This window comes from Choloepus didactylus, chromosome 6 (genome assembly GCF_015220235.1).
Source record: "Choloepus didactylus isolate mChoDid1 chromosome 6, mChoDid1.pri, whole genome shotgun sequence".
Classification (NCBI taxonomy): domain Eukaryota; kingdom Metazoa; phylum Chordata; class Mammalia; order Pilosa; family Megalonychidae; genus Choloepus; species Choloepus didactylus.
In genome coordinates, this window is record NC_051312.1 from 143288138 (window position 1) to 143360226 (window position 72089).

At 36.0% G+C, this 72089-nt stretch overlaps 3 protein-coding genes and 4 pseudogenes across 3 annotated transcripts; 2 read left to right on the forward strand and 5 right to left on the reverse strand.

The window, feature by feature from the left end:
- Positions 1 to 1113: 1113 nt before the first annotated feature.
- Positions 1114 to 1813, forward strand: LOC119538866 (annotated as a pseudogene).
- Positions 1814 to 16120: 14307 nt separating this feature from the next.
- LOC119536233 (olfactory receptor 8B3-like) lies at positions 16121 to 17179 on the reverse strand. Its single transcript, XM_037838947.1, has one exon. The coding sequence runs from the start codon at positions 17066 to 17068 to the stop codon at positions 16121 to 16123; it is 948 nt and encodes a 315-aa protein (XP_037694875.1). The 5' UTR covers positions 17069 to 17179.
- Positions 17180 to 23561: 6382 nt separating this feature from the next.
- On the reverse strand, positions 23562 to 24516 carry LOC119537397 (annotated as a pseudogene).
- Positions 24517 to 29234: 4718 nt separating this feature from the next.
- Positions 29235 to 29758, forward strand: LOC119537398 (annotated as a pseudogene).
- Positions 29759 to 40066: 10308 nt separating this feature from the next.
- LOC119537587 (olfactory receptor 143-like) lies at positions 40067 to 41047 on the reverse strand. The gene has a single exon (XM_037840106.1). The coding sequence runs from the start codon at positions 41021 to 41023 to the stop codon at positions 40067 to 40069; it is 957 nt and encodes a 318-aa protein (XP_037696034.1). The 5' UTR covers positions 41024 to 41047.
- Positions 41048 to 52731: 11684 nt separating this feature from the next.
- On the reverse strand, positions 52732 to 53662 carry LOC119537399 (annotated as a pseudogene).
- An 8495-nt stretch (positions 53663 to 62157) lies between these two features.
- LOC119536198 (olfactory receptor 8B3) lies at positions 62158 to 63135 on the reverse strand. Its single transcript, XM_037838902.1, has one exon. It carries the CDS (start codon positions 63109 to 63111, stop codon positions 62158 to 62160), a length of 954 nt encoding a protein of 317 aa, XP_037694830.1. The 5' UTR covers positions 63112 to 63135.
- Positions 63136 to 72089: the final 8954 nt, after the last annotated feature.

Here is a 72089-nt window from a genome sequence, read left to right on the forward strand (position 1 = left end):
TGGGTGTTCCAGAAGAAGAGAAGGGAAAGGGGTCAGAAAGAATAATGGAGAAAATAATCACTGAAAATTTCCCATCTCTTATGAAAGACATGGAATTACAGATCCGAGAAGCACAGTGTACCCCAAACAGAATAAACCTGAATACATCTACTCCAAGACTCTTACTAATCAGATTGTCAAATGTCAACGATAAAGAGAAAATCCTGAAAGCAGCAAGAAAAAAATAACACATCACATACATGGGAAGCTCAAGAACATAATTTGCAGATTTCTCAGCAGAAACCAGGGAGGTGAGAAGGCAATGGTATGATATATTAAAGACACTGAAAGAGAAAAACTGCCAACCAAAAATTCTATATCCAGCAAAACTGTCCTTGAAAAATGAGGGAGAATTTAAAACATTTTCAAACAAACACACACTGAGAGAGTTTGTGGAAAAAGAAACCTCCTTTACAAGAAATACTAAATGGAGCGCTACAGACTGATAGGAAAAGAGAAGAGAAAGAGGTTTGGAGAAGACTATAAAAAATTAAGAATATCAAGAAAGGTAAAAGGAAAGAGGAAAAAATTAAGCTGTGACATATAAAATCCAAAAGACAAAATGGTAGTAGAAAGTACTGCCTTTAGAGTAATAACATTGAATGTTAATGGTTTAAACTTTCAAAGAAAAAGAAATAGGCATATACTGACTCCTCAGCCTACCTAATTGGTGGCAGAGGTGACGACAGCAGCACTGGTTGCCCCTGCCTCTCTACCACCTCCAGCATTGGCAGGGAGGGGACAGTAGTTTGTAGATGCCCACCATTGCCTCGTAGAAGATACCACATTGGGTGAACAAAGATTGAAGGTTTTATTGATGCCTCTGTAAACTATATGGAATGGTGGTACAGTTATAATCATGAAGGATTTCAAATTATGAGGTGAATGGGAATGGAATATTGGACAAAAATAAATTTTATATTCTCTGCATCACATTTGCTCCCCAGTTGAGGCAAAGTCTCACTATGTGGGGAAACTTCATGTGAAAACAATGCAGCAATTAATGGGCAAATATGATCAGATTTTTCCACCAAATTCTAAGCCTGATCAAGAGAATCCCTTGCTGTCAACCTAATGAAGCATTCAAAGTAAAGATATGACTATTTTTAAGATGAACTTGAAGATTATATCAAAGTGGAGAAAGCTAAAGATGTAGAGCCAAAGACTTTGTTTGAGAAAGAGAGAGGACTATTTAGAAACCTATGGGTACAAAGAATAGGTTAACTCAAGACTGAGATGCAGAATGTTTGAAACTGTCCAGACTTACCTCAGTGGCTACCAGCTCATGACAGTGGACTCATACCAGACTCTCTCAGCTACTGTCAACTCCCCAGGGACTACTCAGAAAAACCAGTACCCCTGAACATTAGTCAGCAAGAATATAATTGGTTCCCCTACAGTGGAGAATCTGGAGTTTACAAGCACTTCTTAGAAAACAGTACCAGTTCCCATCAAGCCAGTCACAAACAGAAACATCAGAAGAGAAAAAGACACCAGGAGGAAGACAGAGAAAAACCAGAGGAGGAGTAGCCCAAGCATAAAAGGAAAACAGTCATGAGGAAATTGATTGAGACAAACATAAGAACATCCAAAGAAAGAAAGCAGAGATGGAAACAGGCAGTGTCAGTATAGAAAACTTAACTGAAAGGAGAAAACAACCAGAGATGCAGCCTCTAAGAAAGAGGAATGTAAGTGCAGAAAAGAGAAAAAGGAACACGGCCAAGAAATGACAGAGGGGGTAATACTTTGGGATCAGTCTGTCCTTAAATTTTGAAGCTACTTATTTGGTTCTCCCAAAGTTGAATTGAAAAAAGTTCTTGAGGGAGTTGGTTTCATGAAGTTTATATTCATATCACTTCACTTTCATGACCAGGTAATTCAACCTCTAACAAAGCCAAATAAACAGAAAGTATTTAGTATGCTTGCTCCCCAAAATGTAAAATATTTTTCTTCATTTTCTGTATGCATTATTTTACAATTTTCATACATGTAAAGTAATTTCCCTTAATGAGAGTGGCTCTGCTTTTATTCATCAAATTGCCATGATAATGGAATAGTTTTTCCCTTGGGGGGTCATTTATTATAAATTGGAGTATTAATAGGCTTTGAAGGCTCTGTTTCCTGATTGGGTTTGTTTTGGTTTTGGTGGATTATTTTCATGTTTGTTGGTTTTCTCTAGGAAACAATTTAGATTGATTTTTTCTCTTTGTTATATCTAACTTGCAGTATATATTTTAGGTTGGAAAGTGGAAAATGAGATACATTGTAATATTAAGTTTAGCTTACATACTTTTAAAAGTTATCAAAGGGTTCTGAAACAAAATCAGTTTATATTCTGGAAATGTTATAAAAAGTCCTAATTTCTTCCAAAACACACACACACACAAACACAGACTGTCAAAAAAGATTACAAAACAGGACCCAACTATATGCTGTCTACAAGAGACTTGTCTAAGACACAAGAACAAAAATAGGTTAAAAATGAAATGTTGGAAAAAGATATTTCATGCGAACAAAAAACCAGAAAAGATCAGGGGTAGATAAACTAATGTCAGACACATTAGACTTCAAATGTTAAACAATTAAAAGACACAAAGAAGGGCACAGAATATTAATAAAAGGAACAAGTCATCAGGAAGACATAACAATCATCAAGATTTATGCACCAAGCCAGGGCATCCAAAAATACATCAGGCACACATTGACAACACTGAAGGGAGAAGTAGACACCTTTATAATAATACTTAGAGACTTCAGTACACTGCTCTCATCAATGGATAGAACATCTAGACCAAGGATCAAAAAGGAAGCAGAGATGTTGAATACTGAAATAAATGAACAAGAGTTAATAGACATTTAGAGAACACTACACCATACAACAGCAAAAGACACATTTTTCTCAAGTGCACATGGAACACTGTCTAAGATAGAGCACATTCTGGGTCACAAATCAATACTCAATAAATTTGAAAATATTGATATTACACAAAACACTTTCTCAGATCATAATGGAATGAAGTTGGAAATCAATTACAAGTGGAAGGTCAGAAATTTCAGAAATATATGGAGCCTGAGCAAAACAATCTTAAACAAGCAGTGGGTCAAGAAAGAAATTACATGAGAAATTAGTAAATATCTTAGGCAAATCACAATGAAAACAACATACCAAAACTTATGGGAAGCAGCAAAGGTGGTGCTGAGAGGGAGACTGATTGCTCTAAATGCCTATATTAAAAATGAAAGAGCAAAAATCAAGGAATTAATTGCTCACCTCAAGGAACTAGAGAAAGAACAACAAACTAAGCCAAAAGCAAACAGAAAGAAAAATAAATAAAAAGATTAGAGCAGAAATAAACAAAATTGAGAACATGAAAACAATAGAGAGAATGAACAAAACCAGAAGCTGGTTCTATGACATAATCAATAAAATTGATAGATGCTTAGTCAGCTTAACAAAAGAGAGAGAGAGAGAGAGAGAGAGAAGGGGAGTGAGGGAGAGACAGAGAGAAAGAAAGAAAGCGAGAGAGGATGAAAATAAATACTATCAGAAATGGGAAACAGGACGTAAACACTGACCCTACAGAAATAAAGGAGACAATGAGAGGATACTGTGTGCAACTATATGCTGACAAACAAACTAGACAACTTAGATGAAATGAACAACTTCCTAGAAAAGCATGAACAACAGACATTGACCCAAGAAGAAACAGATGACATCAACAACTAATCACAACTAAAGCAATTGAATCAGTCATCAAAAAGCTGCCAAAAAAGAAAAGTCCAGGAACAGATGGATTCATATGTGGATTCTACCAAGCATTCAGGAAAGAATTAGTACCATTCCTAGTCAAACTCTTCAAAAAAACTTAAAAATTCAAGAGGAGGGAAAGCTACCTAACTCATTCTATGAAGCAAGCATCACCCTAATACCAAAGCCAGACAAAGATATTACAAGACAAGAAAATTATAGATCAATCTCTTTAATGAATATAGATGCAAAAATCCTCAACAATACACTTGCAAATCAAATCCAGAACCACATTAACATAATTATACACCATGACCAAGTGGGATTTATTCCAGGTATGCAAAGTTGGTTCAATACAATAATATCAATTAATGTAATATACTACATCAATAAATCAAATCAGAAAAACCACATGATTATCTTGATCAATGTAGAAAAGGCATTTTACAAAATCCAACATCTTTCTTGATGAAAACACCCAAAAGGGTAGGAATAGAAGGTACCTTTTTCAGTATGATAAGGGCAATATATGAAAAACCCACAGCTAACATCATACTCAATGGGGAAAGACTGAAAACTTGCACTCTAAGATCAGGATGTCCAGTGTCACCACTGGTATTCAACACTGTGGAAGAAGTTCTAGCTAGAGCAATTAGGCAAGAAAAAGAAATAAAAAGTATTCAAATTGGAGAGGAAGAAGTAAAACTTTCACTGTTTGCAGATGACATGATCCTCTACGTAGAAAATCCAGAAAAATCTACAGCAAAGCTACTAGAACTAATCAATTAAGACAGCAAAGTGGCAGACTACAAGATCAACACACAAAAATCAGTAGTGTTCCTGTACAGCAGTAATGAGCAACAGGAGGAGGAAATCAAGAAAGGAATTCCATTTACAAAAGCAACTAAAAGAATCAAGTATTTAAGAATAAATTTATCCAAGGCCTCAAAAGACCTATATGCAGAAAACCACAACAAATTGCAAAAAGAAATCAAACAGGACCTAAAAAAAAAAAAAATGGAAGAACATAATATGTTCATGGATTAGAGGAGTAAATATAGTTAAGAAGTCAATTCTACCTGATTTATAGATTCAATGCAATACCAATTAAAACCCCAAAAACTTACAATGCAGAAACTGAATAACCAGCAACCAAATTTATTTGGAAGAGGAACGTAACCCTAATAGACAAAAATACCTTAAGAGGAATGAAGTCAGAGGTCTCATACTACCTGACTTTGAAGCATATTACAAAGCTACAGCAATCAAAACAGCATGGTACTGGCATAAAGACAGATATACTGAGCAATGGAATCAAATTGAGAATTCAGAAAAAGATCCTCTCATCCGTGGTTAATTGATCTTTGATAATGCTGTCAAGCTATCACAACTGGGACAGAGCAGTCTCTTCAATAAGTGGTGTTTGGAGAACTGCATATCCATATCAAAAAGAAGGAAGCAGGACTTCTATCTCACACCTTACACAAAAATTAACTTGAAATGGATCAAAGACCTAAACATTGGAGCTAAAACCATAAAATTTTAGAAGAAAATATATAGAAATATCTTAAGGATCTTGCAATAGAAAGTGGTTTCCTAGACCTTACACCCAAAGCATGAGCAATGGAAGATAAAATAGATAAATGGGATCTAGGTAATTATATTAAACATACATTAAGAGGTAAGTAGATATATTATAAACCCCTTGATGATAATAAAAGGGCAAGTTCCTTACATATAATAAAAAGGAAAGTGTGGTAGAATAAAGATAGTTGTCCTGGTTTGGAAATAAAGGTTCACCATGTACTCATTTATAAAATTTATATATACAGAAACAGATATACAAATTCATATATATCTCTACTTACGTAGATGTTTACAGAGATCCTAGAAGCAATACCACTGCAATAGGAATAAGTATACCTAGTATAGAAACCATGGCTTCAAAATACAATTTTCCAATAAAAATAACAAGGAGTGCTTGAAGAAATGACTGAATTCAGGGCAAGGATGATGCTGAAATAGCTTGTGTTGCCAGAAAGTAAGGAAATACTCAAGCAATGATAAGACTTGCCAAAAGGAAATTAGCCCCCATCAGAGGGGTTTCTAATGGCTAAATTTGAAAGAATTTGAGCAATAAAAGAAATAGTGACATTAATAGATTACAACTCATAATGTAAAACATTACCTTAGAAAAAAATACATATATGACAAAAATAGATAGATAGATATGTAAATAGCAGTTAGATAGGATGGTCAGTTTGTCAGTAAGCAGATTGATAGAGAGATAGAGATATAATTGATAGATGATATATAAGGCAGAAGGGTAAGTCTTCCTTGCACTATAATTCAAATTAATATACGTAGAAGAAGTGATAAAAATTTTAAAAATCATCTTTTAACAAACACTTTATTAATAATTCTTTCATGCCAGTATCATCAGTGGATGCTAAAATTCAAGAGCAAACAATGATGAAATCAACAGACAGTAAAAAGGGAAATGTTAGGGTGTATATATGGTAAAAGGATAAAATTTTAAAAAATAAAATCAATGGAACTGTACTATACAAAGAGAACTCTAAGATAAATGATGGACTGTAGCTGATAACACAAATATAAAAATTTGCTAACACCAATTGTAACAAATGTCAAAGCCAATGCAAGGGGTTATTAATAGGGAAGTATATGGGAACCCTTTATTTTATGCATGATTGTTCTGAAAACCCACAACTTCTCTAAAAAATAAAGTTATCTATGGCAATAAACTGTGGAGTCAATATCATGCAGAAAAGAAGACTGATAAACTAACTCTACCAAAATAAAGAAAACTAAAAAGACATAACAACTAAATGCAAAGTGTGATCCTGGAGTGTATCATGGATTTTAAAAAAAAAAGACATAATTATAACAGCTGTTTATATTTTAATAAGGGCTGAATATCAAACAACATTAAATTTTTGGTCTTGATAATGCAACTGTAGTTATAACATGAAATGCTGGGAAAGCACAGAGACACTCTACATTATGTTTGCAAAATATTTTGTAAATAAAAAGTTAAAATAAAAAAGCTAAAATAAAAATTATGAATGGTATGATTTTGTAGAGACCACCAAAATATTAAACTCTAACATTACATTTATTATTGTTGTACTTCTATTTATTATATTTTACTAAATATTATTTGTGGTAGTAAATATTTTACTATTGTTATTGAAACAAGATAATCCAATTCAACAACTATTTGGTGTCCACCCAGAGAGGCCGATATTCTAAATCTTTAAGCAGGAGAAACATTGGAGAAATATGGACCTACAGCCTCTATCCTAAAGATGTTCATTTTCTTCTTGAGACAGAGTTTAAGCAATTTCACAAATGTCTCTATGAACATACTTTATTATCATTAATATACACCACTTTTTATTAAAAACCTCATTGATAACAGAAATAGCTAAAATGTTTCATCTGACTTAATATGCAGTATTTTTCTTTAAATGACAAATGAAATTCACAAAAAAGAAATGTCTGCTCTTTTACAAAATATTTTATGCCATTTATACAGTAATGAATGCAATTTTGGTAATGTAAATCATCATCTGCCTTTATTATAGCATGATATGTTATTTGTCCTGAGGTACATATTACTCCTCTAATCACCCTCTATTAATGCAATTGTGGAAATAAATCAGTCAGTGTATTAAAACACATTAACAAATCAAAAGAGAAAAATCAAACGATCATCTCAATAGATGCTGAAAAAACATTCGACAAAATCCAACATCCCTTTTTGATAAAAACACTTCAAAAGGTAGGAATTGAAGGAAACGTCCTCAATATGATAATGAGCATGTATGAAAAACCCACAGCCAGCATAGCACTCAATGGTGAGAGACTGAAAGCCTTCCCTCTAAGATCAGGAACAAGACAAGGATGCCTGCTGTCACCACTGTTATTCAACATTGTGCTGGAAGTGCTAGCCAGGGCAATCCGGCAAGACAAAGAAATAAAAGGCATCCAAATTGGAAAAGAAGAAGTAAAAGTGTCATTGTTTGCAGATGATATGATCTTATATCTGGAAAACCCTGAGAAATCGACGATACAGCTACTAGAGCAAAGCAGCAGGATACAAGATTAATGCACATAAGTCAGTAATGTTCCTATATGCTAAAAATGAACAAACTGATGAGACACTCAAGAAAAAGATACCATTTTCAATAGCAACTAAAAAATTAAGTACATAGGAATAAACTTAATCAAGGATGTAAAAGGCCTATACAAAGAAAACTACATAAATCTACTAAAAGAAATAGAATGGGAACTTAAAAAATAGGAAAATATTCCATGTTCATGTATAAGAAGGCTAAATGTCATTAAGACCTGAATTCTACCCCAAATCATCTACAGATTCAATGCAATCCCAATCAAATTCCAAGAAGCTACTTTGCAGACTTGGAAAAGCTAGTTATCAAATTTATTTGGAAAGGTAGGATGCCTCGAATTGCTAAAGACATTCTAAAAAAAGAGAAATGAAGGGGGAGGATTTATACTCCCTGACTTAGCAGCTTATCATAAAGCCACAGTAGTCAAAACAGCATGGTACTGGCACAAAGACAGACATATAGATCAATGGAATTGAACTGAGAATTCAAAGATAGATCCCCAGATTTACAGCCGACTGATCTTTGATAAGGTCCCCAAAGCCACTGAACTGGGTCATAGCAATCTTTTCAACAAATGGAGCTGGGAGTGTTGGATATCCATATCCAAAAGAATGAAGGAGGACCCCTACCTCACATCCTACACAAAAATTAACTCAAAGTGGATCAAAGATCTCAATAAAAAAGACAGTATCATAAAACTCCTAGAATATAATATAGGGAAACATCTTCAAGACCTTGTATTAGGTGGCCACTTCCTAGACTTTACACCCAAAGCACAAGCAACAAAAGAAAAAAATAGATAAATTGGAACTCCTCAAGCCTAGAAGTTTCTGTACCTCAAAGGAATTTATTAAAAAGGTGAGTAGGCAGCCAATTCAATGAGAAAAAATTTTTGGAAACCATGTATCTGACAAAAGACTGATATCTTGCATATATAAAGAAATCCTACAACTCAATGACAATAGTACAGACAACCCAATTAGAAAATGGGCAAAAGATATTGAAAAGACAGCTCTCTGAAGAGGAAATACAAATGGCCAAGAAACACATGAAAAAATGTTCAGCTTCACTAGCTATTAGAGAGATGCAGATTAAGACCACAGTGAGATACCACCTCACACCAATTAGAATGGTTGCCACTAAGCAAACAGGAAACTACAAATGCTGGAGAGGATGTGGAGAAATCAGAACTCTTATTAATTTTTGGTGGGACTGGTTAATGTTTCACCCACTCTAGAAGTCAGTCTGGCAGTTCCTTAGAAAACTTGAATATAGAGTTACCCTTCGATCCAGTGATTGCACTTCTCAATATATATCTGGAAGATCTGAAAGCAGTGACACGAACAGATATCTGCAAGCCAATGTTCATAGCAGCATTATTCACAATTGCTAAGAGATGGAAACAACCCAAATGTCCTTCAACAGATGAGTGGATAAATAAAATGTGCTATATACACATGATGGAATACTATGCGACTGTAAGAAGGAACGATGTTGTGAATCATATGACAACATGGATGAATCTTGAAGACATTAAGCTGAGTGAAATAAGCCAGGCACAAAAAAAGAAATATTAAATGCTACCACTAATGTGAACATTGAAAACTGTAAAACAAATGGTTTATAATGTAGAATGTAGAGGAACTAGCAATAGAGAGCAATTAAGGAAAGGGTAATGATAACCCAATAAGAACAGATAAGCTATCATGGGTAAATTTAACATTCTGGGAATGCTCAGGAATGACTATGGTAGGAACAAGTTCACAGGAATACAGCTATATTAGGTTATTTTCTTGGGGTAGAGTAGGAACATGTTGGAAGGAAAGTAGTTAGCTTAGTTGTCTTTTTCTTACTCCCTTGTTATGGTTTGTTTGAAATGTTCTTTTTTCATTGTATGTTTTTTTTTAGTTTTTTTAATATAGTTGATATAAAAAAAGTTAATAAAAAAACAATGAAAAAATATGGAGAGACCCCTTGAGCATCTGGTGGAAAATGCAGGGGTGTTGGGCTTTCCCACCTCAATTGGTTGCTGATGTGCTCACAGACATAGGGAACTGGTGGTTTGATGGGTTGAGCCCTCTACCATAGGACTTGCCCTTGGGAAGACTGTTGCTGCAAAGGAGAGGCTAGGCCTCCCTATAATTGTGCCTAAGAGCCCCTTCCTCAATGCCTCTTTGTTGCTTAGTTGTGGCCCTCTCTCTCTAGCTGAGCCAACTTGGCAGGTGAAATCACTGCCCTTTTCCCTACGTGGGATCTGACACCAGGGGATTGACTCTCCCTGGCAATGAGGAATATGATTCCTGGGGAGGAATCTAGACCCAGCATCGTGGATGGAGAACATCTTCTTGACCAAAATGTGTATGTGAAAGGAAATGAAATAAGCTTCAGTGGCAGTGAGATTCCAAAAGGAAGCGAGAATTTAATCTGGTGGTACTCTTATGCACAATATAGACAACCCTTTTTAGGTTTTAATGAATTGGAATAGCTAGCAGTAAATTCCTGGAACTATCAAACTATAACCCAAACCCATGAATCTTGAAGACGATTGTATAAAAATGTAGCTCATAAGGTATGACAATGCGATTGGGGAAGCCATATGGACCACACCCCCCTTTGTCTAGATTATGGATGGATCAGTAGAAAAATGGGGGGGGAGGGAAGAACCCCATTTTCTTTTTTACTTTAATTGTTCTTTGTCACTTTAATTTTTATTCTTATTATTTTTGTGTGTGTGGTAAGGAAAATGTCAAAAATTAATTTGGGTGATGAATGCACTATATTATGGTACTGTAAACAATTGAATGTATGCTTTGTTTTGTATGACTATATCTCAATAAAATGGTATGTGAATATATCTCAATAAAAATTAATTTTAAAAAAACAGCATGGTATTGTCACAAGGATAGATCAAAAGACCAATGGAATTGAATTGAGAGTTCAGGGATAGACACTCAAATATATAGCCAATTATTTTTTAACAAGGCTTCCAAGCCTATTCAATTGGGAATGCACAGTCTTGAAAAAAGAATTGTGCTGGGAAAACTGGACAGCAATATGGAAAAATATGAAAGAGGACTCCTGTCTCACACCATATACAAAAATTAACTAAAAATGGATCAAAGACCTAAACAGAAGAACCAGGACTATGAAAGTCCTAGAAGGATATATATGGAAGTATCTTTCGGATTTTGTGTTACACAGTGTTTCCTTAGACATATATCGAAACCACAACCAACGAAAGAAAAGATAGATAAATGGGATCTTCTCAAAATTGAAAACTTTTGTGAACCTAAAGACTTTATAATGAAAGTGAAAACACAGTCTACACAATGGGAGACAATATTTGGAAACCACATATCCGATAAGGTTTAATATCCAGAATATATGAAGAAATCCTACAACTCAACAATAAAAAGCCAAACAACCCAATTTTTAAAATGTGCAAAACACCTGAATAGTCATTTCTCCAAAGAGGATAACAAATGACCAAAAAAGCATAGGAAAAGATGCTCAGAAATATTAGCTATTAAATGCAAATCAAAACCATAATGAGATACCATTTCACCCCCACTAGAATGGCTATTATTTAAAAAAAAAAAAACCCAGAAACTTACAAGTATTGGAGAGGATGTGAAGAAACATGAACATTCATTCATTGCTGGAGGCAATGTGAAATGGTGCAGTTGCTGTGGAAGACAGCTTTGCAGTTCCTCAGAAAGCTAAGTATAGAATTACCATATGGCCCAGAAATCTCACTAGGTAAATATTCCAAAAAATTAAAAGCAAAGACTCAAACCAATATTGCACATTGACTTTCATAGTGGCATTATTCACAACTGCCAAAAGATGGAAGCAATCCATGTACCCATCAACACATGAAATAGTAAAAAAAAATGTGGTCTATATATACAATAGAAAATTATTCACCATTAAAAAGGAATGAAGTTCTGATTCATGCAACAACATGAAAGAATTTTAAGACATCACGTTGAGGTGAAATAACCCAGACACAAAAGGCAAAATATTGTATGATATCACTGACATGAAATAATTAGAATACACAATCTCAGAGTCAGACACTGGAATATAAGTTACTGAGGGCTGGGTTGGGGGTAGGAAATGGGGAGTTAATGCTTAAATTGCACAGAATTTCTATTTGGGTTGATTGTAAAACTTTAGAAATGGATGATGACAATGGTAGCACAACATTGTTCATACAACCAACAGCACTAAATTATATACGTGAACGTGGTTAAAAGGGGAAATTTTACTTTGTATATAAGTTACTAGAATAAAAATTAAAGGAAGCAGGAGAGGACTATACAACACGTTAAACCATATTGTAAATGGTGGGTATAGTTAATAGCACAATTATAAAAATGTTCTTTGATGAATTTTAGCACATGCACTACTCTAAATAAATAAATAAAGTGACAGGCATAAGGCTGAACAAAAACAAAAAGAAAAACCTGGAAATTATTACTGTTATCCATTCCACTTGAAGGAAAACACTTTCCAATCTCTCTAATTGATGAAAATAGGAAAGACTTTTCCATCTCAAAGTCTTAAATCCTCTATGAAACTACTTGAGGTAAAATAGAAAATGAAACTGAGTTCACATATTTATAATTAAAGATTTTAATAAAATAATACATACCAAAATTTACTGAGTACATTTAAATGTTTACAAGGAAAAATCAAATCAATAAACACCTAGAAAAAATGAAGTAGTGAAATATATGATTTAAATTACATAGTCAAAAACAACTTGAAAAAAATATCAAAAGAAAGCATAAAAATAAGATAAAATAAAAAACATAATTAGGAATGGAGAAACAGTAGATGCATTCAACAAAGTAATATTTAATATACAATTCACCATGAAAATGTAAAGCCACCAATTAAAGAAAAAAAAAGAGAGAATAAATATATAATAATAAATGAGAGGAAAACAAAATAAAACCGAGCAAAAACAAAATAGTCTTCTTTGAAGAACTCTATGCAAATAAATTTGAAAACAGAGATGAAAAATTACTTAGGAAAATAAGAATGAATAATTTCTTAGGGAAATTTTTATTAGAAATAGAAACAGACCAATTTTCAAGGTTATTCTACAAAAACTTCATTTTGAAGTTAGTCCCAAATCTGTAAATTTCTTCACAGCTTAAAAGTGAAGTAAAACATTCTAATTCCTTTTAAATGTGTAAACTGTTGAACTGTAATGCAGTAGCCTTGATATTTAATGATTACTGAACTATAAAGCTTTTATCTTGTGACCATGCAATTGTGAGGACTTTGTGACTGACACTGCCTGGATCTAGTTTATGGGCAGATGAATAATAAAATAAATACTATATATATATAAATAATAGGGAGGATACGGGGTATGGGTTGTTTCTGGCACTCTTAAATTTTTGCTTATTTTTATTTTGAGTAATGAAAATGTTCTAAAATTGAATGTGGTGATGAATGCACAACTATAGGAAGATATTGTGAGCCACTGATTGTATACATTGGATGGATTATATGGTGTGTGAACATAATCTCAATAAAATTGCATTAAAAAAAAAACAAGGTGAGGAACAACTCAAAAGTACTCTGGTACAACTGAAGGGTAGGCATCCATGACAGGACAACATCATGCACCAGTCAGGAATGGGTGGAAGGGCTGAGATCACAGCACAGAACTGTAAGTAAAGCTCCTGACACTGCAGAGCTGGCACCCCTTCCCCACCGGCATTGCAGGCTGAGTTGCAAAAATTCATTGTGGGAAAAATAAGCATTCAATGCCAGTATCAAGGGAATATAGCTCAACCAAGCCCCAATTCTGTTTTCAATTAACAAATCTGAACAACTGAATACATGCTATGAGCACACATAAACCCAGAGTGAGCAGGAAAGGAACCCAGGAGTTTATCCTGGCAGAAAGGAGATGGGGCTGATGGAAAAAATATACATAAATAAATAAAACAGAGGCTTTTGGAGTCTGCTGAGCTCAGAATACTGGAAAAGGACTGTGTTTCAAGAAAAAGGGGACACAGAACTGGGTACCAACTGTGCTTTTTGCCTGATGGACTGGAGGGCTAAGGACTGGCTTTGAAAAGGCTACATTTTGCTGTTTTCCTTCTTTCCTATCTCTTTTAAGTAGGTCATTACAGTAAGCCTCAGGAAATTTCAGTTGTCAGTAATGACCCAGGCAACAGTGGAGTAATGATAGACAGTCAAAGGAAAAATCTTACATGTAGGAGACACTTTGCTGATTTTAAGACACAATTTTTTCACATGTTAATATCTCTGAAGTTGGGATGCATCTTACAACTGATAGGATCTTAAAATGATAATTGTCAGCTTTTTTTTTGTACATAACATAATGATACATTGTTTCAATCAATGGTACATTAGATTGATAAAATCAGTGATATAGAAAAAATAAGAGAGATAAACAGGTAGGGGATGTGTGGAGGTCTCCAGTTTAAGTATGATACATTTTCTGTTTTTTTATTTATAATTATATATATTAGACATGAAGGGCCAAAACTATTTAATGAGATAACAATTTTAAGAACAATAGTGATAAATATAATGGACAAAGCACATTGATGGAAAAACTCATTAAATCTGAATACAATCTGAAGTTTAGTAAATAGTGCTATATCAATGGTAATTTCTCAGTTTTGGTAATTGTACTATGGTTCTGTAATACATTAACATTAGGGCAAGGTGGATAAAGAGTATTCAGAAACTCTCTGTTCTATCCTTATAATATTTCTGTAGATTTAATATTATTTCAAAATAAAAAGTTTGATTAAAAAAAGAGTATCCTTGACACCTAAACCTCATAACAAAGTACAAAAAACACATAACTATGGATCATTATCATTTATGAATATCACAAAATAGTAAGAAATTAATACAACATGACAGCATAAGATTCAATTCAAGGAATACAAGATTGACTCCATATTAGGAAATCTATTAATGTACATCATAAAAATAGATCTAAGGAAAAACCATGAATATCTTCACAGGTACTAAAAAGGCTTTCAGCAAAATTCAAACCCATTCTTGATTAAAAAAAATTTAAGAATAGAAATTGATGTCAGCAAGGCATAATTTCTTAATATGTGAAATAAATAAACATTCATACTGAACATAGTATCTACCTTTATGGGATGAAATTTGGAATATTTCTGTTAATTCAGGAAGAAGGCAAGACTGAACTCTAACTCCATTAGTATTTACTGTACTAGAAGTATAAGCCAATGCAATAAAGAACAGCAACTAGACACTGTCAATGGGAATGTAAAATGGAGCGCCCATTTTGGAAAACATGTTGTTAGTGCCATAAAAACCCAAATATAGAATTTCCATATGACCCAGATTTTTCACTTCTAGGGATATACTCAAGAATATTGAAAGCAAATGTTGACTCCAAAACTGGCATCCAAACATTAAAATCCCCATTACTAAAAAGAGCCAAAATAGTGGAAACAAGAAATTGGCCATCAACTAATGAATTAATAACCAAAATGTTGTACGACCATGGAAACATATTATGTGTTCAGCCATCTAAAGGAATGAAGTACTGTCACATGCTATAAAACACATGAACTTGAAAACGTTATGTGAAGTAAAAAAAACAACATGCAAAACACCACAGAATGTATGATTCCATTCATATGAATGGAGTATGAAATATGAAATACGAAATTTAGAAAATAGGCACTGGCATTTAAGGGGACATTCTCCTGCTAACTGAAGGGAGGAAAGCTGGGAGTGGTGACATATCATTGGTTCATGCTTCCAATGGCACATTCCAACTGTTACATGCAGGTAGCCACCCTAGTGTTTCTTTATCCAATCATTGCAGTACCATTCACCTTATTACTGGACAAAAAACAAGTAAGTTCAAACTGACGACAAGAAAAACATATAAAAATATACTTCCATAAAGTTATTCTCAACAAATCAATATGGGAGAAGAAATCGTACAAATGGTGATGAAATAAGAACACCTATTCTTACAAAGTGGAAATAAATAACAAAAGGAAAACACAAATTTCCTTCATATTGATAACAAAGAAGCAGGGTAAGATAGCAGTCGACAGGTATATTGCAAATAATCACACTGAACCTCCTTGTCCTGAATTCCCTGCAAAGGAAATCCAATTACTAATTAAAACTGTCTCCTATTCAGGGTCTTTCTCAGGGCAAGTTTAACATCTTTGTTCCTAAAGCTGTAGATTAAGGGATTCAACATGGGAACCACATTAGTGTAAAAGACAGAAGAAGTCTTTCCCATATTCATAGACCCTGCAGAAGATGGATGGAGATACACAAATGCACTTGATCCAAAGAAGAGAGAAACAGCCATTAGGTGGGAACTGCAGGTGTGGAAGGCTTTTGAGCTACCCTCACTGGAATTAATGTGGAGGATGCTGGAAAGAATGAAACCATAAGAGATAAAGATGGTGAGACTGGTCACAATGATGTTGACGCCACCCACAATGAAGACCACTAGCTCATTGACATAGGTGCTTGTGCAGGAGAGCTGCAGCACAGGGACAACATCGCAGAAATAATGGTTGATGGTGTTGGCATCACAGAAGGTCAATCTCAGCATGCATCCAGTGTGGGCCATAGCACCAGAAAATGCCATCAAGTATGAACCAAAAATAAGATTAAAGCATACTTTACGGGACATGGCAATGTTGTACAAGAGTGGATTACAGATGGCCACATAGCGATCATAGGCCATTGATGTCAGCACATAACACTCAGAGATGGCAAAAAAGCAGAAAAAGTAGACCTGTGCCATACACCCCTGGTAATAGATAATATTCTTCTTTAATAAGAAGTTGATCAGCATTTTGGGTGTAAATACAGAAGAATAACAGAGGTCTATGAAGGACAAGTTAAAAAGGAAAAAGTACATGGGGCTGTGAAAGTGAGAATTCAGCCCAATTAGAGTTACTAAGCTCAGGTTTCCCAGCACAGTGATGAAATACATGCCTAGAAAGAGGAAGAATAGAGGGAGTTGGAGACCAGGGTGGTCTGTTAAACCCATCAGAATGAATTGAGTCACAAAAGAGCCATTTCCAGGAGCCATTCTGCTCTGTGGCATCTGTGTGGACAAAAGAAAAGGCTTACATTAGAGACAACCCAGCCCTTCCCATAAAATCTCCTCCCACATGAGTGGGCTCTACAGTGAGAACGTCTGAGGCTCACCCAGAAGGAACCCAAAGAACCTGACATTTCACCTAATAAAAAATGACACAGTTTCCCCAGTATTACAGTCCTTAAATCTAAATATGGTGCAGAACACCTACAACTCATCTCACAGATTGAAGGCCAGTGCTCCATATTAAAATATAACTACTGGAGAAACAAAGTGAAAAGAGAGAATAAAGATAGAACAGGACAGAATCCATATCCCTCATCTAAATATCTCTTTATTCACATGAACCCTCCCCTCCCTTCAGCAGTAAAACTGGAGGAAAGGCCCTGGCAACCTGGGGCTGTCTCTCATGAAGATTAAACACAGTTGTCTGACCCATGAACAAGGTTTCAAGATCAAAACTGAGGGACCAGTCTTGAAGTCCAATAGCTGTCACAAGTTACAGAGTACAAGCCACTTATAGAGAAGTGAGAGGTGTCTCCCTGGAGTTGGAACCTAAACACTGAGATACGGAAACCTGAGGGCCTGTGACACTGAACATTCCTTGCTCACCCCTCAAAGAGATTCTTCCACCTGATTCACTTGAGTGTCAGGACCATAAAATATAGGGTTAAAGCAGCATTTTGTAATCCCTGGATTAACATCTCAAAATAAAGAAGATGTGTAAAAATGGAATTCAAACTCACCCTCTTTAGGTGAGAAAACCTCTGAGCTTCTTGATCCCTATTTTTAACCCCTGTGTTCATCAAAGAACAATTTCAAACTTTGAGATTCCTGGCTTCTTTGATTCTAAGAGAATGCAGGGCAACCTTAATTTCCAATATACCCTGGAAATCATTTGGAGCTACAGATAACTTCTGATTTCATCTATGAAACCCATCAACCATCAGAGAAAATTGAACATTCTTTACCAAAAATGTAGAGAATTTAATATTGGTTTCGTAATAGAATGCACTTGGTTATAAACAGGTTTGAAGTTTGCTTAGTCTGTTCTCCAGGGACTGCATCTCCTTCATTGGATTCTTGTGAATGTAAACTGATCTAATATAGTGCAAATCTTAGAATAGTATCCAAATATAGTAAATAGGCAATAAATGTCAGCTATCATGATTGACATTCCCAAGCTTCCAGTAAATGCTCAATCATAACATTCATCAACCATTATTCTTTTCCTTTTAGTTATTCTTTTTCTTTTCCTTTCTTTTCCTTTTTCCTTTTACAAGTGCACTATACTCTGGAGGGGGCATCACAGTGTACTTATATAGAGAGGGTTTGCTTGCTATTCAGAAAACATCTGTATGCTTTCCTATAAAGCATACACTCTGTAGGGACAGAGACCATTTCTGTCTTGTTTACTACTTTGTTCCTGGTGCTAAGGTCAGCACCAAGTACATAGTAGGTACTCAATGCATCTTTCTCAAAATTAAGTTGTTCTCTGGCTGAAAACCTTCAGAATATTTTCCACATTCCTCACATACTAAGCAGCGGAGGGTATTACCACAATGACCTCCATCCACTCCCACATGCACCACTTGAATTCAGGAACTTTTGGGGACTCAGCTGACCTGTATTACTGAACTGTAGTGGCTTCTAAACTTTATTCTACAATTTCCCAAATACTCAGTCTAATTCAGCCATCCACCCTGCTGCTAGAAGAATCTCTGAAAACACAGCTTATCTCTCCCTTGCTTCAGAACTTTCACTGTTTCTTCCTTGGCCACTGGGAAATAGAATTTACAATAAAGTATAAGCTCCTAAAGCTATTATTCCACCTTGATTAACCTGAAGGAGAAACTGAGTCACAACAGTATTTGATTAGAAGGCATAAAATGATATTCACATTGGTTTAATGATTTTGAACACATTGGTATTGGGTAAACACTGAACATTCTCAGTTAGTAATATAAAGGTGATGCTGGAGAATTTTTACATTGCAGAGGAAATACAATAGGTTAATGAAAAATGAACATAATCAGGTGAAAAAGATTATATTTAAAATTTAAGTTTCAGTCGATACAAACCATCTTTCTCAATAATAAATTATAGTTTTTCTCTTCAGTGTGCATCAAAACAGAGCAAAAACTTCCCCCAATATATTGATGTGTTAAGATAATACATATATTTTTTATTTAGTGTCACTGTAATGCACTTGTGACCCATGTTAAAATACAGAAAACATCTGCTTCAAGTTGCAGAATGCTCAGTTAAGAGCCTAATTAAAATAGGGGTTTATTTTCCTCACCTAACCATAAATCTGGAGGTAGAATGTCATGGTGTTCGCTCAGCAAATCAATGCCCTCATCAGTCTGTTGACCTTATTCCTCAGGCTTGTCACCTCATGCTCACAAAATGTTTGCCATAGCTCCAAGAATCACATCTTCACACAGCTATATTCAAAGAAAAGAGCAAGAGAATAGCAAAAAAGAATTCCCCTCACATACCTCTCCCTGTATATGATGAAGTAAATTTTCTTCAGAAGCCAATACATGACTTCCCTTTATGTTTCTTCCATCAGAATTATGTCAGGAGGCCAACATTAGCTGCAAGTAAAACTTGAACAATCAGTATCTCCCACATTTAGCCTCTATCCTGAAAAGAGGATTCTGACATAAGGGAGCACTGTGAGGCATCAGCACTGTCTGCCACATTAAAGAAGCTAGAGAAATACGTTTGCATAGGAAACTGTGTTTACTCACTTTAGGTATATATTTGATTTTTATAAAGTGAATTACCTCTTTTAAGCTTTAAATTAACTAAACTGCTTCAGGATAATCAACTAATCGTATAAATATATATGCATGCACATTTAAATTAAATATGCACATATACATGTAAATATTGATGCACCCACTACTTATTTGTAGTGTGGAGGGGACATCACACTATACTTATGTAGCGAGGGTTTGCTTGCTATTCAGAAAACATCAGACTCTCTTAATTTTCAAACTGCTCAAAACAAGGAATGCCTCCAAACACAAAACAACTTGTGGTACCACAATTATTGTGAACTTTTGGGTGGCCTTGGAGGAATGGCTACCCCAAACAGAATGAGATGTAATAGACTATTTGGGTAATGAATTTATGATGCATAAGAATAAAGCTTAAGCATTCTGAAATTTCAATTTTAGGTGTGACTTGGAAACATCTTTGCTATCTATTACTTGTTTAGAATCTTCTCAATATATAAGATGGGGAAACTGCTAAACTCACAAACATAGATAAGTAAAAGAGAAATTCATGACAGCCTCAGGATAAGGATATTAAGTTAGGAGAAATGAATGGTATGAATTCATGAAGTTAGAATCACCCTGGTAACTCCATAACTGCTTGGGGGGGGGGCAGTTAAAAAAAAAGACACTAGACTTCCTTCACTGGTATCCTTGCACCAAGAGATTCTGACTGAAGACAGTAAAGCCTCAAATAAGAGTTAGGATGTACTAAGAGCTGTCTAGGCTGATGGTGGTTCTTGTTTAGAACTAGAAAGAAGATGTAGAAACACAAAGGGGGTCTGTGAATCCATGATTTATGTAACTAGCCCATTCAGTTTCCATTCCCCGTCCAAAATCAAGTTAATCTTGATTTAATGCATATTTTTTCTTACCTCAAAACTTGCTGAATTTTGAATCTGATGAATGCATCAAAAACCTGGAAATGTGTGAGTAAATCTAAAGAAGAATGACATTTGTGGACAGTGTAACTCAGAAATATGTCCTACTATGTCCCATAATCTGGCTGTACATATGAGGTACAAAAGCTGGAGTATAGCCTATTGTGGATATTGGCTGTCTTATCAAACATGCACTTATTGGAGAAATTTTCTGCCCCAAAGAGTTTCCTAGATAAAACATTCTCTACGTGGTCTACAACATAAATCATGGCCTAGCAGACAAAGTCCTCAGGCAAGGGTCTTCTTACAAATTGCAATTGCTCTAAAAATAAGAATTGCCTTCAGCATCAAGACACCTACAGTATGAAATGTAAATCTGCATGAAATTCCTGTATAAATAAAGGAATATAATTACATGGTCTAACTAGGTCTCTATCACACCAAAACATGAATCTTCACATTTATAAATGAGCATGTACAGTTTGCTAAAAAAGGCATTTCATTGGTTTCCACTGGAAATACCAATAACGATATTGATAAGATGAGACTGTTACTATATTCCATGGCACTCACGAGTTGAGGGGAATGGGCTGTAGTGTTAACTCTTCCCCAGAATATAAAGAACTTGCCACATTCCTCCAGATGAGGAATACAGCATTGTGCCTCTTCAATGTCTGCAGAGAATCCCAAATAACACAAGTACTTATTTACTTATCTAGAGACATTTTTATCAATAAGTAAGTACTTTTATCAAAAGAGATAGCAAGGAAAAAATGAAATAAAAAGAAAATCCAGCCTAGGTGAACTTTTTATATACATTGAAATTAAGTGAAAACCAAGGAGGTTGATAGTGGTGTAAAGAAATGAGGAATGAATGGGCATTTAAACCCAAAGAGAAGGAATTAATGATGGCAAACATCCAGAACACAAACATGCAAAACTTTAAAAAGAAAACTCACAATTATTAATGATAAATGGTTTTGGATAAATTGTAAAAGAATAATTATTGTAGATACCTTAGAAAGCATCTGAATTGTCACTTGACATACGATGAATTGACCTGCAAAGACTGCTATCACAAATACCACACAACTGTTTGGCTAATACAACAAGAATTTATTGCCTCATTGCTTAGGAAGCTAGAAGTCCAAAATCAAGGCCATGCTTTCTCCTGGAGTCTGTAGTGTTCTGGTCATAGCTTGATGGCCATCTGGGGTTCCTGAACTTACATGTACCACTGACACATGCTTTCTATCTTATATTATGACATGACCTAGTTTCTGTCTTTGATTGACTTCTGGCTTATTCTGAGCGAATCTAAATTTCCTCTGCTTACAAGGACACCATATGGGGTAGCACAGGGAAATCAAAAGAAACAGAAGTGATTTCAATGTCCCTAGATGCTACAGCTTTGTTGGTTTTAACTTTCCTCAACATCAAATAACCTAAACCATCACTTTATAGAGAGAAATCCTGTGAAGTCCATGGCATTTCTAGGTTTCCCATGAATGGAGAGGGCAAAAGGAGGTACAGTGTTTCATTTTCCCATCATTATACATTCTAAACTCTAACTGTAGCTTTGTTCAACACTCACCATTCAACTCCTGAACTTGCTATCCTCTCTGTACCTGATTCCCTAACAATGTGACTATTCTTCTTCCTATATCTCCCAAAACTAGTAATGATGTATAGTCATTGCAAAGTACACATTTTCTCACTGCTGTATGGATGCTGTAGGATAATGACAAAATGAAACACCAGTGTCAAATTCAGGGAGAAATGTGGTTTCTAAATCCTTATTGAGGGCTTCTCCCCCAAGGACCTCTCATTATTGACCATGTGGTTCTTCGATCCTGGCCTAACAGACATATTGCTGGTCTCTTTTTGCTTCCATTTCCATAATCTCTGAAATAAAAGTTCAGCAAATATAGCAAATTCATTTTGTTTTATTTTGCAAAAGTCAGTTTTGTATTCAGCCAATCACCTCTAAACTATTCTATCCACCAAATCCCTGGTTTCCCTCAAAAGTAAAAAAATGAACAGTTTTCATACAAAAAAAAAAGAGCAAAGCCCATTAGGGAATCCAATGTAGCCTCCTGGGACAAAACATAAATGTTTTCTCATATGTCATATCTACTGGATTACAAACAATTACAGCAAAACAGAATCAAAGTATACAAGAAAGAGCAATAGTCTTAAATTCACAACCTTAGAAATTACTCTACATTTTGCCATTGAGAAACTGTGTGACTTTAAATAAACCATCTATCTTTCTAGGTTGAACTTTCTTATCCCAACAATGAATATATATGGAACATCTGTTATACATTTGTTTAGGTGTAAAGAATAGAAACCCTTTGGAAAGAAGCAACATGCACAGTATTGCACCCAAAAATGAGAGTTATTATGGATAGTCATGATGGAAACTTCTACCTCTGTGATACACTAGCATTTGCAGGAGACATACCCCTACTAAGTGGAGGATGGAAAGACAGGAGTGGAAGCATGTTGTTTGATTCATGCTTCCCACAGCCCTCCAACAACAAAAATGTCCCACTAGTGTTATTTTATTGAATCAGTGCAGAAACATTCATCACATTCCAGGAGAGAAAAAAGAAACATTAAACTGACAATGAAAATAGACCTAAAATAAATTCCTTCCTTAATGCTATTCTCAAAGAGTAAGAGAGGTGAGGAGAAGAAACTACAAATGGTGAGGTGAAGAAGTCCTATTCTAACAAAAGTGAAATAAATTATTGGAAGAAGGCTCAAATTTCTTCACCATGATAATGAAGAAATAGGAAAAGAAAACTGCCACCAAATATATTGCAATTAAAAACACTGAATCTCCTTGTCCTGAATGAACTTGCAGAGAACAATTTTTGTCAGGACAAGTTTAACATCTTTGTTCCTCAAGCTGTGGACTAAGGGGTTATCATTGGAACCACATTGGTATAAAATACAGAAGAGATTTTTCCCTCATTTATAGACCCAGCAGAAGATGGCTGGAGATACATAAATGAATCTGATCCAAAGAACCGAGAAATAGCAATTATGTGTGAACTGCAGGTTCTGAAGGCTTTGGACCTGCCTTCAGAGGAATTGATATGGAGGATGCTGCAGAGAATGAAACCATAAGAGATAAAGATAGTGAGACTGGGCACAATGATATTGATGCCCACCACAATGAACAAAACCAGCTCATTGATACAAGTGCTTATGCAGGAGAGCTGGAGCACAGGGAGGATGTCACAGAAATAATGGTTGATGGTGTTGCAGTCACAGAAGGTCAGTCTCAGGATGCATCCAGTGTGAGCCATAGCACCAGTAAATGTCATCAAGTATGAACCAAATATAAGGTTGCAGCACACTTCAGGGGACAAGACAATGTTATACAAGAGTGGATTACAGATGGCCACATAGTGATCATAGGCCATTGATATCACTACATAGCACTCACAGATTGAGAAAAAGCAGAAGTAGAGCTGAGCCATGCAGCCCTGATAGGAGATAATACTCTTCCTTGATAAGAAGTTAATCAGCATTTTTGGTGTTAAAGCACAGAAGAATAACAGAGGTCTATGAAGGACAAGTTAAAGAGGAAAAAGTACATGGGGGTGTGAAGGTGGGAATTCAACTCAATAAGGGTTATCAAGCCCAGGTTTCCCAGCACAATGATAATATATATTGCTAGAAACAGGAAGAACAGAGGCAATTGGAGGTCTGTGTGGTGTGTTAATCCAACAAGCATGAATTGAAACACTAAAGAGCCATTTCCAGGTGCCATTCTGTTACAGGGAATCTGTGGGGACAGGAGAAAAGTGTCATATTAGAGGGCAACAAATTTTTCCTACCATATCTCCTCCCACATGAGTGGGCTCTACAGTGGGATTGTCTTGGACCGATAGAATCTGCCTTTACCCCTAATAACAAGTAACACATATTTACCCTTATTAGAGTCCTTAAAGCTAATTATAATACAGAACACTGACAACTCACTTCACAGACTGAAGGCCAGTGCTGCCATATAAAAACATGACTCCTGAAAAAAACAAGGGGAAAGACAAAAGAAATTTATAGTGGACAGAATCCTTCTCTCTGATCTCACCATCCTTTCTTTCACATGGACCTGCCCCTCAGCAGCAAAACTGGAAAAAGAGGCCCTGGCAAACTGAAGCTAGCTCTCATGTAATTTAGTCACTGTTGCATGAACCATGAGCATTGTTTCAAGACCAAAACTGAGGGACCAGAGTCCAGCAGAAGTCCAGTATCTGCCCCAAGTCACAGAGTAAAAGCCACTTCTAGAGAAGTAAAAGTTCCCCCAGGGAAAGGGAACCTATACATGAAGATATGGGAACCACGAGGGCTCAAAGCCTTTGGAAATTCTCTGCTGCACCTCAAACAGATTCTTCTACCAGATTCACTTGCATGTCAGGACACTACAATATGGGGTAAAAGCAGCATTTCTAAATTCCTGGGTTTCCATCTCAAAATAAGGGGGACATGTACAAATGGAATACAGAAACTCACCCTCTTTAGGCCAGAACTTCTAACCTTCTGAGGCCTCTTTTTCACCCCTGGTTTCTCGAAGAGCAATTGCAAACTTTAAGATTTTGCTTCCTTTCATTCCAGGAGGATGCAAAACAGACTTACTTTCCAATATGTCCTGGAAATCATTCAGAGCTACAGAAAATTTCTGATTTTATCCTTTAAGCCCCTTGACCATCAGAGAAAAGAATAATCATTCTTTGTCTAAAATGTCAGAGATTTAATGTTGATTTAATAATAGGATGCACTTGGTTAAAAACAGGTTTTAAATTTGTTCAGTCTCCTCTCCAGGGAACAGATTCTGCATGTAATAAAGAAACAGGGGGATTGTATTTACACCCTAGAGGATGCAATCTCTTTATTTCCTTAGGGATGCAGTATTTACCTGCAGGTTTAATTTCAGGGTAGGGATTGTACATCCCCAATGCAGAGCTAAATTGCAACTCCCATTTCCCTACCATCTTCATCTTTGAAGGGAAATCGATGCATTGTCTTGTTTTATTTCGTTCCTTCAACCCATGTATGAAGGAGTATTTCCCTGTTGGCTCTGCCTACAGGCTTCTTTTTCATTATTAGGAATTTATCAGGATTGATATAACTGAACTAAGTTGTCTCTCCTGGGATGTCTGCAACTAAATTTTAATTCTTTGAATTCCTCTACTGTCTTTATTTCTAAACACCTACTGGAAATTTCTACCTGGTCCTTAAATGTAAAATTTCAGTAACTGAAGTCACCAATATCTTCTCACCATAATAGCTAAGAATAAAGGGTCTGGAGTTAGAGGGCATGGTTTGATTCCTACCTCCATAATTACTAACTGTAACACCATGAGGAAGTTACTGAAACTCTCTCTGCTTCAGACAGTTTCTAAGACAGGGGTGGGAATTCTAGCATCTCTTCCATTATGATTATGATGTGTAATTGAGCTAATATAAGTCAAATGCTTAGAACAATGCACAGCATATGGTAAATAGTGAATAAAAATATCCTCTCATGATTTAGGTTCTCCTAGATTCCAGTAGACACTACATCATAACACTCATCAGACATTATTCTTCACTTTTAATTGCTGTGTTCCTCTATAAACTATAAGCTCTGTAAAGACAAAGACCACTTCTGTCTTATTTGCTACTCTGCTATGAGTGCTAAATCCAGTAAATAATTGCATAGTAGTGATTCAATATTTGTGGAAATTAAGCTTTTTTTCTGCTGAAAACCTTCAGAATATTTTTCACGTCTCACACATTAAGCAATATAATCTAACCCCACAATGTCATCCATCTATTCCCACAGGCACCACCCAAATTCAGAAACATTGTAGGATTTACTGACCTGTATAATTGAACTGTAGTGTCTTCTAACCATTATTTGAGATTTTCCTAAATATTTACTCTAATTCAGCCATTCAAATTGCTGCTAGAATAATTTCTGAAAACACAGCTCTGTCTTTCCCTGGCTCTAGACCTTCCAGTTTCTTCATTACCCTCTGACACTGGAGGCTTGGAACAAAGTTCATACTCCCAAACCTGTGATTTCACCTAGATTAAACTTAAAGAAGAAATTGAGTCAGAGTTTTATTCAATGAAAAGCCATGAAAGAAAGATTCTGATTGATTTATGTATTTTGAACATATTAAGTTTATACAAGATCTTAATTATTTCAAAAATATAAAAATGAGAATGTTGGAAAATGTTTTCATTTCAGAAAAAAACATGAGTATAATGAACAATAAACACAAGCAAATGTAAACAGTTTATATTTCACATTTGTTTAAATCTGCACAAACTGTTCTTCTCATCATCATGAGAGATTTTCTCTTCAATGTTTATCAAAACAGAACAAGAAATTTGCAAACACATTTATTTTTTTTAATTTTATGTTCAAGAATTACCCCTAAACCATACTATCACTTATAAAGTTTCTTTCTTCATGTTACCAAATGCTCAATTTAAAGCCCGATTAAATAGAAGCTTATTTTCCTCATATGACAATAAATCTGGAGATAAAGCATCATCGTGTAGGTTCAACAACTCAGCTCTCTCATCAAGGTACCAGGCCCTTCCATGATGTCATCCTCTACCTGATGGCCTTACCATAAGCCTTTCACCAAGGTCACAAAATGTCAGTCATAGCTCCAGAATCACATCTTCACACAACAATATCCAAAGAAGAGGGCAAGAGAATAAGAAAAAAGAGTTTCCCTCACATTTCATCCCTTGTACAAGATGAAACAAATTTCCTACAGAAGGCAATATAGGACTTTCTCTTGTTTCTTCAGTCAGAATAAGGGTAGCTGGCCAACACTTACTGTAAGGAAAACTGGCAAAAAGAGTATCTTCCCCACTTAGTCTCTATCCTAAAAGAGGATTCCAACATAAGGCAGGAATGGAAGGTACCAGCATGGTCTACCACAATAAAGAAGATTGTGAAATATGTTTGTATACACTTCAAATAAGATACAGGAGTTGAAATGACTAATTCAAGATGTTCAAACAAACATCCTAAATCAATTCATATCATATCATATCAATTAGCTGAGGGAAGATATTGCAAAAGAAATGAAGAAAATAAAGAAAACACTTTGTGAAGGAAAGGAGGAACTCAACCATTTGAACAAACAAATGGCAGAATTTATGGGAATGAAAGGCAAAATAGAAGAGGTGAAAAGTACAATGGAGATTTACAACACCAGATTTGAACAGGCAGAAAAAAGGATTTGTGAACTAGAGGATAAGATCTGAAATCCAACACAGAAAGAAACAAATAGGGAAGAGAATGGAAAAATATGAGCAAGGTGTCAGGGAACTGAATAATAGCATGAAGTGCATGAACAGACATGTCATGGGTGTTCCAGAATGAGTAGAGAAGGGAAAAGTCACAGAAAGAATAATGAAGAAAATAATCAATGAAAATTTCTCATCTCATATCAAAGACATAGAATTATAGATCCAAGAAGCACAATGTACAGCAAACAGAATAGACTCAAATAGACCTACTCCAAGAAACTTACTAATCAGATTGTCAAATGTCAAAGGTAAGGAGAGAATCCTGAAAGCAGCAAGATAAAAGTGATCCATTACATACAAGGGAAGCTCAATAAGCTTATATGTGAGTTTCTCAGCAGAAATCATGAAGGAAAGAGGTCAATGGTCTAATATTTTAACAACACTGAATGAGAAAAACTGCCAACCAAGAATTATATATCCAGCAAAACAGATCTTCAAAAATGAGGGAGAATTTAAAATATTTTCAGAAAAACAAACACTGAGAGTGTTTGTGACAAGAGACCTCCTTCACAAGAAATACTAAATGGAGTGCTATACGCTGACAGAAAAAGACAGGAGAAAGAGGAGGATTGGAGAAGAGTGTATATATTAAGAATATCAAGAAGGGTAAAAGGAAAGAGAGGAAATAAATAAGATGTGACATATAAAATCCAAAGGACAAAATGGTAGAAGAAAGTACTGCCTATACAGTAATAACATTGAAAGTTAATTGATTAAACTTCCTAACACAAAGACTTAGACTGGCTCCTAACCCTGTCTACTCAGTGATGGAGGTCAAGACAGCAGCAGTGGTTGTCTCTGCCTCTCAACCACCTCCACCCTAGCTCATTTCCCAGCTGGCAGCATTGGCAGAAGCTGGACAACAGTTTGTAGATGCCCACCCTTGCCTCAGAGAAGACACCATGCTGAGTGAACAAAGATTGAACTTTTTACAAATGCCTTTGTAAATTATGTGGAATACTGCTACAGTTTAAATCTGAAAGGATTTCACATTATAAGGTGAATGGGAGTGCAGTATTGGACAAAAATAGATTTTGCAATCTCTGTGGCACTGTCTCACTATATAGAGAAAGTTCATGCTAAAAAATTGAAGCACTTAATGTGCAACTATGATCAGATTTTTCCACCAAGTTCACAGGCTGATAAAGAGAATCCTTTGTTGTCAACCTAATGAAGCATTCAAAGAAAATAAATAACTCTTTTAAGGATGAACATGAATATATGAAATATATGAAAGTGGAGAAAGCCAGAGACTTAGAGCCAAAGACTTAAGAAAGATGACAGAGGACTATTTAGAAAGCTGTGGGTACAAACAATAGGTTTACTCCAGACCCAGACATAAGAATGTTTGAAAATGTCCATACTTACCAACGATCATACAATATTTCACAAACAGTAGAAACTGCTTACCTCGGTGGCTCCAAACTCACGACAGGAGACTGAGACGAGACTCTCTGAGATACTGTCAACTCCCCAGGGACTACTCAGAAAAAACAGTACCCCTGAACATTAGTCTACAAGAATATAATTGTGGCTCCTACAGTGGAGAATCTGGAGTTTACAAGCACTTCTTAGAAAACTGTACGAGTTCAGTTCATCAAGTCAGTCACACACAGATCCAGAAGAGAAAAAGGCACCAGGAGGAAGACAGAGAAAAACCAGAGGACGAGCAGCCTAACCATAGGTGGTGCTGAGAGGGAAGTTTATTGCTCTAAATGCCTATATTAAAAACAAGAGACACCAAAAATCAAAATTAACTGTTCACCTGGAAGAACTAGAGAAAAGACAGCAAACTAAGCCAAAAAGAAAAGAGAAGGAAAGAAAGAAAAAAGATTAAAGCAGATATAAATGAAATTGAGAAATTCAAAACAATAGAATGAACAAAACCAGAAGCTGGTTCTTTGAGAAAATCAATAAAATTGATGGAACTTTAGCTAGGCTAACAAAAAAAAGGGGGGGGGGATGCAAATAAACAGTACCAGAAATGGGAAATGGGACATAAACACTGACACCACAGGAAAAAAGGGGGATAATGAGAGGATACTATGAGCAACTGTATGCTAACACACTAGACAACACAGACAAAATGCACAACTTCCTAGAAGAGCATGAACAGCCAACAATGACCCAAGAAGAAACAGACAACCTCAACAAATAAATCACAAGTAAAGTGATTGAATCAGTCATCAAAAACCTCACAAAAAAGTGAAGTCCAGGAACAGATGGGTTCACATGTGAATTCTACCAAGCATTCAAGAAAGAATTACTACCATTCCTGCTCGAATTTTTCAAAAAAAAAATTGAAGAGGAGGGAAATCTACCTAAGTCATTCTATGAAGCCAACTTCACTGCAATACGAAAGCCAAACAAAGATACTGCAAGAAAAAAAAATTATAGACCAATATCTTTAATGATTATAGATGCAAAAATCCACAACAAAATACTTGCAAATCAAATCCAGCAGCACATTAAAGGAATTATTTACCATGACCAAGAGAGATTTAATCCAGATATGTAAGGCTGGTTCAACACAAGAAAAGCAACTAATGTAATACACCACATCAATAAATCAAAGCAGAAAAACCAAATGATCATCTCGATCGATGCAGGAAAGGCATTTGACAAAATGCAACACCTTTCTTGATGAAAACACCCAAAAGGATAGGAATAGAAGGGCCCTTTCTCAACATGATAAAGGCAATATGTGAAAAACCCACACTAACATTGTACTTAATGGGGAATGACTGAAAACTTTCATTCTAAGATAAGGAAAAAGACAAGGATGCCCACTGTCACCTCTGTTTTTCAACATTGTGCTGGAAGTTCTAGCAAGAGAAATAAGGCTAGAAAAAGAAATAAAAGGCATCTAAATTGGATAGGAAAAAGTAAAACTTTCACTGTTTGCAGAGGACATGATCCTATATGTAGAAAATCCAGAAAAATCTACCACAAAGCTATTAGAACCAATAAATGAATACAGCAAAGTGGTAGGTTACAAGATCAACACACAAAAATTAGTAGTGTTCTTATACACAAGTAATGAGCAACAGGAAGAGGAAATCAAGAAAAATAAATCATTTACAGTAGCAACAAAAAGAATCAAGTATTTAGGAATAAACCTATCCAAGGCCACAAAAGACCTACACACAAAAAACTAACAAATTGTGAAAAGAAATCAAACAGGATATACAAAAATGGAAGAACACACCATGTTCATGAATTTGAAGACTAAATATAGTTAAGATGTCAATTCTACCTAAACTGATTTATAGATTCAATGCAATACCAATTAAAATCCCAAAAACTTACTATGCAGAATAGAAAAACCAGTAACCAAATTTAGTTGGAAGGGCAAGGTAACCTGAATAGCCAAAAATACCTTAAGAGAAATGAAGTTGGAGTTCTCACAATACCTGAATTTGAAGCATATTACAAACCTACAGTGGACAAAAGTAAATCATACTGGCATGAAGATAGATAAAGAAATAGATCCATTCATCCACAGTCAATTGATCTTTGATAAGGCAGTCAAGCCATCGCAACTGGGACAGAGCAGCCTCTTCAACAAATGGTGTTTGGAAAACCAGATTTCCATATTCAAAGGAAAGAAAGTGGACACCTATTTCACACCTTGTACAAAAATTAAGTTGAAATGGATCAAACACCTAAACATTAGAGCTAAGATCATAAAACTTCTAGAAGAAAATGTAGGGAAATATCTGAAACATCTTTTAATAAGAGGTGGTATCCTAGCCCTTAAACCCAAAATGCAAGCACTGGAAGAAGAAATAGGTAAATGGGATCTCCTAAAAACTAAACACTTTTCTACATGAAAGGACTTTGTCAGAAAAGTAAATAGGCAGCCTATGCAATGGGAGACAGTATTTGGAAACCACATATCAGATAAGGATTTAATATCCAGAATATATAAAGAGATCCTACAACTCAACAACAAAAGACAAACAACCCAAGTGAAAAATGAGCAAAAGAAATAAACAGACACTTTTCTGAAGAGGAAATACAAATGGCTCAAAAACATATGAAAAGATGCTCACCTTCACTGGCTATCAAGGAAATCGAAATCAAAACCACAATGAGATATAATCTCATACCAACTAGAATGTCCATTATCAATAAAAAAGAAAATTACAAGTGCCGGAGAGGATGTGGAGAAAGAGGCACACTTACTCACTGTTGGTGGGAATGTAGAATGGTGCAGACACTCTGGAAGACAGTACGGGGTTTCCTCTGGGAACTAAGTATAGAACTGCCATATTATCCTGCAATTACATTACTCAGTATATACTCAGAGGAATGGAAAGCTAAGACATGAATGGACACTCATAAACTGATGTTTATAATGGCATTATTCACGATCGACAAGAGATGGAACAGCGCAAATGTCCAACAATGGATGAGTAGATAAACAAACTGTGGCATATACATACGATGGAGGATTATGCAGCAATAAGACAGAACAAAGTCATGGAACATATAACACCATGGATGAACCTTGAGGATGCCATGTTGAGCAAAATTAGCCAAAAACAAAAGGACAACAACTGTATCATCTCACTAATATGAAATAACATTAATAAGCAAACTTTGTGAGTTAAAACTGAGAACACAGGTTATCAGGAGATAGAGGATAGAAACAGGGCATCTGATGCAGAAGGAGTATAGAATGTTCAACAGGATTGATTGCATAGATCCAGAAATGGATAGCAAAATATTCTGTGATGGTACCACAATATTGTAAGTACAGTGAAAAAAGTTCTCTGTGAATAAAGTTGAAAGAGGAAAGCTAGGGATATGTATAACACCAGAAGGGAAGACAGAAGATAAAGACTGCAGCTATATAACTTAGTGAAATCTGGAGTGGTCAATGATTGTAATTAAATGTTCAAATATAAAAATTTTTCTACATGTGGGAGAACAAAAGGTCAACTTTGCAAGGTATTGAAAATGAGATGTTATTGGGGGAAAATATAATCAAGGAAAACTAGAATATGTAGTTAACATTATATTGTAATATGCTTCCATTAATGGTAACAAAGGCAATACACCAAAGCTAAATGTTTGTAAGAGGGGCCTATAAGGGAGGGGTATGTGATTCTTGGTAGTGATGGTGTTGTCTGACCTTATTCCTGTATTGTATTCTATTTTTGTTTTTTCTTTTATCTTTTTTATTACACTTTTAAAAAAATTTTTTTGTGTAAAGAATATGTTCAAGTGCTGATTGTGGTGATGCAAGCACAACTTTATAATGATACTGTGAACAACTGATTGTACACCATGGTTGATTGTATGGTATGTGAATATATCCCTATAAAATTGCAGGGAAAAAATAAAGAGAGGGATACAAGTGCTGGAGAAAATGGGGAGAGATGGATAGACCTATTCACTGTCGGTGGGAAGTAGAATGGTGTAGCCTACCTAGAGGAAAGTTGGTGGTTCCACAAGAAGCTAAGTATGTGGGTACCATGAGATCCTGCAACCTCATTATGGGGTATATACTTAGTAGATCTGAGAGCAGGGACATGAATGGATGTTTGCACACTGCTGTTTACGGAGGCAGTATTCACAATTTGCAAGGGAAGGAGGTGGCCTAAGGGTACATCAACTAATGAACAGAATGGTGAACTGTAGTGCATGCAAACAATAGAAAATTGAGCAACTGCAAGAAGGAATGAAGTTGTGAGACATGCAGGTAGCTGAATGGATCTTAAGGAAAGCATTTTGAGTGAAGTACTCCAGCAAGGAAAAGACAAACGTTTTATGCCTCACTAATATGGATCAACTATAATGTGGAAACTCTGAGAATTGAATCTTAGAGCACAGCTTACCAGTGGAACGTTTATTGTAATGGTCCCTAGATTGTAAGCTGGTAGAGCCGTCACATCTATTCCTGAGTTGTAATGGTTATCTCTAAATTCTGAGATGCTGAGCTCTTTGTGTATAACCTGGTCACTCTCTGGAACTTTGGGTATCTGTGTGACACCTGAAACTCAGAGCTGGATTTTGGCAGCTGTGAATGTCAGCATTGCCTCATACAGCAACTGTTAGAAAAGTTGAAAAAGAGTTCAGATTTCAATTGAAGACATGAATATTACTGATATGGTTAGCACAAAAGCAAATTAGACCAAAGCGTCAAGGATGATACTGTGTTTTAAAACTTTCACTTTTGTGTGAGACCAAGGGAAGAGATACTTATTTGGTGCAGGATCTGCATTTTCTGTAGGACACTAAATAATTTAATTGTACAGTCAGTTTTTTTCAAATGTCTGAAGTACATGGAAGTCTGAATAGGAAGTGAGATCTGGTAGGTTTATACAGGTAGGGTGAAATCCCAATACATACCAAAGTAATTTCGGCAAAGAATAAAAATGTATTTGCAGGACCCCCTGAGGAATGGGGAAAAATGTGGAGATGTTGGACTTCACCACCTGGGCTATTACACATATTCTCACCAACATTGAGGACTAACAATTTAGTAGACCAGCCCCTCGATCTGGGGGCTTTCCATTATGCAGCTTGTTAATGCAAAGGAGAGGCTAAGCCTACTTACCATTGTGCCTAAGAGTCTCCCCAAGACAACCCCTTTGTTGCTCAGATGTTGCCTCTCTCTTTCAGCCCACTTTGCAGGTAACCTCACTGCATTCCCCATGAAGTAGGACATGACTCCCAGGGGTGTAAATCCACTTGGAAACACAGGACATGACTTCCACAAATAAGCCTGGACCCAGCATCTTGGGAATGAGAAAATCTTCTTGACCAAAAGGAGGAAGTGTAATGAAACAAAATTAAGTTTCAGTGGTGAAGAGATTTCAAATGGAGTCCAGAAGTCATTCTGGTGGTTATTCTTATGAGCTATATAGATAACCCTTTTTGGTGTTTAGTATGTTGGAATGGCTAGAGGGAAATACCTGAAGCTGTCGAACTGCAACCCAGTAGCCTAGATTCTTGAAGATGATTGTATAACTATGTAGCTTATATGGTGTGACTGTGTGATTGTGAAAATCTTCTGGCTCACATCCCCTTTATCCAGTATATGGACAGATGAGTAGAAAAATGGGCACAAAAATTAAATGAAAAATAGGGTGAGTTGGGGGGTTGGAATGTTTCAGGTGTTACTTTTATTTTTATTTTGGGGGGAGGAAGGAAAATTTTCAAAAATTAATTGTGGTGATGAATGCACAACTATATGATAGTACTGTGAACAAATGATTGTAGGGTATATGAACATATCTCAATAAAATATATCAATATATCTCATTAAAACCGTATTTAAAAAAAAGAATAAAGACTCTGGAGTTAGAAGGCATGTATTTGATTCCTACCTCCATAATTACTAACTCAAACACCATAGGGAAGTTATTTAAGCTTGCTGCCTCAGAGAGTTTGTAAGATATGGGTGGGAATACTAGCATCTCTTTCATTATGTGACTGTGATGTGTAATTGAGCTAATATAGATGAAATGCTTAGAACAATGCACTTAAGAATTCTGACATTTCAATTCTAGGGTTTTTTTTTTTTTTTTTTTTTGAAGTTTCTTTGGTATCTCTTATTAAGATCTTCTCAAAACATCATATGTAATGTTGAAACTGCTGGACTAACTAAGTTAGATTAAGAAAAGGGAAATCCATGATACAGCCTATTGGATAAGAATCTAAAGTTAAGAGAAATTAATAATATGCATGGGATTTTTTTGATCCCCCCTTCTAACTCCACAACTGCTTGTACTGTGAAACAAGAGACACTAGACTCTCTTCCCTGACATCCTTACACCATTGCTGGCTCTCCATCTTAACATGATTCTGACTGCAGACATTAAAGCTTCAAACAAGACTGAGGATGTATCAAAAGCTGGTGAGCCTCACTGTGCTTCTCTCTCAGAACTACAGCAAAGATGGAGAAACAGAAAGGGGCTCTGTCGCTCCTTTATGTGACAACCATTCAATTTCCATCCTTTTCCAAATCCAAGTTAGCCTTGCTTGATTGCACACCTTTCCTTTGCTCAAACTTGCTATAGGATGAAATTTTTGAACATTTCAAAAGCATTAAAATGCTGTTTGAAAATGTAAAAAACAGTAACATTTATGGACATTTCTACTCAGAAATATGCCCTGGTAAATCCCACAGTTTGGCTGTACAAGTATTATTTCACCACAGGTACAAGAAACTGGAGTTTACAGTATTGTAGATATTACCTGTTTTATCAAAGAGGCACTTATGGGAAAATTTTCTGCATCTGTAAAGTTGCTAAATAAATTGTCTATATGGCCTAAATCATGGCAGAGCCAAGTGAGGAGTCTGGGTCCTCAGGGAAGGGCCTTCTTAAAACTCCAATGGCACTAAAATAAGAGTTTCCTTCTGCAAAAAAAAATCTACAGTATGAAGTGTAATCTGTGTAGAGCTTCCCTATAAATAAAGTAATATTATTGCATGGTCTATTTAGGTCCCCATCACACCAAAATATACATCTTATTTACAAATTCACATTTCGCTGATAACATAGCTAGGCAGTTCCCTCTAACCGGGACTTTTGGCTTAGGCAAGATTTGAACTAATTAAAAGAAAGTGATCTAAGGAATATGCTTTATAAAGGGTCCCAAGAAAAATATTTCAAAATCAAATTAAGATCCTGTGATATGAGCACATCCTACAAGTGGATGCAATCGGATATGCATAAAAAGATAGGAGAAAAGAACATATACCACATACACAGCTATCTCATCCCATCTAGGTATTTTCTCCACAAAAATTAGGTGTACATTACTTAAATGATTCTGTGTAAACTTAAAATAGGCCAATCAACTATTTAATGTAAGTATACTTGTAAAAAGCTCATATAACTACAATATTAAGTATCTCACTTTTTAACATTAAAAGGCTGTTTATACAAATATTTCTCCAACTATGTACTCCGTCACCAAAGTTCAACCATATAGTGTGTGAACCTAGTCCACTTTCTGGATTTGGGGCAGGTTGGACTAAATAACTATTTAAAAACTTGCCTATCTGGAATAGTTGCACTCGATTGTTGGGACCTAAATATACCTACTTAATAAAACTGCTAAAACTTTGAATAAAATATTAATATTCTGGCAATAATTTATTTTATGACATTAGTAGAGAGTACCTTGACTTTTTTCATTAGTTATTAAACCATAAATGCATATTTTGTGAAATTTTTAACAGGCATGTTATGTTAGATAGTAAAATTTCAGAAATCATTATTATTTTAATTGTTATAATATAAAATCATTATATTTTAAATGTTATAATGGTATCAGATTGAATTATTCAAAACTGGAAATTATCCACATGTAACTTGAAACAGAATTGTGATTATTTTGCTGTTATTTAGATAATTTTTTTAAATAAAGGATCACCATAATTCTTAATGAAAATTTATGCTTTCTTATAATACAAATTTTTTTTCAGGTTTTGTGCATTTAAACAATGACTACACAAGACTTCTTTACATTGTACTGACATTTTTACACTCACCAAATATAAAAAATATTGAATGCAAAAGTAATAATAGTTCAAAATCATTGTGAAAACCATCCAAAAACTGGTAATTGAAATCATATTTCAATAATGTACAAGCTCTTTTCTTTTGTTGACAAATTAAATGCTTAACAAATTTGGAATTGTTTCACTTTTTAATTTCAAATATTTCAAAATAACAAAGAATCCCTAATTTGCAAATGATTTGCACAATATCAGACCAGTCACACTGCAACTAGCTTAGATGCCACTAAATGGACACTACAGCTGGAAATGGGGAGAAGTGCCTGATATGGGGAGACTGAGATTGGGGCGTCTGCCTGAAGCAGGGACCATAAGGATCCCCAGCCTGGTCCCCATCACTAAGACTACAGCACCTAAGGCTGCACACTGTGCTCCTGAGGCCCTTCAGCAGCCACATGGGCACTTGTCCACAGGGGTGCTTCCCCCTCTGCAAGTGCAGCCTATAGCTGGAGTTCAGGTGGTGAAGCAGCTGTATGATTTGGCTGTGGAATGGGGCAGTGAGTTCATTGTTGACTCATTGTCCTTCCTGCCTTCCAAAGACATTGTGTGCTGTCATAACAGAGCCTCTCCCATCTTGACCTCCCAGAAGCCCTTTCATGAGCTACAATCTTCCAGACCATATGGCTAGAATGCCAGTGGTACCTGGCCAAAACTGATTGGCTCAGAAACAAAGTTAAATGATGTTAAGATTTTATGTAAAAAAAAATATTTTACCTGCCTTGACATGTGCTAATATGGGGATGAATTTAAAAGTCTTCCCAGTTTAAAATTTTTATGGTGTATCTATGATCTAAAAAGGGGATAAAAAAAGATGCATTAGATAATACCCCTGGCTATAAGAAATTTAATAATTTACATATACAAAACTTCAAAACATTCAATGGCTGTAAATAAGCTTATATATTCTAAAGTTTTTGTATGTAGTTTTCTTACTATATTAACTTCAAAAATAAGGTTTGAATTTAAACAATTTCAGTTATAAATATTATAAAATGTGGCTTTAATTTAAAAAATTGAATTGATCAGATTTTGTAGGTCAATACAAGAATATAAATTCAAACTGTGAAATACACCTGTTGAATTCCCAGAACCAACCTAGACTGCTACCTACTCAAAATCTACCAGGGAGTGCTAATTAATATGATACAGTCCTCAGATCACAAACGTACTATGTACATAACTCACATGACATTTTCAGTTATGGAGAAAGAATTTAGACATTGATGACCTATGTTTTTTTTATATCTTTATTGAAATGTGGAATTTTGAAATGTGTGCTTTAGAGCAAGATCCAAACCAATTTTAAGCTATTTAACTAGGCAATTTAATGGGCACAGAGCAAAGAAGGAAAGAAGTAGATAATATGCATTCAGATTCCATTCAAAGAGTAAGAGTTTTTGAAAAAAATATGACAGTGAGAAAAATATTATAATATGTATAAATATCTCATGCTTTGCTCCCAGAGTCACAAGTTTAATCAGATTTAAGAAAAGTTTTTAACATGTATTATTATATTTTAAGGCAATTTTAAACACCAAAGTTTTCAAAACCCATGGTATCTCTGATGAACATAGAAATTGCAGATACTTAACTACGTCCCCTGATATATATATCCTGTGAGGGGCACTGTTCCCTACTCAGGATGAAGCTAGTGGTGGACAGTTCCTGTTCTGCATATCACAGGTGCCTAATTTGGGTGCCTAATTTTCCTAAGTTTTTATTTATCATGAATAACTCTAATATTTCACTTTAAAAAGAAATAATAATATAAATATAATAAGCTTTTTAAAGTCCACATACAACTATGAAAATTGTGACATGACTCACCAGGGAGGTATGTCCACCAGCTCCTAAGTTTCCCCATCACAGAAAATGATCACTATTTTAAGCAAGATTGTGATTAAATCTTACTTTGTGGCTAGTCCTTTATGACCCCCTCTGAAATCAGTCCTCTCTGGGGCATGTGCATATCTCGAGTTTGACAATTGCCTCTCTGCTACACTCACTCTGGCTGAGACATCGTTCCCATGATGACCCTCACCTTCAGGCTCATTCTGAAACAACTCTCCAGAATTTCTCTCCTTCTTTCATGATCTCCTTTTCTTTTCTTTCATTCTTTTACTGGGTTCTGCAACATTAGCTGTGTGATCTTGATCAAGGCACATAATCATTTCCTCAACTAGAGAACAGGATGAGGAGACTTATCTTTCCTGTGTATTTGTAAAGAACGTGGCACAACATTATGGATCACAATTAACTTTTTCTTTAAGAAATAAAATGGGTAAATAAAATGAACATATTAAAGAATAAATGGTCACATTAAAAAATGAGAAAAGACATTAGATGGAAAATTCTTCAAAGAAGACTTTAGAAGGAAAAAAGAAGAGACATAAAAGAAGAATAGGAAGAAGATGAGGAGCGGCTGTAAGAGAAGAAAGAGACAGCTAAATAGAGGCAGGGACTAAGGCAGTACCACTGGTTCTGCTCTCTTTCTTATCCTCTTCAGGGTGTTTTTCAGAGCAAGTTTGATGTCCTTGTTCCTCAGGCTGTAGATGAGGGGGTTCAGCATGGGCACCACATTGGTATAAAGTACTGAGAAAAAATTCTCCTGTCCCAAAGACCCAGCAGATGATGGTTTGACATAAGTGAGCAGCCCAGATCCATAGAAAAGGCCAACAGTTACTAAGTGAGAGCCACAAGTGCTGAAAGCTTTGGACCAGCCCTTGGCTGATGGCATGTGAAGGATATTGAAAAGAATCAGAGCATAAGAGATACAGATAATCAGACTAGATACTATGACAACTGTGTCTACAATAATGGAAGCCAGGAGCTCATTGGCATAGGTGCTGCTGCAGGAAAGCTGGAGAAGGGGAAAGATGTCACACATGTAGTGGTTGATGACACTGGAATCACAAAATGTCAGCCTGATCATGTACCCTGTGTGAGCCATCGCACCAGCAAACCCCATCACGTATGAACCAGACATCAGCAGAGAACACACCTGAGGGGTCATGGTGACACTGTACAGCAGGGGCTTACAGATGGCCACGTAGCGATCATAGGCCATGGCTGTCAGCACATAGCACTCACAGCTGACAAAGAAGCAGAAGAAAAATAGCTGAGCCATGCATCCTGCAAAGGAGATGATGTTCCTCTCTGAATTAAAGCTCATGAGCATTTTGGGGGTAAAGACAGATGAATAGCAGAGATCAATGAAGGAGAGATTGAAGAGGAAAAAGTACATAGGGATGTGAAGGTGGTTATTCAGGCAAATAACATTAATTAGAATTAAATTCCCCACCACAGTGACCACATAGTTCACCAAGAACAGAAAAAACAGGGGCAGCTGGAGCTCAGGTTGGTCTGTTAACCCCATAAGGATAAACTCAGTCACTGCAGAGACATTTTCCACAGCCATTCATGTCACAGCAATGAGCTAGAGGATCAGTGGCAGAGGTGACATTATCAAGGTATCATCAGCCTTTGTCTGCAGATAGAGTTCTGGGTCTGCTGGGTTAGGAGATGAAGGTTGTCTGAAGACACATGGCAAGGCATCCAGGAAACTGATGCCCTGAAGAGATTCCCCAGTCCTGAGAGTCCAGATCGTCCTTCCCTCTTCTCTCTCCTCTGCTCAGCTTGTGGGTTCCTGTGCAGAGGAGAGTGCTGGGAGACCTCCTAATGTCTCAGTGTTTCCTCCCTCTGACTTCGGCTTCTCCCAGGCTCACATCAAGTGCTCCCACAAAATTGTAGAGCTATGTACTTTTGGGTTTGTAAGGAAATTAGTAAGTCAGGGATGATTCCTTTGCCTGGAGACCTCACTGAAGCTGGGCTGATAGGATCCTTTGACCCTACTGTCCTGAGGGGGGAAAAGTCTCTAATGATGAAGGAGGCAATAGCTATCATCATCTTCCTCATTCATCAATAGGCTAGAAGAGGTATTCATGGGAATAAGCCATAATTTCTACTTGAGAATTTGCCCAGAAGGTCCTCTTCACTTGTAAAGAGGAAAACAACATCTATATATGAGCCTTGCAAACAATCAGCTGGTTTCAGTGGGAATGAACTTTAGGTCCTATAGTTCTAGGGAAATTGATCAGAAGTCAGGAGAACTGTCCTCTCCCACATGATTTTTCACCAAGTTTAATAAGCCTCTTGAGGATAGGAATTACTGAGCATGTGTTTACATCCTGTATCACAGACCTACTATTCGAGCCTCTCAGTGAGGTCTCCAGGCAAAGGAATCATCCCTGACTTACATTTATTTCACATGAAGAATTCCTATCTGCAGTACAAATGATATTTGGCCCCTTTGGCCTCCTCTATCAGCTGCATCATAAGCACAGCTCTTATGGAAGAAGTTTCAGGTGCATACTGACTTGCATTTCTAGTACGTTTCTACAAGTCTCAGGGGTTGCATGAATAAAATATTAGATCACTACTTTATCACTATTTATGCTTATGGATTTCAACTCAGAAAAGTGATGGATGCAGAGCTGTCTGGTGGTGCTGTGGGCAACTGATTGTACACTTTGGATCTTGGATAGTTGTATGGCATCTGAACAATCTCAATAAAAAAAATTTTTTTAAATGATGTAATGAAGTTGGTTGTCTGGCCCTCAAGACAGAGTTTAATGCACATTTCTACACTTCCTAACTGTGAGATTTTAGACAAGTTATGAAACTCTTCTCAAGCTTTTATCCTCATCTATAAAATTAAGATAAAAAAGAGCTATATTATAGGGTTGTAATGTGGATTAAATGAGTTAATTCACATAAAGTACTTGGACCATGCTTGGCACCTGAAAAGAGCCTGTTAAGTTCCAGCAGTCCTTACCTTTCTCCTCTTCCACATTTGTATATATACAGAGATTCTGAACTGAGAGATGTTTTGAACATGAAAATTCTTTGTTCTGGTGAGCTGTCTATATTACATGATGCATAATATCCCTGGCCTCTACCCATTATGTACATACCAATACCATCAACTGTATAACCACACTCAATACTGCAAATGAAAATTTCTGGACTGTAGGGCTAGACATTTTTTAATAACTCCTGGGAGTCAAAATTGCTAAGGTTTGAGAGCTTCTGGTCTATACGTATAGGCTGAAACTCTGTCCTGTCTCTTGAACAATTCTATTTTACGTCCTACAGATGCCTCAAACTCACATGCCTCAAACTGATTTGAGCATTTTCTTATAATTCTCAGCATGGCTCCATCTATGAACACCATTGTCTAAGTTCTTCTCACCATCACTGGGGCTACTAATCCAGAAATTAAGATATCACCCTATGTTCCTCCTCCTCACTCACTATCTTCAAGTCTCCACATTTGGATAATCTGAGAATCTGTTTGTTTAAATCTTCCCTTAAACTTTCATTTGTCAGATGTTGGAAGCCAGAATTTCTTCTTTTTGAACATGATTTCTCCTTTTATTTTCCATTCATTATTGTCCTCTCCAGAAGATAATCTTAACTTTTGTCTTCCAGGACTTTTGTTGATTTTTATTCTATTATTCCTACCATTATTAATATTCAAGATTATATTTTTGCCCGTTTATGAATCCCTTTTCTTGAAGTTTTCTTTTCTTTGCATTGTCTGTTTCCTTTAAATTGTATTTATATGATCAGGTTTGTTTATTTTTTGTTAGAGGTTCTCTTAAAGTGTCTCAAAAGATTGCCCACAAATTGACATTTAGGATTAGATGTCAAACAGCTGACTGGCCTCTCCACATGGGTGCTTGTGAATCCTAAGACTCACTAAGATCATGATCTCTAAGTGGTAATGCCATCAAGATTTATCATGGGCTGGTTTGCTGACCCATAGAATTGTGTTCTCATCTGCCTGAAGTAAACAAGCCTGGCTCTTGGATACACTTAGCTGAACTGCTTAGAGGAAGAAGGCTGAGTGTGTCAACATTTCTTATGTACAACTTCACCTAATTTCCCATTTCAAAGAGTTTGTGAACCCTCCCTCAATATGCACATAATCACCTAATTTATACTCTTTGGGTTTTACTCTATAAAATGAAACTATAATCTTTCCATAGCTGCATGCAGTGCTAGAGGAGTTCTGTAAGACTTTCAAGCATTCCTCTTACTTTCTCCCAATCTTCACCACTACTTCAAAAGACTCTTTACCTCAAACATCTGAGCATGCAAGTAATTATATGGCATCAATTAGGAGTTACCTTGATTTATCTCCAATTATTTCATAATGTCACTTTCATGAGTATGCTAAAAGACATGCTGCTCATTTATTTACCCAGCTTACAAAATCGTTTGTTCTGAATCTGCTGTTTTCTTTCTCCTTGTGAGTTACTGCCAGTTTTAATTCCTTTTCTGTGGTGTTAGTGAGTTTAGGGAGGAATAGAACCAAGGTGTTTATGTGAAGTCTGCCATCATCTTAAACCTCAGAACTCTGGCTGCACTTCTCAGGTGATACTGAAGCTCACTAAGACCAGAGACTAGAGATTACAGATCTGAGGTCTACAGAGTTCTATTCTATTCAGAGTAGATTATATATGAAGCTTAAAACACTGCAAAGAGTCTGTCTATTTAATTCAGAATATTTACATTCCGCAGACCACGGCACCCTTTAAAAAGTTAACTGAAGTGGCAGGTTCCTGAATCTTTGGTGAGTTTATATTCCATTCTCTACAGTGCATGTGTCTTGCCATTGCCTCCAACATACTAGTCATAACTTGCTTGTCCTATGTTATTAGCAAGATGATATCAATACAGTAGAACAAGGTTAACCTGGAGGGACACCCAGGTAACTTGTATTTCTTCTGACTATGTAATGACAGAGAACAGCAGTGTTATTATTGCTTTATATAAAGCTGTAAATTCCAGGCATAAATCCCACTTGATTATGTTGTATTATTCTTTTAATGTGCTGTTGTATTCAATTTGCTATTATTTTATAGAGGAGTTTTGCATCTATATTCATAGGAGAAACTGGTCTCTAATTTTCTTTGGTTTTAGTATTTTTATCTGGTTTTCATATTAGAGGGATGTTAGCCTGATATAATAAGTTAGGGGTGTTCTTTGCTCTTGAATATTTTTGGAAGATTTTGAGCAGAACTGGTATTAATCCCTCTTGGAATCTTTGAGAGAATTCACCTGTGAAGCCATCTGGTCCTGGGCTTTCTTTTGTTGGGTGGTTTTGATGGCTGATTCAATCTCTTTCATTATAATTGGTTTGTTGAAATCTTCTATTTCTTGTAGAGTCAGTGTAACTTCTAAGGGTGTTTCCAGGAATTTGCCCATTTCATCTAGGTTGCCTAATTTATTGCAATACAGTTGTTCATAGTATCCTGTTACATTGCTTTTTATTTCCAGAATGTCCATAGTAATATCCCTCCTCACATTTCTGATTTTATTTCTTTGTGTCTTTTACTTTGTCAGTATCAAGCTAGAGGTTTGTCAATTTTATTGATCTTTATCAAGAAAAATATTTACTAATTTCCTGTTTAATTTCTTCTTTGACCCAGTGACTTTTTTAATAGTGCATTATTTATTACTATTTGTTGATTTTGCACTTCTCTGCCTGTTATCCAGACACATTCCATTTTGATCAGAAAAGATGTTTTGTATAATTTCAATCTTTTTATATTTAGACTTCTTTTGTCACCCAACATGTGGTCTATGCTGGAGAACAAATCATGTGCACTTGAGAAGAATGCGTATTCTTCTGTTTTGTGGTGCAACGTTCTCTATATACCACATAGGTCTAGATAATTTAACATATTATTAATATTCACAGAGAATTTTAAATGTTCTATCTATTGGTGAGAGTAGTGTATTGAAGTCTCCATCTATTATTGTAGGGGTGTCTATTTCACCCTTCTGTTTAGCTGGCATTTGCCTCATGTATTTTTTGGGAACCATGATTAATTGTATAAATATTTATGATTGTGATTTCTTCATGCTGGGTTGTCCAGTTTATTAATATTTAGTGTCCTTCTTTAACTCTTGTAACAACTGAAAATGGATCAAAGACCTAAATATTAGATTGAAGACCATAAAACTCTTAGATGAAAATGTAGGAAAGTGTCATTAAGATCTTCTGATAGGAGGTGGTTTCCTAGACATTACACACAAAGAATAAGCAATGAGAAAAGAAATAGATAAATGTGATCTCCTCAAAACTGAATACTTTTGCTGCTCAAAGTGCTTTGTCAAGAAAGCAAAAGGCAGCCTATACAATGGGAGAAAATATTTGGAAACCACATATCTGATAAGGCTTAATATACAGAATATATAAAGAAATCCTACAACTCAACAATAAAAAGACAAACAACCCAATTTTTAAAATGTGCAAAAGACTTGAATAGACATTTCTCCAAGGTGGATTTAAAAAATGGCCAAAAAACAAATGAAAAGATGCTAAGCAGCATTAGCTATTAGGGAAATGCAAATATAAGCCACAATGCGATACCATTTCACACCGACTAGAATGGCTATTATTTTAAAAAAAGAAACTTACACGTGTTGGAGAAGATGTGAAGAAGTAACAACATTCATTCATTGCTGGACGCAATGTGAAATGGTGAAGCTGCTGTGAAAGACAGTTTTTCAGGTCCTCAGAAAGCTAAGTATAGAATTACCATATGACCCTGAAATCTCACTGCTAGTTACATATCCCAAAGAATCAAAAGCAAAGACTCAAACCAAAATTTACTTATTGGCTTCCATAGTGGAATTATTCACAATTGCCAGAAGATGGAAGAAATTCTTGTGTCCATCAACAGATTAAATGATTTTTTTAAATGTGGTATATACATACAATAGAATATTATTCACCATTAAAAAGGAATGAAGTTCTGATTTATGCAACAACATGGTTGAACTTTGAAGACATCATGTTGAGTGAAATAAGCCAGATACAAAAGGAAAAATATTGTATGATATCACTGAAATGAAATAATTAGAATACACAAACTCACAGAGTCAGACTCTGGAATACAGATTACTAAGACCTGGGTTGAGGGTAGGAAATGGGGAGTTAATGCTTAAATTGTACAGAATTTCTATTCAGGTTGATTGTAAAAGTTTGGAAATGGATGGTGGCAATGGTAGCACAACATTGTGAATGTAATCAACAGCACTGAATTATATACGTTAATGTTGTTAAAAAGGGGAATTTTAGGTAATATATAAGTTACTAGAATAAAAATTAAAAGAAACAACAGAAGACTATACATCATATTGGAACATTGAACCATAATGTAAACAATGGCTATAGTTAATGCTACAGTAAGAAAATGTTCTTTCATGAATTTCATGAATAAAAACACTTTCCAATTCTTCTAACTGATTTAAATAGAAAAGACTTTTCCATCTGAAAGTTTTAAATCCTCTGTGAAACTACTTTAGGTAAAAGAGAAAATGTAACTGAGATTACAGATTTAAAATCATAACAATTTAATAAAATAATAAATATCAAAATTTATGAGGTACACTTAAATGTTTTCAAGGAAAAATCATACCAATAAACACTTAGAAAAACTGAAGGATTAAAATACATGAATTAAGTGTCCAGGTCGAAAAAATACTGGAAAAGAACAAACAAAAAAATGAAAAGAAAGCATGAATAAAGAAAGAATAAAGATAACATCAGAAATATCATCAGAGAATGGAGAAACATTAGATGCATTCAGTAAAGTAATATCTAATATACAAAATGTTAAGCCACCAGCTAACTTCAAGAAAAAAGAGAGTACAAATATATAACAATAAATGAGAGGAAAAAAATAAACCAAGCAAAAACAAAATAGTCTTCTTTGAAGAACTCTATGCAAATAAATTTGAAAACAGAGATGGAAAATTACTTAGGAAAATAAGAATCAACAATTTCTTAGGGAAATTTTATTAGAGATAGAAAATTAGACCAATTTCAAGGGAGTTTTACAAAGCCTTCATTTTCTAGTTAGTCCCAACTCCATAAATTGTTTCACTGTTTGAAAAGGAAGCAAAACTTTCAAATTCCTTTGAAAGCAAAGGGAAACTGTTGAACTTCAATGCAGTAGCCTTGATTCCTGATGATTGTACAACTATATAAGTTTTATGGTGTGACCGTGTGGCTCTGAAAACTTTGTGACTGATACTCCCTGGATCCAGTGTATGGGCAGATGAGTAATTAAATAAACAAACAAAATGTATATGAATAATAGGGGGGATAAAAGGTGTGGAGTGTTTTGGCTGTTCTTTTTAATTTTTATTGATTTCTCTTTTTGAGTAATGAAATGTTCTCAAGTTCATTGTGGTGATGAATGCCCAACTATATAATGATACTGTGAGCCACTGATTGTACACTTCGGCCATCCAAAGTGTATGGTGTATGAACATAATCTCAATAAAACTGCATTTTAAAAAAAGCAAGGTACCACCTATACCTAAACCTCATAAAAAATTACAAAAAAATAACTACAGATCACAATCACTTATGAATATTAGTTCATAAATATTAGCAATATATTAAACAGAACCCACATAGTTGTAAAAAAAAATACAACATGACCACCTAGGTTTCAATCAAGAATGCAAGGTTGATTCCATCCTAGAATATCTATTAATATAATACATCATAAAATTAGACACAATTAAAAGCTATGACTACACTCAGAAGTGCTGAAAAGGCTTTCAGCAAAATTCAAACCCATTCTTGATTCAAAAAAGAAAACATTTAAGAATAGAAATTGATGTCACTGATGGATACTTTCTTAATATGAGAAATAAATAAACATTCATCCTGAACCCAGTATCTTCCCTTATGGGGTGATATTATATATATTTCTGTTAATAGCAGGAAGAAGACAAGACTGAACACTAAACCATTAATATTCATTGTGATAGAAGTATTAGCCAATGCAATTAAAAAATAGCAATGAGGCACTGCCAATGAGAATGTAAAATGGAGGAGCCATTTTGGAAAACAGTTTGGCAGTTCCATAAAGTATCAAATATAGAACTTCCATATGTCCCAAAAATCCTAGGTATATACTCAAGAACATTAAAAACATATGTTCACACAAAAACTGGAGTGCAAATTTTCAAATCACCATTACTCATAATTGCCAAAATAGTGGAAACAACCAATTAGCCATCAAATGATGAATGAATAATCAAAATGTTGGATGAACATACAAACATTTTATGTATTCAGCCATCTAAAGGAATGAAGTACTGATTCATGCTATAAAACACAGGAACTTGAAAACATTCTGCTAAGTAAAAGAAATAAGATACAGAAGGTCACAGAATGTATGATTCCATTCATATGAAATGTCCAGAATAAGCATCGGTGTTTTCCAGGAGGTGGGGGGAGGGCAGAGCAGGGAATGACTGTGAATGAGTCCAGGGTACCTTGGTGGAGTGACAGGAATATTCCATAATCAGATTGCGGTGAGGTTTGCGCAGCCTTGAGAGTATACTAACAGGCACTGATTTGCACACTTTGAAAGTGAAACCCTTATGGTATTTGAACTATATATCAATAAAAAATACTATCTATAGTCTGCTACATCTCATGCATGAAAAAATAAAATTAAATATCTGTATATATGTGTGTGTATAAATATAAATATATAGATAGATATAATTTGCCAAAGAATCACAAAAAAAATACACCAGAAGCAAATGAATTTGTTTCATATGAAAAGTAGGTAAAAATGAAGAGATAAAAATTGGAATTGAAACTATTATATCTCTGAGTATTCCTCTCTGTATTGTTCTCACTTTCACAACAATTTTAATGTGTCATATATTCAAAGACTATGAAAAATTAAAATCAACAAAGATGTTGGAAAACCCAAAATTCAATACCAACAGTAACACTAAATGTAACTGGATTACAAATGTACAACCACACTTAAGGAAACAGGTGAATAAACTAAGGAAATAACCATGGAACACATTATATTGACAGATAAACTAAGGCTGTTAACAAAAAGAATAATAAATAAATATTGTACCAGAGTTATTAAATTAATTTTTAACAGAGGTATTGTTAATGGCTTACCAACAGGAGGTCTGCTCCAGCCTTGGGGCCTCAGTGTGAGAAAGAATTCAAGGACGAAAGCAAGCAGGAGCAGCAAAAGGTGGAGTTTATTGGAAAGGTACACTATACGCTAGAGAAGGTAGTGCAGGCCTGCCTAAGTGAGAGACGTGCCCAGTTGACTTGGGTTTGGGTTTTATATGCTGGTCTGTTGCTGTGTTGTAAGGTGAAGCTGGGCAAGGAAATTCCCCACTCCTCCTCTCTTTACCCTACTTGCTTTCTTCAGTTGTTTTGACAATGCCAAGGAACAGGGTCAGTCTAACCAGAAAATGGGGCAAGGTATTTTTCCAGGATGTTCTTGCCTTGTGGAGAAGCAGCCTTCCTACTTTGTTGAGAGTTTTGATGTTATCTCAGACCTCCTGCTCTGCACCTGGGCCCTGAGTGTCTTGCTGCCTCGGTTGACCTAACTAGCCTGCCTCAGTATGAGTCAACCTCTGTGCATAGTAAGTAATGAAGGCATTTCTTCAACCTTTTCCCAAAACACATAATGATATTGATAAGAATGAGACTGTTTCTGTACTATTCAGACTCATGAGTTGACGTGAGCAGACTATAGCCGAATGTTACCTGAGTGACAGGGAACTCACCATATTTGTGCAGTAGAAGAGACCACAGGACCTCTGCAGGGTATATAGACAATCCCAAATAGCACAGGTACTTGTTTAATTATTTAGAGAAAAATTTTGGTAAACAAATTTCCAAAAGTGACAACAAGTAATAGAAAACAGAAATAGATACCTCCAGCCTCGGTGAACTATTCTCTAAAAACCGAATTTAAGTAAAAATCAGGGAGGTTGATAGTAGTGTCAGGGAATGGTGCATGAGGGATCATTTAAAGCCAAAAGGGAAGGAATTAGCAATGATAAACATCTAGGAAACAAAGAATCAAACCAGTAAGCATAAAATACACAATGCCTACATATTGAGTGGACATTTGAAAAATGGTAAAAGAGAAATTATTAAATTAAACATTAAAAATATTTAAATTGTCAATTGCTATACCATATCTTGGTTTGCCATAGCTGATAAGACAAAAAGTAAACAATGACTTGGCTTATACAACAATAATTTATTGTCTCACAGTTTTGCATGCTAGATGTCCAAAACCAACTTCTCCACAAGCCATGTTTTCTCCTAGACTCTGTAGCATGCTGATTTTATCTTGCTGGCAATGCTGGGGTTCCTTAATTTGTACCTGTGTCTCTGTGACATGGTGATCAGGCTTACTATCTGGCTTCTTCTGCCTCTACCTTGTACTGACTTCTGGCCTCCTTTACTGACTGCAACAAACTTCCTCTGCTATCCTTTAACTAATGACAACATCTTTAAAGGGCCTATTTGCAGCTGGGTTCAAACTCACAGGAACATGGATTAAGACTTGAACATATCTTAAACAGTACAAGATTCAATCTTCACCAGACCATGTTAAGGGTATTTGGAGTAGTCATCTTTTTCCTGTATTCTCAAAAGAAAAATAATCCAACACCCTATTCTAGAAAAAGACGTGGCTACAATTATTTTAAAATCTCCGTTTCAAATTATGACGACTCTGCTATCTGTCTTTGAGGTTTTACAGCTTAAAATCTATGTGCGATAATATATAGATGCCAACAAATGGGACAATGATTTGCTCATGCCCAGGTACTACAACCCTATGATTGTAACAACTCTTTAACCACAAATACCAAAGACTTCCTCCTACCCAGGGAAATTCTGTGATTTCCCTTCTGATTTCCCACAAGGGACAGGATGGGGGTGGGTAGGGGATTTCATTTCCCCACCAATTTATGTACTAAATTCAAAGTAGTTTTATTTACCACTCACTATATTATCTCCTGAAGTTTCTGTATTTTCTATCTAATTTCCCAAAAACCTGACCAAAGATCAGTCATTGTGAACTATAAGTTTTCTCACAGCTTTATGGACAGTGGAGGATAAAGACAGCAAACTATGATACCAGACACCTAATCAGGGTGAAATGCAGTTTCTAAACCTTCAGCAACCCTTCCCACCATAGGACTTCTCATTTGTTACCATGTGTCTATTGGATCCTGGCCTAATGACACATAACTGTTCTCCTTTCTCTCCCATCCACATATTCTCCTAAACACAAGCACCAGCAAACATTCCAAATCAATATTATTATTCAGAAAAATTTGGTTTTCTATTTGAGACAATCATCTCTAAACTATACTAACCCTACAAACCTCCTCTTTCAAAGATAAGGAAGCATCAAAAATAGCAAAACCCCTGAGAGAGAAAAAGATATTCTCCTGGTACAAAGTATAGGATACTTTCAAAATAGAAATAAAGTTTTATGTCTATTGAAATAAAATATAAGAAAATAGCAGCAATGCACATGACAAGGAGCAACAGATTTAATTCAGGACACTAATATTTATTTTATGGTATTTCATGGAGAAGCTGGGTGACTTTTAATTAATAACTAATATTTCTGGGTTTCACTTTTCCATCCAGCAACAAGCATATAATGACCATCTATTAAACATATTATGGGTGGAAATAAAAATGCTTTGCAAAACAAGCCTAGAGCATCCTGTGTACAACATCAGTGGGGATTGTTCTTGATTGTCTTTATGGAACTTTCACTCTCTGTGAAACACTGGCATTTAAGGGGACATTCTCCTGCTAAGCAGAGGGAGGAAAGCCGGGAGTGGTGACATATTTGATTCCAGCTTCCAATGGCACATTCCAACTGTCACATTAGGGGAGATACCCTAGTGTTTCTTTATCCAATCATTGCAGTAACATTCATCTTATTACAGGACAAAAAACAAATTCAAACTCACAACAAGAAACACATATAAAAAATTCCTTCCTTAAAGTTTTCAACAAACAAAACAAGGAAGGAGAAGAAATTGTACAAACGGTGATGAAAGTAAGAACACCTACTATTACAAAGTGGAAATAAATTACTGAATGAAAACTCAAATTTTCATCATCATGATAACAAAGAAGCAGGATATAGAAACAGCCAACAAGTATATTGCAAATAATCACACTGAAACTCTCTGCTAAAACTCACTACAAAGGAGATCCCACTGCTAATTAAAACTATTCCTACTAAGGGTCTTTCTCAGGGCAAGTTTAACATCTTTGTTCCTCAAGCTGTAGATAAAGGGGTTCATCATGGGAACCACATTGGTATAAAAGACAGAAGGGATTTTTTCCACATTCATAGACCCTGCAGAAGATGGTTGGAGATACACAAATGCACTTGATCCACAGAACAGAGAAACAGCCATTATGTGGGAACTGCAGGTGCTGAAGGCTTTGGACCTGCCTTCAGTGGAACTGATGAGGAGGATGCTGCAGAGAATGAAACCATAAGAGATGAAGTGGTGAGACTGGGGACAAAGATGTTGATGCTGCCCATGAGGAAGACCACCAGCTCATTGATGAAGGTGTTGGTGCAGGAGAGCTGGAGCAGAGAGAGGATGTCACAGATATAATGGTTGATGGTGTTGGCATCACAGAAGGTCAGTCTCAGCATGCATCCAGTGTGGGCCATAGCAGTAGAAAATTCCATCAAGTAGGAAGCAAAAATAAGGGTGGAGAATAGTTTAGGGGACATGGCAATGTCATACAGGAGTGGATTACAGATGGTGACATAGCGATCATAGGCCACTGATGTCAGAACATAGCCCCAGAGATGGCAAAAAAGCAGAAGAAGAGGTAAGCCATACACCTCTGGTAGGAGATAATATTCTTCTTTGATATGAAGTTGATCAGCAATTTTGGTGTAAAAACTGATGAATAACAGAGGTCTATGATGGACAAGTTAAAGAGGAAAAAGTACATGGGGGTGTGAAGGTGGGAATTCAGGGCAATAAGAGTTATGAAGCCAACATTTCCCTGCACAGTGATAATATACATTGCTACAAACAGAAAGAACAGAGGGAGTTGGAGATCTGGGTGATCTGTTAATCCCATCCGAATGAATTGTGTCACAAAAGAACCATTTCCAGGAGCCATTCTGCTCTATGGCATCTGTGTGGAAAAAAAGGAGAAGCTTGCATTAGAGGGCAACCCAGCTCTTCCCATAAAATCTCCTCCCACATGAGTGGGCTCTACAATGGGAAGGGCTGAGACTAGCCCAACCTGCACTCAAAGAATCTGACTTTTCACCTCATAAAAAGTGACACAGATTCCCTTGTATTACAGTCCCTAAATCTAAATATGCTACAGAACACCTACAACTCATCTCACATATTGAAGGCCAGGCCAGTGCTGCCACGTAAAAATATGACTACAGGAAAAAACAAGGGAAAAGGGAGGAGAAAGATGTAGCAGGACAAAGTCCTTCTCCCTCATCTCAATATCTCTTTATTCACATGAACCCTCTCTTCATCAGTAAAACTAGAAGAAAGGTTCTGGCAACCTGAAGCTGCTTCTCATGCAGATTAGACAGTGTTATGTGAACCATTAGCATTGTTTCAAGATCAAAACTGAGGGACAAGAGTCCAGAAGAAGTCCAGTAGCTGCCCCAAGTCACAGAGTAAAAGCCACATCTAGAGAAGTGAGAGTTACCTCCATGGAAAGGGAACCCACACACTGAGATATGGGAATCCGAGGGCCCTGTGTCTCTAAACATTCTCAGCTGCCCCCTCAAACAGATTCCTCCACCTGAATCACTTGAGTGTCAGGACTTCACAATATGGAGACAAAGCAGCATTTCTTAATCCCTGGATTTCCATCTCAAAATAAGGAGAACATAAACAAATGAAATTCAGGAACTCACCATCATTAGGCCAGAAAACCTCTGAGCTTCTTGATCCCTCTTTATTACCCCCGTGTTCCTTGAAGAACAATTTCAAACTTGGAGGTTTTAGGCTTCTTTGACTCTAAGAGGATGCAGGGCAGCCTTAACTTCAAATATACTGGGGAAATCATTTGGAGCTACAGACAACTTCTGATTTGATCCATTAACACCTCAACCACCAGAGAAAATTGAACACTTTAGCAAAAATGTAGAGAAATTAATGTTGGTTTCATAATATAATGCACTTGGATATAAACAGGTTTGAAGCTTGTTCAGTCTCTTGTCCAGGGAATAGATTCTGTGTGTAATTCAGAAACAGGGAACTGTATTTACACCCTAGAGGATGGAATCTGTTTAGTTCCTCAGGGATGCAGTATTTTCCTCCAGTTTTCACTTCAGGCTAGGGATAGAACATCCCCCAATGCAGAGCTAAATTGGAACTCCCATATCCCTACCATCTTCATCTCTGAAGGGAAATCTGACTGTTGCTGTATTTTATTTCATCTTACATCCCATATCCAAAGGGGTATTTCCATGTGGGTTCTGCCTATAGGCTTCTATATTCTTTATTAGAAATTTCTCAAGGTCTTCAGTTTACTCACTTCAGTTGTTGTCTCTTCTGGGATGTATCCAAATAAATGTTAATGCTTTGAATTTTTCTGCTGTCCTTATTCCTAAACACCTTCCAGAAATTTCTACCAGAATATCCATAATGGTCTTTAAACATAACACTTCAGCAACTGATGTCAACAATTTCTTCTCATCATAATACTAAAGTATCTGGGCTCTGGAGTTGAAGGCATCTGTTTGACTCCTACCTCCATAATTCCTGACTCTAACACCTTGGGCAAGTTACTTAAACTCTCTCCACCTCAGAGAATTTTTCAGATAGAGATGTGAATAACTGCATGCCCTTCATTGGGTTGTTTTGAATGTAAAGTGAGCTAATATAAGTCAAGTGCTTAGAATAGTGCCCAAAATACGGTAAATAGGTAATAAATGTCATCTGTTATGATTTACATTCTCAAAGCAGCCAGTAGATGCTCCATCATAACACTCATCAAGCATTGTTGTTTCCCTTTTACTTTCTGTGTTCTCCTATAAAGCATACACTCTGTAGGGACCGAGATCATTTCTGTCTTCTTTACTACTTTGCCCCTGGCACCAAGACCAATACAGAGTATACAGTAGATCCTCAATAAATGTTTGTGAAAATTAAGTTGCTCTCTGGCTGAAAACCTTCAGAATATTTTCTGGAAAATCGAGTCTACCACCACAATGACCTCCATTCTTTCCCACAGGCACCACCTGAATTCAGGAACTTTGGGTGATCAGCTGACCTGCATTACTGAACTGTAGTGGCTTCTAAACTGTATTCTAAAACTTCTCACATAATCACTCTAATTCAGCCATCCACACTGCTGCTAGAAGAATTCCTGAAAACACAGCTTCTCTCTCCCTTACTCCAGACCTTTCCACGTGTCTTCCATGCCCACTGGGTATTAGAACTTGTAATAAAGTATAACTTCCTAAAGCTATTATTTCATCTTGATTAAACTTAAGGAGAGACTGAGTCACAACTGTATTTGATTAGATGTCATGAAAAGGTATTCTGATTGATTCAGTTACTTTGAACACAGTAGTATTGGGCAAAATCTTAACTTTCTCAGCTAGCATTACAAGGAAGATGCAGGAGACTTTTTACATTACAGAGAAAAAAGCATGGGTATAATGAACAATGAACATAATCAGATGAAACAGATTATATTTAAAATTTAAGTTTCAATCTATAAGAACCATACTTCTCAACACTAAATTACAGATTTGTTCATCAATGTTTATTGAAAGGAGCAAGATTTTCCTCCAATATGTTGAGGTGTTAAGAAAATGTATATTTTTTTTATTTAGTGTCTCTGCAATATACCTCTGATCCATGCTATAATATAGAAACTTTCTAGCTTCAAGTTACAGAATGCTCAATTAAGAGCCTAATTAAAATAGGAGCTTATTTTTCTCACCTAACCATAAACCTAGAGGTAGAGTGTCATGGCATTGGTTCAACAACTCAAAACCCTCATCAGTCTATTGGCCTTATTCCACAGCCTTGTTGTCTGATGGTCACAAAATGATTGCCATAGCTCTAAGAATCACATTTTCCTACAGTGATATCCAAAGACGAGAGCAAGAGAGTAAGAAAAAAGAATTCCCCTCCATGCCTCTCCCTATATATGATGAAGTAAATTATCTTCAGAAGGCAGTACATGTCTTCCTTTTATGCTTCTTCCATCAGAATTATCTTAAGTGGTCAACATTAGCTGTAAGTAAAACTTGAAAAATCAGTATCTCCCTCTATCCTGAAAGGATTCTGACATAAGGGAGCTGGGAGGTATCAGCACTATCTGCTACATTTAAGAAGCTAGAGAAACACATTTGTATAGAAAATTGTGTTTACTCACTTTAGGTATATATTTGATTTTTAAAAAGCAAATTAGCTCTTTCAAGCATTAAATTAACTAACCTGCTACAGGATAAACAACTAACCATATAAATATATATGCATGTATGTTTAAATTAAATATGCACATATACACGTAAATATTTATGTAGTGTGGATGGGGCTCACACTATACTTATATAGAGAGGGTTGGCTTGTTATTCAGAAAACATCAGACACTCTTAATTTTTAAACTGCTCAAAAGAAGGAATGCCTCCAAATACAAAACAATGACTTGTGTTACCACAATTATGGTGACCTTTGGGGGGGGGAGGCTTGGAGGAATGGCAACCCCAAACAGAAAGATGCAATAGACCATTTGGGTACTGAATTTATGATGCATAAGAATAAAGATTAAGCATTCTGAAAGTTCAATTTTAGGTGTGATTTGGAAACATCTTTGCTATCTATCTCTTATTTATGATCTTCTCAATATATAATATAAGATGGGGAAACTGCTAGACTCAGTAAATAAGGTTAAAAAAAAAAGGAAATTCATGGAAGAGCCTACAGGATAAGGACCTTAAGTTAAGAGAAATGAATGAGATGATTTGAAGTAATAACCCCCCTGGTAACTCCACAACTGCTTGTGGTGTTGAAGAAAGAGACTCTAGACTTCCTCCACCAGCATCCTTACACCATTCCTGCCTCTCCAGCTCAGTGAGATTCACACTGTAGGTAGTAAAGCCTCAAATCAGAGTTATGATGTAGTAAGAGCTGTCTAGGCTGACCGCGATTCCTTCAGAAAACTAGAATGTAGACAGAGAAACACAGGGGATATGTCAATCCATGATTTATATGACCAGCCCATTCAATGTCCACTCCCTGTCCAAAACCAAGTTAATCTAGTTTGAATGCATATCTTTCCTAACCTCAAAACTTGCTAAAATTGGAAGCTGATAAATAGGTCAAAAACCTGGAAATGTGTGAGTAAAGGTAGAGAAGAATGACATTTCTGGACATTTTTCTTCAGAAATGTGTCCTACTATGTCCTATGCATTATTTCAACAGACGTGCAAAAGCTGGAGTTTTCACTACTGTGGATATTGGTTGTCCTATCAAAGAGGCACTTGTTGGAGAATTTTCTGCCCCTAGTGTTTCCTAGATAATACATTCTTTACATGGTCTACAACATAAATCATGGCATAGCAGAGAAGGATCTCTTGGTCCTCTGGTAAGGGCCTTCTTACAAATTGCAATTGCTCTAAAAATAAGAGTTTCCTTCAGCATCAAAACAACTACAGTATAAACCTGTGTGAAATTCCCCTATAAACAAAGGAATATAATTACATGGTCTAATTAGGTCCCTTTCACACCAAAATATGCATCTTCTCATTTATAAGTTAATGTTTCAGAGATAATGTAGGTAGACATCATCCTTGATGGGGACTTTTGACTTAGAGAAGATTTGAACTAATAAAAGAAAAAAAAAAAACCATGCTATAGGGAATATCCTAAATAAAGGCTCTCAAAAATATCTAAAGACCACATTAAGATCCTGAAAAAAAAATGTGTGTGTCTGTGTGTGTGTGTAAGTAGAGTATATATATCAAAATTGGGTCTGATTTAAAAAAAGTGTTATTTTTAAACTACACACGATATTATAAATTGTAAAATGAAAGGAGAAAACTTGAAAAATCCTTTTGCCCTCTCACTTTCCCCTTCTCCCTTCACTTGTGAGAAGCATTTGAATTTTTTGGAGGCTTTGTTGAGAGTTAATGAAGGTTCAAAGAGAGAAAAACAAAAAAGGTGTCTCTCTTTCTACCTCACGTTCACTCTTCTTGCTCTGAAGGAGCACAAATGATAAAAATAGTAGCATGAAAGCATTTCACAATCACCTCCACTATCATTTTTAACTGTTAGCAAGTGGGAATGAAAAACCCTAAGGAAATGAGGGAACGGTAGTTTAGAGCTCATACAAATGCCTACACAGTGGTGCAGGCATAAATTAAACCATAAAATTATTGACTCAGAATGAATCATAGACTTAAACATGTACGAACAAAAACTATAAAGCCCTTAGAAGAAAATATTGGAGTATTTTTTATAACCGTAGCTTACATAAGGCTTTCTTAGGTATGACACCAAAAACATAAGCAACAACAACAATAAAAAAATAGATAAATTTGACTACATCAAATTTTAAAACAGTGTGCTTCAAAAGTAGCAAAAAGTGAAAAAGCAAAGTACAAATGGGGGAAAATATAAGCAAACTGCCTATCTAATAAGGGTCTATTATATAAAAAATAGAAAGAACTCCTACAAGTCAATATTAAAAAGACAAACAACCCAATTTAAAAATGGGCAAAGGATCTGAATAGATACTTTCTCCAGAGAATATAGACAAATGGCCAATAAGCAAATGAATAGTTTCTCAATATCAAGGAAATACAAAACAAAACCAGAATGACATGGACTCTTAAACCCACTAGATTAGACAATAGGAAAAAAAAAACAAAACAGATAATAACAAGGGTTTTTCAGGATGTGGACATTTGGAGCCCTCATACACTGCTAGTAGGAAGGCCAACATGGCACTTCCATTACGGCCCAGCATTTCTACTCCTAGGTATATACTAGAAAAATGAAAAAACATGTCCATGCAAAATGTTCCATTAGAATGTTCACTGTAACTCTATACATAAAACCAAGAGCTCAATAGTCTATGGGCTGATAGATTAATGGAATGTGGTATATCCATACAATGGAATATTATTCAGCAATAAAAGGGTGTGAATTACTGACATATGCTACAACATGAATGAACCTTAAAACATTACCTAACTTAAAAAGAAAAACAGTCACAATAGACCTCATATTGTATTATCCTACTTATATGAACTGTCCACAGTGGGCAAATCTATAGAACCTGAAAGCAGATTGTAATTGTGTAGGGCGCGGTGGATGGAGGGATTGGGGAATGATGGCTAAAGGGGACTGTTTCTAAGACATTGAAAATGTTCTAAAATTTAACATTTTAGAATGTTCAACTCTAAACATTCTAAAATGTTGCACAATTTGCAGAATCTTGTGAATAAACTAAAAACTAACTGTACACATTACATAAGTGAATTGTATGGTATGTGAATGATATCTCAATAAAGCTGTTACCAGCTATTTCAAAACCCAGTACTATTTACAATAACACCAAAAACATAAAATATTTAGGTATAAATCTAATAAAAGTCATAATCTTTACACTACAAACTATAAAACACTAATGAAAGAAATCAAAGACATATAGTGTAACTTCCATATTCTTTCTATGAAGCAGGTATAGCACTGATACCTAAATCTGATTAAAATAGTACAAATACAAAACCATAGCTCACTATCACCTATGGATATCAATGTAAAACTATTAAATACTATATTTACAAACAAACACAAATTTTAGGAAGAAAGTAATACAAGATGACCAAATGGGATTTATTCTACAAATATAAGGCTGTTTCAATATTAGGAAGTCCATTAATAACATATATCATAATTGATTTAAGGAGGAAATATTATCTGTCTTAGTTTGCCAGGGCTGATACAACAAATATCACAAACAGGTTAAGTTAACCAACAGGAATTTATTGTCTCACAGTTTTGGGAGCTGGAAGGCCAAACTCAAGGTATCACCACACCACTCTTTTTCCAAAGTCTGCAGTGTTCTGGTCCTGGCTTGATCTCGGCCTCTGACACATGGAAATATGGGTCTCCTTTGCAGGCTTCCAATTCTGGCTTCACCTTACTGACTGCATCTCAATTTCCTCTGCTTATAAGGATTTCAGCCACATTGGGTTAATGCCCACCCTTATTAAGTTTGGCCTCACCTTAACTAATAACATCTTCCCAGGTGCTCTTTCCAAATGGGATCACACCCCTACAGATAGCAGTTAAGACATGAACATGTCTTTTGTGCGGCACATGATTCAATCCCCAACAATCTCCACAGACACTGAAAAGGCTTTTGACAAAATTCAAGCCCATTCTATTTTTTTAAAAAAAAAAACCAAGAAAACAGAAATTGAGGGACAAGTACTTAAAATGATAAAATATATACATATACATCCTAAAGCCAGTATCTTACTTAATGGGGACCCATTAGAGGCATTTCTATTAAGGATAGAAAGAGGCAAGGCTGTCCACTAACTACATTACTACTCACTCTGCAAGAAGTCTTACTTACCCAATGCAATTTTAGACAAGCAACAATTAGACACTGCTGATGGGAATGTAGAATAATGCAGCCCCTTTGAAAAGCAGCTTGGCAATTCCTCAAAAAATTAAATAAAGAATTGCCATATGACCCAGCAAATTCCTCCTAGGTATATACTCAAGAGAACTGAAAACATGTGCTCACTCAAAAACTCATACACAACTAATCACAGCAGCATTACTGACAATAGCAAAAAAAGGGGAAACAACCCAAATGTCCATCAAATGATGAATGGATACACAAATGTAGTATATGTATACAATGAAATATTATTCAGCAACAAAAAGTAATGAAGTGCTGATACATGCTTGGGTGTGGATGAACCTTGAAAGCATTATGCAAGGTGAAAGAAGACAGACACAAAAGACAACATATTATATAATTCCATTTATATGAAATCCCAGAGTAGGCATTAGTGGTTGTCAGGAGCTGGGGGGAGTGGAAAAGGGGAAAGACTCCAATAGACACTGGGTTACTTACTGGAATGAGGAGAATTTACTGTTAATTGCATAGTCCTGGTGGTTGCACAACCTTATGAATATAGTAAAAACCACTGAACTTTATATTTAAATAGGGTGAATCCTGCTGCCAATGCCAGTAACAATATTGACAAGAATGAGAATATTTCTATAGCATTTGGCTCTTTCTGTAAGTGAGCAGGATATAATATTAAGTATCCCAGGTGACTTATGGAATGCACCATCTTTGTTCAGGCTAGGGATAGATCAGAAGACAGAATGGGTATAAAAAAATAAAGAAAAAAGTCAGTGCAGAGGTTTTTTTTATAAATATGCTATTAATTATTTAGTAAACTTGTGAGAGGTACAGATGATAAGGTATCAAAGAAAAAGACAAGATTAGGTATAAGGGAAATCAGACAAGTCTATTAAACCACAATGAATAAAACAATCTGTACAATCAAAATGGTTATGAACAAAATCTTTTCATGGAAAACACCAATAAAAATTTGAGGTCCTTGCATTTCTCTATATTTTCACTGCTCTGCATTAGAATATGTTTCTCCTCTGGATTTTGATCAGGGCTTTCCTCAGGGCAACTTTAACATCCTTGTTCCTCAAGCTGTAGATCAGGGGATTGAGCATGGGCCCCACATTAGTATAGAAAACAGAAGAAACTTTCCCCTGTTCCATAGATCCAGGAGAAGAATACTTCAGATACATGAAAGCTGCTGACCCAAAAAAAAGAGAAATAGCAGTGATGTGAGAACTACAGGTGCTGAAGGCTTTTGATCTTCCTTGAGTGGATTTGATGTGAAGAATGCTAGTCAGGATGAAAATGTAAGAAATTAGGATGGTAAAACTAGGTACGGTGATATTAACCCCCACCACAATGAGAACTACCACCTCATTGACATAGGTGCTCATGCAAGAGAGTTGGAGGAGAGGGAGAATGTCACACAGGTAATGGTTGATGATATTAGCCCTGCAGAAGGTCAGTCTGAGCATGCACCCTGTGTGGACAGAGGCTCCAGCAAATCCCATCACATATACAGCAAGCACCAGCCCAGAACAGACCTGAGAGGACATGGTGACCTTATACAGCAATGGGTTACAGATGGCCACATAGCGATCATAGGCCATCGAGGTCAACATATAGCACTCAGAGATGACAAAGAAGAGAAAGAAAAACAGCTGGGTCATGCACCCCACATAGGAGATGATATTCTGCTTTGATACAAAGTTCATCAGCATTTTGGGGGTGAAAACAGAAGAGTAAAAGAGATCAATAAAGGAAAGATTGAAGAGGAAATAATACATGGGGGTGTGAAGGTTGGAATTCAGCCCAATTAGAGTTATCAAGCCAAGGTTGCCCACCACGGTGACAATGTAGATCATTAGAAACAGGTAAAAGAGGGGTTTCTGGAGTTCTGGATGATCTGTTAATCCAGCAAGAATAAATTCAGTCACTAAGGAGTCATTTCTGGCTAGCATTCTCATCATCAGAAATCTGTGAGGACAGAAGAAAATTACATTGATGGAGAACCCTGCCCTGTCTTGACAAACTCTCACTACAAGAATAAGACACAGACTGTCACAAGTCAAATCATCCTTTGCTTCAAGGAATCTGAATGCACTGTGACAAGCACCCTCAACATTTCAGTCACTGTGTCTTTTATCTTCATGAGCTGTTCTGCAAGGAATGATTCCTCCTGTTTTTACTAGAAGATGGAGTGATGGGGAGTCTACCCACCGATAAGCTCAGGGAGTAGGGATGTCTCCCCCATCTCTCCCTCTCATTCATCTGGCCCTTTACACCCTAGTCCTTACTCATGTGTCCATTGCTACACTTGACACCTCTGTTCCCCTGTGATGATGCTCCATGAGGAGAATATTTCTCTGGGGCAGAAACCCTACCAACATTCTTCTTCCTGAAAGGAAGTGCTCGTGGTCTAACTACAAGATACTTGACTACAATAACACTGGAAGCAAAAAATTTGCACCAAGTATACTGAGAACTTTAACAGGAGAGACAAAAATTTATAAGCAACCATAAACCCCAGTGTTTCTGTACATTATCCTCCTCTGTTCCATCCCAACCGGAGAGAGAATGCAGGAAGGTAAATGCGCTTTCCCAGGATTTTGTAGGAGGGCATGAAAGAGAAATATAATTAGTCTGAGTGTGGATTATTTTAGTGGTTAAGTTTGTGAAAATTTATCAAGCTGCTTGCTTATGATACATAAATTCTCATATATATATGTATATGTATATACACATATATAAACATATATATATATATATCATGTCAATATTTTTTAAGAAAGGACACATCTCCTCTCCCTCCTCTGATGTTTCTATGTTCTGAATCAGTCACCTATATTTCTACAGCTGTTTGCTACAAGATTGAGTATGAAGCCAACAAGGAAAGGATAAAATGCAGGCAGTAAAGTGAGAGCTCCCTATCTCTGAGTTTCTTGGCATTCAATATATTTTGTCATCTTTCAACAATATAGAGAGTATTAGGGGAAAATAAAACCTTATTTAACTCACCCTCTTTCCACTGAGAGACCTGAATGCTAACTCTTTATGTGTATTTCACCTCCACTGCCCTGGAGGAAGAACTGGTTTTGGAGATATCAAAGCTGACCAAACATAGTCACAGAATCTTCTTCTCCCTTTAATGGTAAGAGGGTTTAACAACAGATCTCATGGTCAGAATATTCCAGGAGTAATTCTGAGGCATAGATCAAATTTCTAGCCATAATTTTTCCAAAAGGGTATGTGTAGGGAACCATACAGCCTTTACCCCAGAGCCACCAAGCCACAGAGCACATGGCCTTCACCTTGGGCTTATAATTCTTTTAGGCTTGATTAGAAACCGAAGCATAGGTGTCCCCTAGGATCTTCCCATCATGATGAGACCTACAGAGAAAAAATTATGCCTGTGTTTATGCATAATCATGATGGCAAATATGAACTTCCCATGAGGGACTATATAATCCCCAAGGAAAAGGATAAAGGAATCTCTATGTCCCATATAAGATGCAAATATAATTAATGCCAAGAAAATTTTAATAATTCTAAGGCTATGTAGTATACTACTTTTAGTAGGAATTGATGTATATTTCAGGCAAATTTATTTATTTTTAAAATATTTTGAGCCCATATAATCAGTGTCCGATTTTGCATATTTTATAGACAAATAGCAAAAAGATAATCTTTATTGCTTTTGGCGTTGGATGGTGGTGATGGTAGCACAGCATTGTGAATGTAGCTAACACCAACGAAGTATATATTTGAACGTGGTGAAAGGGAAAATTTTAGGTGGTATATATGCTACTAATATACATTCCTTTTTTAAAAAAAATGCAGAGAGCTGTACAACAGAAACAGTTAACCTTAATGTGAACTTTGGACTACAGTTAACATATAATTATAAAAATACTGTTTCATAAATTACAAGAAAGTTACCACACAAATGCAAAGTGTTAATAAAAGTGAAAACTGCATGTAAGCAGAGGTATATTGGAACTTGGCATGACTTTTCTGTAAACCCACAACTTCTCTAATAAAAAATATACTTCAAAAAAGACAAAGATTGTCAGAATAAATTACTAAAGGCAAATATCCAATTATATGTTTCTCTAACTGATGTGATTTAAATTTTAAAATGAAAGTAAATTAATGGAAAAAGATATAGCATGGAAACAGTAAACAACAGAAGGCTGGAGTGGGATTATATTAGTATTATATAAAATAAACTTCAAGACAAAGAGTATTATCAGATATAAATAAGGACATTTACTAATGATAAAAATGCCAGAAATAAAAATAAAATTTACTGTTAATATCATACTTTAATTTTGAAAGGATGGATTCTTTCACCCTATGATCTGGAAGAAAACAAGGAAGTCTGCTCTTACCACTCCTATCAACAATGTACTGGATGTACTAGTCACTGAAATATGCCAAGAAAAGGAAATAAAAGACATCTAGATCAGAAACAAATAAATAAAACTGTTCCTCCTTGTAAATGTTATTATTGACTACATACAAATCCCCAAGGAATTCACAAAACAATTAAACACCTCCTAGGACTAATAAGTAAATTCAACAAAGTCACGAGATACAAAATTGACACACAAAAATCAATTACATTTCTATATTCTAGGAAGAACAGATGTGGAAACAAATTAAAAAACAATACATTTTAACTGATGAAATGCCTAAGTATAAATCTATTTTTAAAACCATGTATGATATCTGTATGCTGAAAATTATAACACCCAGGTGAAAGAAATTAAAGAAAATCAAAATACATGAAGATACATACTATGTTATTGATTGGAAGATTCTATATCTCAATATAGTAAATATATCAGTTCTTCCCAAATAGATATATGATTAATATAATTCCTATCAAAATCAAAGGCAGATTTTTGTTGGTATTGGCAAGATTATTCTAAAATATATATGGGAAAGGCAAAGGAATGAGTAACCAAAACAAATTTGAAAAAGAAGAGTAAACAGAATTAGTCTATGCAATTTCAGCACTTCAGTATAGCTACAATAATCAATACTATTTGATATTGGCAAACAGATAAATACACAGATCACTGGAAGAGAACAGAGAACCCAGACAGAGCCCCTAAATATTCCCAACTCATTTTTGACAAATGTACAAAAGCAAATCAATTGAGGAAAAAAAATCACAACCTAGTAGTAGGTATTCTTAGACCTGATACCAAAAGCACGACCCATAAAGAAAAAAACTGATAAACTGGAATTCTTCAAAATTAAAAACATCTGCTTTTCAAAAGACACAGTTAAGAAAGTGAAAGATCAAGGCACAAAGTGAGAATATATTTTCAAATTATTTATCTGACAAAGAACTTGTACGGAGTAAATATATAAAAATTCTTAAAACTTAATAAGAAAATAAATAACCCAATTAGAAAATAGCCAAAGTATTTAAATTTGACATTTCACCAAATATCTAATAAGGTTAATAAAAGATATTCAATATCATTATTATTTAGGGATATGTAAATTAAAACCAAAATTAGATAACCACTAGAACGAATATAATTTAAAAACAAACAATATCAAGTATTGAGGAAGTTACAGAGAAACTCAAGCCCTCATATATTGCTGATGGGAATATAAACTATAGACCATCTTTGGAAAACAAATGGGCAGTTCCTTAAAATGTTAAAACATCCCACTTAACCCAGCCATTCCATGTTTAGTAATCTACCCAAGAGAAATGAAAACATATGTCCACACCAAGATACACTGATAGCATAATTATTCATAATACCCAAACCTGGACACAGTCCAAAATGTGCAGCAACTAATGAACGGATAACCAAAATGTGAATAGTCATTTAATGGCTTAATACTAGACAATAAAGGGGAGTGAACTACTGATACAAGCTGCAACATGGAATAACCTCAAAAACATGCTGGATGAAAGAAGTCGGAAGCCAAAGACGATCTATTTTACTGTTCCACTTGCTGTATATGGTGCTAGTATTCAAACTATAGGCCGGATAGCTGGGAGTCCTAACTAAAAATCAAGATTCAGGCCAAAACCTGCTTCTTATCAGAACTTCTTCCTCTCCCATTACTGAAATTCTTTCATGAGTTTGTCTTAAAGACAAACTTAGCTGCAGACTCTGCTGCTGACAGGGCATGTGCTGACACAGATGCATGGCCTCCTTGCCCCTTAAAAGAGCCCTGAGACATTTAGAACAAAAATCACCTTTCTTGGAACCAAGATTATGGGGATGAAGAGTCATCAGAAGCAAATAAAATGTGAGGGGTCCCTCAAAAAGAAGACAAGATGCATCCCACTGGCATATTTCTACCATATGTAGACAGTCCTACAAACAAACAATGAGAATATGCCAACCTGAATCCTTGTCACTGTCCCCACCTCCCTTTGTTTCCATCCTATAAACCTCTCTTAGTTCTTGGATCTGGGAGAATTTCAGCTTGCTTCCTGTCTCCTTGCTGGTCCACCTTGCAATAAAACTCTTTCTTTTCTCAAAATCCTAGTGTCATGTTATTGGCTTCTGTGCACATCAGGCAGTGAGTCCATTGCTGGGCAACAGCATCGTGGCATTTGGTGCCCAGCTAAATTCAACATAGTGGTAATTATACTCAAAATGGCCTCTGGAGCTTAAAATATTTTTCAAGATTCAAATAATAGAGGAAAAACCTAATAAACAAGACAGCATGTGCCAGGTATTTATTGTCTCTAAATGTTATGCTTGCCTTTCTATGCTTTTCTCTGTACTTCCAAAGTTAGAAGCCTGCAAACTATGTTTCCCACATTTCCTTGTCTGCTGGATACAATAATTAATAAATTAACATGGCCTTGACCCTAGAAAAAGCAATTCTACACTGACAAAGATTGTTTTTCCTTCTCTTGACCAAGCTGCCAGCCTCACTCCTCCAGCACGCCTCCAGAACCCCTCTCCACCCCGTTCACCCCTCACCCTGTCCAGATGACTTTGAAACTAATCTTGTGTCTGTGGGACTGCTGAGAAAAACAACTCAGACTGCAGGATTAAAATGGAAAAAGACAAAACGGTAAACACTTTGGAAAACAATTTTTTGTTTTTAAAAATTAAACATACACATACCCTATGACCCAGACATGTTACCCTTATGTATTTACCCAAGACAAAGTACATATCCACACAAAGACTTGTACATGAATGTTCACAGCAGTCTGATCTGTATACACAAAAACAGCAAACAATTCAAATATCCACCAATAGGTGAAGGGGAACAAATTTTAGTACATCTATATACTGAAATACTACTCAGGAATAAGGAAGAAACTATTAGTGCATGTAACACCTTAGATGGAACTCAAAATATTTAAACTGAGTAAAAGAATCCAAAGCAAAACAAACAAAGAAACAAAAACCTGCATAGTATATGATTCCATTTATATACTTTTGCAAAAACCTATAATGACACTAGGGGACACTAGGGGATGGAGAGGGCACAAGAGGAGTATTACAAGGAGCACAGGGATACTTTGGGGGGTTAGGAACATGTTCACTATCTTTATGACTGTAGTTTCACAGGTATATATGCATGTTAAGACTTATCAAGATGCACCCTTTAAATATGTGCAGTTCATTCATGTGAATTATACCACAATTTTAAAAAAACATAACTGAGAGATAATTTCACTTATATTATCAAAACAAATACATTCAATTCAGTGGGTATTTAATGAGCCAGTACTGTTAAAATCAGTGAAAGAAGAAAAGTAAATTATGAAATTCATGAAACAATGTCTACCTTACATGAACCAAGAAATAGCAAGCCCAGTAGTCCAGCAACAAAAGTATTTATTTGGGGTTTTAGAATCACAATTCTGGGAGCACAGATTCAGATACAAACTTAAATTTCCCATGTTGGGGCTTCCAAGCAATGGTTTTTAAACAAAAAGATGATTACATGAGTTGTTTGTAAAGACTTAGGACTGGTAGGATATTTGGGGCTTTCCAAATATCCTTCCAGTTAGACAGTTTACTGATCTCTTTATCTTACAGTTGCACTTTGAGTTATCTCTTTTCTCACTTAAAAAAAAAAAACTTTGAGGAAAAAACGAATAAATGCAATCTTATTTATTTTGGATACTGTGTAATTATTTAAATGCATTGAATGTACATTTTCATTTTATTTTTATTTGAACAACAAATTATATGGTCACCCTATACAGAAGAGAAATTATTAGTCCCCATTTCACTCAAGTTAACAAAAGTGATGGCTGGCTCAAAATCATACATCTAAACAGCTGAGACAGAAGTATAGCCTCAGTCCCTTGAGCTTAAATACCATGTTCTTCTATCTACACTGTGTCAACTCTAGGCCAAAGGTACTGAGACATAATTTAGGGGAATAATTTAAATGTTTGTAAATGTTGGTTAAACTAATGGCCTTTTTTCTGCTTTCTCGAAAAAAACAGTTCTAAAACTTGGATATTTAATATATTACTGGAGAGGAGAGAAGGCAAGATGGTGGCATAGAGAGGAGTGGAACCTAAGTAGTCCCCCTGGAACAACTACAAAAAACCAGAAACAACTAGTAAATAGTCCAGAATAACTGCGGGGGGACAAACGAGACCATCCACTCATCATACACCAACCTGAATTGGGAGGAATGCCCAAGAACACAGCATAAAATCTGTAAGTAAAACCTGCGGATCCAAGTCATGAGACCCCCTCCCCCATAGCCCAAGCTGCAAAGCCTCATGGTGGCAAAGAGACGCTCTCTCCCAGCAAGCAAATATAGCTCAGCTGAGCTCCAACTGGGGTTTTAAGTAGCAAGTGTGAACTGCTCACTACAGGTACACATACCCAAAAAACAGACAGAGGCTTTGGGTGATGACTGACCTTGGAGAGCTGGGGAGTGACCTTGGACTGGGTCTGAAGGGGACTATCTGTTTTTTTTCCGGCTCACTGGAAAAAGCCCCAGTCATTTTCAGTTTCCAGGGCTTTGACTCAGGGAAGGGTGGAGACAGCACAAGCAGAGAGAGAGACCATTGAAATGCTAATGACCTCCCCCTAGGGGGTCTATCTTCTCTAAGAGGAAAGGGGTGGGGCCCTTTCCATTGAGAACCAGACCCCAGAGCCTGGGGGAACACGGCCATACCTCCTCACACCAGTCAAGAATTATAGGCTAACAGGCATCACCTGCTGGGCAGAAAAGCAGAGTGACCTGAGGCATCAAAGGCTGGAGCAATTTTCTAAGACACACCCACAGGGAAACCAGATACTGAATATTTCTTCCCTCTGGGACCTGAGCCTGTTCTGGTCTGGGAAAACCTGATTTGGATAACCAAGGAAACCATGACTAGACAATAGAAAATTACAACCTACACTAAGAAAAACAAAGTTATGGCCCAGTCAAAGGAACAAACGTACACTTCAACTGAGATACAGGAATTTAAACAACTAATGCTAAATCAAATAAAAAAGTTTAGAGAAGATATTGCAAAAGAGATAGAGGCTGTAAAGGAAGCACTGGGCATATATACGGCAGAAATCAAAAGTTCAAAAAAACTACTAGTAGAATCTATGGAAATGAAGGGCACAACACAGGAGATGAAAGACACAATGGAAACATACAACAGCAGATCTCAAGAGGCAGAAGAAAACACTCAGGAACTGGAGAACAAAACACCTGAAAGCCTACACACAAAGGAGCAGATGGAGAAAAGAATGAAAAAATATGAGCAATGTCTCCAGGAACTCAAGGATGAAACGAAGTACAATAATGCATGTATCATTGGTGTCCCAGAAGGAGAAGAGACGGGAAAGGGGGCAGAAGCAATAATAGAGGAAATAATTAACGAAAATTTCCCATCTCTTATGAAAGACAAAATTACAGATCCAAGAAGCGCAGCATACTCCAAACAGAAGAGATATGAATAGGCCTATGCCAAGACACTTATTAATCAGATTATCAAATATCAAAGACAAAGAGAGAATCCTGAAAGCAGCAAGAGAAAAGCGATCCATTACATACAAAGGAAGCTTAATAAGACTATGTGCAGATCTCTCAGCAGAAACCATGGAGGCAAGAAGGAAGTGGTGTGATATATTTAAGATACTGAAAGAGAAAATCCACCAACCAAGAATCCTATATCCAGCAAAGCTGTCCTTCAAATATGAGGGAGAGCTCAAAATATTTTCTGACAGACAGTCAACGAGAGACTTTGTGAACAAGACACCTGCCCTACAGGAAATACTAAAGGGAGCACTACAGGGTGATAGAAGACAGGAGTGCATGGTTTGGAACACAATTTTGGGAGATGATAGCACAACAATGTAAGTACACTGAACAAAGGTAACTATGAATACGGTTGAGAGAGGAAGGTGGGGAGCATGTGAGACACAAGAAAGGAGGAAAGATAAAGACCGGGACTGTGTAACTTGGTGAAATCTAGAGTATTCAATAATTGTGATAAAATGTACAAATATGTTCTTTAACGAGGGAGAACAAGCAAATGTCAACCTTGCAAGGTGTTAAAAATGGGGAGGCATTGGGGGAGGGATGCAATCAGCATAAACTAGAGACTGTAACTAATAGAATCATTGTATCATGCTTCCTTTAATGTAACAAAGGTGATATACCAAGGTGAATGCAGATAAGAGGGGGGATAGGGGAGGCATGTTAGACACTTGACATTGGTTGTATTGTCTGATTCTTTATTCTACTTTGATTTAAGGTTATTTTTCCTTTTGCTGCTTCCTAGCTGTCATTTTTTTTGTTTCCTCTTTCTTTTGCCTCTACCTTCTTTGACTCTCCCTCCTGCCTTGGGGAAGAAATGTAGATGCTCTTGCTTAGTATGAGCAGAATGTTCAATTAGGATGAACTTAAATGTTTGGAAATGAACAGGGGTGTTGGTAGCAAGATGTGAGAATAACTAACAGCGCCGAATGGTGTGTGA

Bases quoted from the DNA above. Each gene is read 5' to 3' on its own strand.
- LOC119537587 (XM_037840106.1), bottom strand. From the start codon at position 41,023: ATGGCTGTGGAAAATGTCTCTGCAGTGACTGAGTTTATCCTTATGGGG.
- LOC119536233 (XM_037838947.1), bottom strand. From the start codon at position 17,068: ATGCCACAGAGCAGAATGGCTCCTGGAAATGGCTCTTTTGTGACTCAA.
- LOC119536198 (XM_037838902.1), bottom strand. From the start codon at position 63,111: ATGATGAGAATGCTAGCCAGAAATGACTCCTTAGTGACTGAATTTATT.